At 35.9% G+C, this 72,089-nt stretch overlaps 2 protein-coding genes across 2 annotated transcripts; one reads left to right on the forward strand and one right to left on the reverse strand.

Annotated features, from left to right (window-relative positions):
• The first annotated feature begins 22,844 nt into the window (after positions 1-22,844).
• Positions 22,845-29,643, forward strand: LOC130719153 (threonine dehydratase 1 biosynthetic, chloroplastic-like). Its single transcript, XM_057569794.1, has 5 exons — positions 22,845-23,228; positions 28,176-28,355; positions 28,444-28,920; positions 29,368-29,555; positions 29,640-29,643. Exons 1-5 carry the CDS (start codon positions 22,845-22,847, stop codon positions 29,641-29,643), a joined length of 1,233 nt encoding a protein of 410 aa, XP_057425777.1.
• Positions 29,644-52,752: 23,109 nt separating this feature from the next.
• On the reverse strand, positions 52,753-54,713 carry LOC130719154 (pentatricopeptide repeat-containing protein At2g22410, mitochondrial-like). Its single transcript, XM_057569795.1, has one exon. The coding sequence runs from the start codon at positions 54,688-54,690 to the stop codon at positions 52,753-52,755; it is 1,938 nt and encodes a 645-aa protein (XP_057425778.1). The 5' UTR covers positions 54,691-54,713.
• Between the last annotated feature and the right edge of the window lie 17,376 nt (positions 54,714-72,089).

The following is a 72,089-nucleotide window of genomic DNA, read 5'->3' on the forward strand; positions in this document are numbered from 1 at the left end:
AGATAACATCATAACCCTTGTCAGCTAATTGACTTATAGACAATAAGTTATGAGTTAAGCCGTCTACCAATAAAACATTGTCAATGCATGGACTACTATCTACACAAATAGTACCAGTACATACAATTTTACCCTTTTCGTTGCCACCAAAGCCAACTTCGCCTCCAGGCTTAAGTTTTAGCTCTTGGAACATACGCCTTTCTCCCGTCATGTGACGCGAGCATCCACTGTCCAGATACCATGATTGGTGTTTCAGTGGAGCTATCAAGGATATCTACAACATAGATAATCTTATCCTTAGGTACCCACTTTCTGGGTCCTCTCTTGTTAGTTACCCCAGAGGTTCTGATCACCTTGGGTTTCTCAACATGGTAATGTAAAGGAATTTTAGCATGATATTTAGACATGGAGAAAGATCCCTTTTTGAGAGGGGGTTTAGCAACTTCAGCAGGTAAAGGATCAGGCAATATGGTACCAGAGGGAACAAAGCATTCATATAAATATTTAGCTTTAGGCATAGAAGGCTCATTTCTAATTGGTTTAGAATAGCCAATGCCATGCATTTCATTTCTGCTTACGCCATAGATCATTGAAGCCATCAAGCTTCTATCTACGCTTTTAGCCAGGAATCTTTGAAAAGATTTTTCATACTTAGATTCATGCTTACTATCAGAGGCATCGCAGGCAATAACTTCTTCTAACTTAGCAATTTGATTCTTAAGCACAGAGTTAGAATTCACTAAAGCATGGTTATCATTTTTCAAATCAGAGATGATTTTCTCATGTTCAGAAGGAGTCTTAGAAGCAGCAGATAAGTCTTTTTTTAGCTTTTATGCTTAGACAATAAAGAGTTATACTTATCCATGATATCAGACAAAGCATGTTTCAGTTCAGAGGTTGAGAAAGAAGCGAATACCTCATTTTCATCGTCTGAGTTAGGATCTCCTTCTGATTCTGAGTCAGAGTCAACAGCATCCTTTGACTCTGCTCCTTTGTCTTTGACAATAGCCATGAGTCCTTGGACTTCACCATCAGAGTCAACATCCTCTGACTCTGATTCGTCAAAAGTCACCATCTGACTTTTCTTGGTCTTGAAGTGCTTCTTTGGCTTCTTGTCCTTCTTCAACTTTGGACAGTCACTTTTGTAGTGCCCTGATTCTTTGCACTCGAAACATGTGACTTCCTTGATTGATGACTTCTTCTGGCCTGAGGATTCAGACTTTCCTTTGGCCTTTCCAAAGCCTCTGTACTTGCTTTGCTTGTGCTTCCAGATGCGGTTGAGTCTTTTAGAGATCAGAGTCAGCTCATCTTCATCAGAATCTTCTGATGCTTCTTCAGATTCTTCTGCTTCAGCTTGGAGAGCTTTTGACTTCTCAGCTTTAGCCTTCTCAGATTTGGATTTCAAGGCTATTGACTTCTTCCTCAGATCTTGCATCTCTGAGCGTTTCAGCTCATGGCACTTCAGTATGCTGATGAGTTCTTCTAAACTCATACGCTCAACATCTCTCATAAGCTCTATTGAAGTCACCAAGGGCATCCAGCTTTCAGGAAGACTTCTGATGACCCTTATGACATGATCTTTTGTTGTGTAGCTCTTGTTGAGAGGTCGTATTCCAGCTACAAGCAACTGAAATCTGGAGAACATTTCTTCAATGGACTCGTTTGGCTCCATGATGAAGGATTCATACTTTTGGATCAAAGACAACGCCTTTGATTCTTTGACTTTCTTGTTTCCTTCATGAGACATCTTCAGGGATTCAAAGATACCCTTAGTATACTCACGATTTGTAATCTTCTGGTACTCTTCATAAGAGATAGCACTTAGAAGAATTGCTCTAGCTTTGTGATGTTGTGCGTAAAGCTTCTTTTGATCTGCAGTCATCTCTGACCTTGGCATCTTCTTGCCTTCTTCATCCACTGGACGCTCATAGCCATCCACAATAATATCCCAGAGATCTGCATCGAAATCCAGAAAGAAACTTTCAAGTCTATCTTTCCAATATTCGAACCTTTGACCGTCGAACATGGGAGGCTTTGCATTGTAACCATCTTTTTGCGTTTCACTGGTGGTAGCCATTGTTTTTCACACCGGCCCGGATCACTGAACACTGTAAGGTGTGGTAATCAGAACTTGCGCTCTGATACCAATTGAAGGTATGAAAAACGGTAGAAAGGGGGGTTTGAATAACGTTTTCAAAATAAAACTTCCACCTTAAAGATTCTAACAAATCTTTCGAGAACAAAGTGCTTAAGATAAGAGATAGAAAAGCACACAAGGATTTTATCCTGGTTCACTTGATAAATCCCTCAAGCTAATCCAGTCCACCCGTTAAGGTGATTTCTTCCTTCTTAGAATGAAGGCAATCCACTAATCAGGTAAATGTTACAACTGCACTTGAAACCTACAAGTGACTAACAATTACACTGACTTAGCTCACACTAAGATTCACTCTCTTAGTCTTCTCTAGGATCCGATCAAACTTGATCTCCTAAAGGTAACTAAACAACTGTTTAAGAAAGAATGTTTACAAAGAATTTGCTTCTGAAAAGCTAAGAGTAAACACAATGAATTCAGATGAAAGAATGCTTAGAAGGTTTTTAAATATTGCTTGCGCGTGTGAGATTCTTCCAACCGCATCTTTCAATCTTCAGCCTCTATTTATACTCCAAGGATTAGGGTTTGAACGCTGCATGGGAATGCTACCGTTGGAGGGCAGTTCTGGAAATTCCAGCTTCTGCTGTGGCTGAGAATGTTAGCTAGGTCGTCAGGATAGTACATTTGCTTTTGTACTTGGATAGTGACATGACCTTTAAACCTAGTAGACTTCTGATCAGGGGAATGCTTCATGTTGGAACTTGTGAAGCTCGTTGATCAGAGTCAGAGGGAAGCAGGGATCATCTGACCGTTGTATCTTCTGATTGTGAACTCAGGGGGAAGTACATAATCTTCAGAGTCATCTTGCTTCTGGACATCAGAGTTTCCACTTTTCAGCTTCTGGATCTTCAGAGTCTTCTACACCATCAGAACCTTCAGAGTGTCTGGGTTGTCAAAGCGTCTGGATCTTCAGAACTTCAAGTGACTGAGTCCATATCAGAGCTTGTAAGGCTTCGGATCTTCTGAAGCTTTTCTACTGTTCAGAGTGAACATAAATGTTGCGAAAGCGTTGCTTGGGTCACTCTTTAAGCACAGTGCTTCTGATTTGTGTGAGATAAAATAGAGGTCAGAGCCTGTAAATAGCACACTCAGAAAAACACGTTAGAGTACCATAATTGTTCATACTAAAATGTTAACTTGTAATCATCAAAACATAGAGTTGTACTACTCGATCAAAACTTGATCTTACATAGGTAGCCCATACTTTTTACCAATGTTCTGAAAACCAGACCGGACCGGCAGGTCGAACCGGCTCGACCGGGACCCGGAGGGTTGGCCGGTCCGTTGTAGCTCCAAAACCGGATGCTAATTAAACCGGTCGAAAACCGGAAAACCCGGCTTCAAACCGGTAAAACCGGTGAAAACCGGCGGTTTGCCGGCTTGAACCGGTTCACTTTTTTTGGACGCACGTGAGGCTGCTTGCACCATTCCAAGCTCGTAGTGCCACACTGTTGTTGATACAGATCCTCTTCTTGCTGCTGGATCTCCTTATGCTTCCTCCGTAGGGATCTCTATCCGTCATCCTCCTTATATTGAACCTTCGAGTTCCGCTGGTGGCAATTGCTATGGGGTGTTGTTTGTGTTCTTCCTCTTTTCTTGGTATCTGGGTTTTGAAGATGGAGCAGCAATGGAAACATTTGTTTGTGCTAGACCTAAGAAGAGAAGAAGTCCATGCATAATCAAAAAAGAAGAAGAGAAGAAGTGAATTTCACCTTATGTTTCCCTTTTGAAATCTGACGGAAACTTTGAATCAAATCACAAAGGCCACTTCTATAATTCTCTTTGTTTTTCAAGTCAAAATACATAAATGTTTCATTGGTCAAATCAAAACCGTGGCAGGCTGGCAGCCCATGGTTTTTGTTGTGCTCTAGGTGGTTTTATTTACTTTTGCATTGCTCTAGGTTGTTAGTTTTTGAACTGTATATTGCCTCTAGGTGGTTCTAGGACGTAATGGAAAAATAATCAAAGGAAAAGATATATTTATATATTAGACATAATTATTCTCTAGTTTTTTTTTTGATACATATAATTATTCTCTAGTTAATTTATTATAGAAACATAGTATTATTTAATATTATATAATTTAAAACATTATATAAATAGAACCGGTTAAACCCCGGTTTGACCCCGGTTTGACCTCGGTTCAACCTTAAAACCTTAAACCAGTGCCTTGACCGGTTTGACGAACGGTCCGGTTTTCAGAACATTGCTTTTTACATACCACTTCCCTCCACAAAGCATCCCTCTCTCGCCCAAACCGCCAAACCCATTTCAGAAGCATAGCCTTATTTTTCCATTCAAGAAAACCAACTCCTAAACCACCAAATCGGGAACCCTTGCACAAATCTTCCCAAGCTACCCACATTATTTTGTTCTCGCCAGAAGAGCCTCCCCACAAAAAACGACGCATTATCTTCTCCATACGCTGGATTATTCCTTTAGGAGCTCTATAAAGGGCCATATAATACAATGGAATAGCATTTAGAACCGATTTAACAAGCACCAATCGCCCACTTAAAGACAAGAAACGGGAAATCCATAAGCCCAATTTAGCTGCCATTTTTTCTAGAACAGGATTCCAAACGGACAACCTCCTAGGATTACCTCCAAGTGGGGAACCGAGATACATAAAAGGTAACACTCCTACCTTAAAATTCCATCAATTTGCTTCCTCCTGTACCATTGAGGGAAAAACATTCACCCCATACACTATTGACTTACTAAAATTCACTTTCAACCCTAACCTTAATAGGTAAGATTCCACCACCAAGCCAAGCTCTGAAACTGATTTTTATCACAATATGTAAAAAACAAAGAATCATCTCCAAAACTGTAAGTGATTAAGTCGGAGCCCCAGCGCCACTTCCACCCCACAAGGTGAGTCCCCCTCTAATAACTGATTAAGCATACACGACATCCTATTCGCTACAATATTAAAAAGAAGAGGAGACAAAGGATCGCCCTGACGCAAACCCTTCTGAATAGTAAAGAAATCAGAGGGTGAGCCATTAACCAAAATCGCCAACGAAGCTGTAGAGACACAACTCTGCATCCACCTGATCCTTTTTCCTCCAAACCCCATCTCTTGAAGGAGATCCAACAGAAAACCCCACTCAACATTATCATAAGCTTTTGCAAAATCAATTTTAAAAATCAAACCTCTTTCTGGCCAGGATGCCATGGTATGGACGATTTCATTGGCAATCAGGGAACAATCTGCAATCTGACGACCTTCTGTGAAGGCGAATTGATTCTGACTTAGCAAACCCGGAAGGACCATACTCAAACGAACAGAGAGCACCTTTGACAACAACTTGTACACACTACCAATAAGACTTATTGGCCTGTAATTTGAAATCTCTTCTTGATGACTGCCTTTGGGAATAAGCGCTTTAAAGGCTGAATTTAAACCTTTAACCAATCGCCCCGTATGATAAAAATCATTGAAAAAACTAAGCAAATCATCCTCTATTAAATTCAAGAATTTAAAAAAAAAATCCATGCTAAAGCCGTCAGGTCCTGGAGCTCTGTTCCCATCAAAAAAATTCACAACCTCCTAAATTTCTTCAACAGAAAAAGCTTCTTCCAATAAGTGATTTTCTACTTCAGTCACCTCTTTTAATTTTGTATTCTTAAACCAAGGCCTGGAAACATCAGTCAGCTTGAAAAAATTCTGGAAGTGATCCCGCATAGCATTCTTAATATCATTTGGCGTTGTCAGCAACCGTCCTCCATATATGATCTGCATAATAGTTTTCTTTATAGTGCGTGCCTTGCATATACGATGGAAATACTTTGTGTTTCTATTACCCTCCTTTAACCACCGCACCCGCGACTTCTGAAGCCATGTCCTCTCCTCCTCACAATAAGCCCGCCACAAAGCCTCTAAGACATCCCTCTGCTCCTTAGTCAAAACCTCTGACCCTCCTTGAGATTCTAACTCCCCCATCGCCTCCTGTAATCTCCTCTCTAAATTTGCAATTTTTCCACTCCCCACGCCCCCTTCCCCTTACGCCACTCCCTTATTTACCCCCTCAGCCCTCTTAATTTTTGCTGCAGCACATACCCCGACCACCCTTGATAAACTGTTGACCTCCACCAATTCTCCACTAATTCATTAAGCCCATCGTCATCAACCCAGTGATTAAAATAGTAAAAGGGTTTAGGCCCAGCATCAGGCACACCAAACATCAAACCCACCGCCATGTGATCAGATATATTCCAGGCAAATACAAATTGAGTAATATTAGAAAAAGATAACATCACCTCATCAGACACCAACCAGCAGTCCAGACGACTCCACATACCCTCATTTCGACTAGAAAACCGTGTATAATCACCAATATTGAGTGGCAAATCCAATAAGTTGCTATCTTGGACAAACTGTTGAAAAACTAAATCACCTGTATCTAGGACTCCTCCTGAGGAACGTTCGGATCCCAACAGAACCGCATTGAAATCATCACCAAGAAACACCAAACCACCATGACATAAAACATGCACTTGTAAAGCTTCAAAACATAACCTTCGCTCTTCCGTCAAATGAGGGCCATAAATATTTCCCACCAGCACTGAGTGATCAAGATTGGGAGCTTGCATGGACAGTAAAATAAACCAAGTGTTCATAGCCAATGTCTGCACCTGTAAAGAATTCTCCCGCCACAAGCACATCAAACCCCATGTTGTTCCCACAGAGTGTACCTCAACATGCCTCATCTGCAAACTTTGAGTCCAAGAATCGAGCCTACGTTGTCGCTGCTCATTCAATTTGGTCTCCTATAACATCACCAATTCAGGTTTTAATTGCAAAATTGATTTTTTCACTGCTTCCCTTTTTGTTGATCCACCTAGCCCGCGAACATTCCTGGAAAGCCAAGGTCCCGGCATATTAATTTAGATGGGGATGATTTTGTTGAATTTGAGCCTCTAAACCACGAAGCATCAACGCCTCTAATACTCGCAGTTTCAGTCCCAATTGCTTACCGATTAACCAAGTTCTTTAAGCCTGTGTTGTCACTCCATCTTCCCCCTGCACTGGCTCTAAGAATTCAACTGGAAGAGGTTTTGGTTTATTTTTACTTCCTTTTGGACGCCCACGCTGAGAGTTCTTGTTTGTGGAATTTGTTTTCAGGGATTTTAGCACTACCGGCGTAGAACATGCAAGTCGAAAACAATATGTGATGGCGTTTCTAGAGAGGGTATGGCACGCACAGTAGAAGAAATATTCACGTTTTTTCTAATTATCTGGTTTGGTGATGTTCGCGCGACGACATCCTTATTTTCACGTTGCTCAGAAGTTGCAGAAGTTGTCGCGAACCCAAAAAACTCATTCTGATAATTTGGTAGGATAGGCAAACACGCACCAACCCCATAAGTTTGAGATAAAATTTGTGGGTCTCAATATAAAGGATTAAAATTCCACCACCGTCTGCATCGCGCCATCACCAGCTGCCACGATTTTTTAGAACGTGTCACCACAAATTTGAAGGCCTTCCATCACTCCATTCCTATATGCCTCATCTTGTTCATATGAATTAATGTCAACGGCAGATTCGTAATCCTTTTCCTAATGTATTGGTGATCTCGTTACTCCATCATCAAGCCAGACCTCATCATCCTTATGGCCATCATCTTCCATGCTCCCATCATCGAACGCCTCATCATTTTCTTAATTATAAATTTTGACAGGGGTTGTTGGCATAGTCTCTACACTACCACAATCAACCGTTTCTGAATCCTTTTCAACCAAAACAATACAAGACGTGCCGCCAACATCGACTGACATGGTAAAACAGTGTTAAAAGTGGATGATGCATATGAATCAAAATTCAGGCATAATCAGCTCTACATTGGGACAAGGTTGCAGTATCAGAACATAAACCTTTAGTCTGTTGACGACAGATGTAAAGAAAGTTTCATTCCACAAAGCCATCAGAACCTGCCACAATCGAATCCAGACAAGTTGTGCCACACGATAAGTAAACATTGGGCACGGCTTAACATCAGACAATTTCTGCTCCAAGAAGAAACTGCACTCTTCAATTGTCTCCTGAATTTCTTTCTTATTCTCAAATTTCAAAATCACCTCATTAGCGCCAAGCGAAATTAAGCGAAAATTAAACATACCAATTTTACTGAACTCCTTCTGCAATTATTCAACCGACATAGAAACTAAAGTGCGAGCCTTAGCACATCTCTGAACCCACTCTTCATCCACATCCGACACATCAAGGCGTAGCTGAAAATTTTCAGAATTGTGTTTGGCTTCTTGTGGCATAACGGACGACTCTTGTTTCCCTTATGATTGATCTTGTAAATTAGCCTTATGTTGTACCTTAGGTCTCCAAACTCGACCCTGGGTTGCAGATTGGTTTTTTCCCTGGAAGAGGTACCGTTGATTGCTGTGGTGGCCGCTGAAAGTTCGCCTTCTAGACCACAAGGTAATTACCTTCTAACCGTGGGCCATTAAACATCCGAACCACCTTCCATGCCTCGTCGTCACTATAGAAGCGTAAAAACCCAAAATGAAAGCGCCTATGGTATTTCTTTTTTTTTCTGGATAAATACATGTCGGAGCCTACCTGCTTTCTCAAAAAATGATCTTAATTTCTGATGCGTCATCCTATCTCCCAATCCGTCCACAAAAACAGAAAAAGAATCCCTTTGTTGCTTGGAAATATGACTATCAATGCATGCTGCCTTAGAACGTTTGCCTTGCTGCTGTCCAGAATTAGACACAAAAACATACCTATTTCGCTGAAAATTCATCGGTCCCCTATGATCATAATGTTGTTGTTGTCGTTCCTGACCAAAATTCCCTGAACGTTCTCTCCTGGTCATTTCCGCCTTGTTCGTATGCTCCTCCTTATTGCCACAACCGTGAGGAAGCAATTCCCGGGGCGTAGCTGCTGCACTCGTGTGGATCTACAGGAATAATTTTCCTGCCGCCGCCTTGGGTAGTGCTCCTCCATATGCCATGCAAAACTATTCGACGGTCGCCTCCATGGCCGCTGCCACCGGGCCGGAAGCTCCCTGCCAGAGCCTCTCTCTACTCTCTCTCATCTCTCAAACACTAAAAATTATATGTTGTTAATTTTGTTAATTATTTGTATCAACATTTCAGTTTCTCATTAAAAAATAATTTATCAAGTATTAATTTAAAATATTTTTTTTGAAACTATTAATTAATAATAGTTGGAATATTAAATGTCGATCATAAATTGAGGATAAAACTTAAAATGTTAAAACAAAAGTAAGAAATATATTTATATATAAAAAAATATTAAGCATTTAAATTAATTAAAATTAATATTAATTATTTACACAAAGAACTAAAGTATGAGAAGTTTGATAAAAAAAATCTAATACTATTTATTAAGATATATTAACACAATTATTTTTTGCTATATTTAAAATGAATAAATATTTTAATACATATTTAATTACACTATAATAATTTTTATAAAATATTATAAAATATTGTAAATAAACTTGTGCAGTTCACGAGTATTATATATAATTAATTAAGAATAGTGACATAGTATAGCATTAATTAGTATTTATCAGGTCTTATATTATAAAATTTATTAATTATTAAATTTAAAAATTTTCTTATTTATAAATTTATTTTTATATTTGAAATTAATTAATAATATTATCTTTTATCCTATCTTGTCTATCAGGTGTAAAAGTTATCCTGGGGGGGAAGTTATGATAGAAATTATCCCGACATAATAGGATATCAGTTTATGAATATTATGAATTTTTTTTTTTAAAGAAAAATTTGATATATTTTTCATTGTTCATATCATATCTTATCAATATGTTGTCAACCTCAAACGCATGATATGATAAGAGTCTATCCTGCTCTTATCATATATGTCCTTATCTGATCATTTATCATATCCTGCTTTTATCTTATCTTGACCACCAAACAAGCCCTAAGGTTAAAGAGTCCAACTATCTACCAACTATACTGATTTTATTTTATATAATTAAAAAATGTTTATATATATATATATATATATATATCATTGTGTGTGTGAAATTATCTAGAATTTAAGAAGAATTAATAACAATATTAATACAGAATCAGTGATATCATGTATCATTAATTTATATTAATCTGAAATCAGAATATTCATTTTATTAATTATTAAATTTAAACTTTCTTATATATAAATTAATTTTTTTTAAAGGGAAATTAAATTTTATACTATGAAAATATATATTGATAATGTTCTTATTTTTGTATAAAGTTCATGATATGAGCAATTATTAGTTAAAGAGATGGGGATAATATAATTTAGAAATAAAATATTATGCAACATATATTATAAAATTGAAATAAATAACATATTTATATATTTTAATAAAATTATATTTTAGAATTAATATTCAATAATTTTATAATATTATTTTATTTTTTATAATATATGTTTTCTTCAATCATTTGTTAGTAATTAGTAATTAATGTTTTTTAGAGCAAAAAATATTTATTCAAATTTAAAGGAAAAGTACAATCCCACAAAGGAGAGGAAAGAGAAAGAAAAACTCAAAAGCAACCCAAAAGAACAGAAAAAATCCATCAGAGAGAAAACAAGACAATTAGAAATACAATCATAAATGAAATGTTTATGAGGATTGCTATTAGTTTTTAAAAATAAATTACTATAGTATTATTCTCCATATTAATTTCATCTTCTCAAACTAGTGCTGACTATATTATTGTTCCCCAGCTGGTAATTTGCAAGCATATAGTATTGAATCGTATCATTCTAGTGCCTCGAGATAAAATTAATTGCATATTATTTACAATTGGGTGTGGATTATTAAAAATAGTTAAAAAAAATATGGGGTTGATGTGTCGTATCAAATACTTTTTGATATCATGTTGGACTCTATAAATAATATGATGCTTGTAGTAAGATCAACACAAAAAAGTATTCCCAATTTCCCTCTTATTCACCACCATGCGAGGTAAGGTGAAGCTTGAGTACATTGCTGATGAAGCTTCAAGGAGGGCAACATACTTGAGAAGGAAAAATGGCCTACTTAAGAAGCTTGAAGAACTCACCATCCTGGCTGGTGGGATTGATGCATGTGCTCTGATTTATAGTACAGAGTTTCAATGCTCAACCAAAGGAATGGCCATCCCCATCGGAGCTTCAAAGGATAATCACCAAGTTCAGGAGTTATCCAGAATTGGAGCGGGGTAAGAAGATGTTGAACCAGGAGAGCTTGTTGGAGGAATTGATTCTAAAGGCCAATGTGAACTTAGAAAAATTACAGAGGAAGAATAGGGAGATAGAGATGTCCTTGCGCCTGATTGAAGTAATGGGCAGTACAAATATCATTGAAACTATGAACAAGGATGAGTTGAATCAAATAGTCTGGGTAATTGATGAGAGGTTGAAGCAAGTGGATCAGAGGTTCATTGAAATAAGCAATGCTTCAACATCTCAGAGCCAAGCTCAAGTGGCAGATCCAACATTGGTGGCTGATGGAGCAATTATGCAAGTAGAGGCACATGTGAATAGCCAAGCTCAAGTGGCAGATCCAACATTGGTGACAGATGTAGCAACTATGCAAGAAGAGGCACAGGTGAATCATGGCCAAAATGATGAAATGTACAAGAAAGCCACACAAGATTTTACATCTTTTCTTAAATATATCAATGGTGGAGAAGATGATTCTTCAACATAGGTCCGATGGTTTTTTCTTATTTGTTGGTTTTATTTGGTAGTGGAAGCGGATTATCGAGGCGTAGGTCATTTATCTAGCTAGCCTCATCGATTTGGTTTTGCTTTTATTTCTGGGTTCCAGTTGTTTTTTTGTGTTATTCTTTGGCAAGTTTGAGTTTTGTTCTGACGGAGGCAGACATATCTATTTTGTCTCTTTTTAGTTTTGTGATCCTTTATCGAGAGGACTTGTGTCTCTACCCTTTTATAATTCAATAAATTTGTTTTGCTTTAAAAAAAATGGTTGAGACAATGATAACATTTGAAGACGTCAAATTAAAGGCCATAATAATCGATGTCTCTTTCGTTGAGTTCTAAGAATATCCCCCTTTAATTGCCTTATCTTTGGTTGTTTTTCCCTTTAAATTTGTGTAGACAAAGTAATAAGTAATCATGGTTTAGTCCGGTACTATTCGATGATGTGTTTGAATGTGTTTTCTTTTCAAAAGTTCTAGTATATTTGTAAAGCTCACCCGATTTTTTACATTAAATGCATCGGAAAACTAAAAGATAAATGACAAGGAACCTAAGTAACCACAAGAGAGTCCTTCAACATGAAGGTCTCAAGCTTATAAGAAGGCGTGTCAAAAATCATAAGACTACACGCGGGCGAGGAAGCCCCTTCCTATCAAGCTAATCTGCAACATCATTTCCTTCCTGGTGGATCCAAGCAAGACTAATCCTTCAATTCCTGTCAAGCAGGACTCGAATGTCACGAAGAATATGACCATCCACGTGAACTCTTAGGCCCGCACCATGCTCCAAAACTGAAGCTAACTCAGTGCGGTCTATCTCGCACAACACCTTCCTGAACCCACTACTCCACGCGAGGCACACCCTTGACGCGGTGCCAATGCCTCCTCTGAGAACGAGCTCCCCAACCCTCATAACTCGTAAAACCCACCAAGAAATTTCCATGCACATTACACATCAACCCACCACCTCCCATACAACTATCTCGCTCCCTGAAGCTACCATACGTGTTCAACTTCACGAAACTTTCCAGCTGAGGAGTCCATTGATGATTAAGCATAGCAGCCCCCTCCATGTACTATAGAGGTTGTAGGAACCTCGCAAAATCGTCATGGTCGTGGCAGATGCTATGCCACGCCACCTGTAAAGACCACAGATGCTCGTCAAAGATCATATTATTTCACCGCTGCCAAACACCCCAAAGGCCATCAATGAATTTCAAAGTGTGTTGGCCGCGAGCATGCTGCACCACCCACTCCTTTAGGTCACCACTTCCTAAATGAGCCCAAGACTACGCACCCAGCCTCCCCCAAAGCTTGCTGAAATGAGGACAATCCCGTAAACAATGGAGGCCATCTTTGCTTCTGTGAGAACACCTTGTGCAAGCTAGAGGGAATACAAGCACTACCCAACAAAGTGAGTAAAATCCCGCAATACAACATAGAAAAACCTAAAATAAGCAATTTAAGACGAGCTAAACTGCTACCCAATGATCCATTTGGCAAAAGACCTTGTGATCAGATTGCTTAGGTGCACCAAAAGATAGAACTATAGAAATGCAAAACCTAATAGCTACCTTCCCTGCACAGATTACTAGACAAACCCCAACCTACATAAAAAAGGACCCAAACCCGAATCAAGCAACAAAAGACCACAAAGGAGGGGTATCTGGTGGAGACCGAGATGCGACATAGAAATGGCCACATAACCCAAAAAGATAGAGCTCATCTCACCATTGGAGGAAACTCTAATCAACAATATTGACTAGAAAGCGAAAACATAAAAACCTGCCCAAAATATTGGACGCGGAAGGACCTCCCACACACTCTGACTCGGCCGGACCAGCACACCGGACTATGAGATCAGAACAAAGCCTCAACCACCCAAACCCAAAAACCTAGATCTGCCGACGACCACCACAATCTGCACACCACCAACCCAGATCCACTACTGTTAACCCCGAGCAACTCTCCTAAAGCACTGTTGCACCGCACCTTCAGCCATAACTCCACCCTGCAACACCTCGCAAACAGAACCGGAATAATCAACAGATCTTCCACCAACACCAAATTGCAATAAGGTGGAGAAGAAGAATCAACAATAAGCACCCTAAAGACACAAAAATCAGATCTGAAAAGAGAAGATTTGGAGCATCGAGAGAAGAGGAGGCAATATCAGTCGTCAAAACCCAAGGCTGAGACAAAGTACACAATCTGTACGCCAAAACTTCAAAGAAAACGACGACGGCGGACCTTGCAACAACCCTCCATCGATGGTTGTCAGCACCCAATTTTATCCTACTGCGTTTAGCTTACTTTCAATTTTAAGTTTTCTTTTTAGTTTAATTATACACTTTTTTTCTTTTATTTATTATTATTATTATTATGCAAAAAGAAAACAAACAAAAAGAAAGAGAAGGTTGTGTGCAGCTAGCTTTTATGTTTTCACTTTTCAGTGATGACTGCCTTTCATGTTACTAAAATTGAGATGTCGATTGTCCCAAGTCATTCTAAATAAGCAAGACCGGCACAATTGGAGAGGGCAAATCAGAAAAACAGAGGAGAAAATATTTGAACAATGATGCAACAAGATAAAAGTGACAAAACAGAGTTAAGAAAAACAATAATGTTTTATACACATATATTTTCCACCTCCACCTCACTTGAATAAGAAGAGAAATGAGAGTAATGAGTGATATGATATGTGATGTGACATGAAATATAAAGAGAGATAAAAAGAAAAATGTGTGGAAATGAGATGGAAGAGAAAGTGATGTGTGTATAAATCATTACTCTTAAGAAAAAGGAAAATTTGGGGTTTGTAATCTCTGTATGATTCAGAACGTGAGAGGTGGAGAGCTTTTGTTTCCTTTCAAAGTCTTGCAGCTCCTGGTGGTAATAAAAAGCCCCAAGATGAAGGAGAAAAGGGGGGGGGGGGGGGGCGTGCTTAGCATAAAGAAACATCTCTTCCTCCTCCAATTCATTTTTCCTTCAACCTTCACCACCACCTCTCCTCTTCACCCATTCTCTCCACCACTTTCAAGCAACACAACCATTTCTTCAAAGCCCACAACTAGTCAAATACTCACCTGACACAACCTCATTGGGGCCATGGGGCACACCACCGTGTGCGACCAGTGCCTCCACCACTGGATCCATCTGGGTCGTTTCCTTCACGGGTCTCTCTGTGTCTCTCTCGTTTCTCTTTATTTTTCCACCCTGTTTTCTACTCTGCTAAGGTGGTGTTGTCCTTTCTTCACTGTGAATGTGTGTCACGTGTTTTTGTGTGTGTGATTTAGGGGTGCACATGGCAGGGTCAACCCAATAAATCCATCGAACCCAATCCGATCCAATGGTAAAAATGCGGGTTGGATTGGGCCAACAGATCCACCGGATGGATTTTATTACGAACCAATCATCTTTGGATCGGATATCGGATTCCATAATAATCCATCTAACCTAACCTGAAATCCAATCATGTAATAATAATATATTATTTAATATATATATATATTTTTAATAATTTTAATTTTTATCTAACCTACTAATAGGGTATGTAATTTATGGAGACTTGGATCCTATTATTGAAGTGATTTTTAGGAGACTTTGAGACTAATTTGTTTGTAATTATTTGTCATATTTAAAAACTTGAAGTACTTGTTTAGTTATGTGTTGTTGTATAGATGTGTGTAGATGCTAGTTATTAACTTATGATGTAATCGCATGTTAGAGACTTGAAGTACTTGTTTTTTAATATTTTTAATATTTCAAATTTATTTTTATCTTAATATAGCGATCCAATCAATCCATCCAAACCAACCCGAAGATTGTCGGATTGGGTTGGTTCAGATTCGTAGGTGAAAATTCACAAAATCCAACCCAACCCAACCCTAACAGTTATGATCGGTTCGGGTCCTGATTAGCTTGAAAATCCATCCAACCCAACCCATGTGCAGCCTAGTGTGATTTATAACCAAGTTCGAATTTGTGTTAGTGTGTATATTAATTAGATATAATTAGTTTTATTTGATTTTAATTCCATTTGATATGTTTTTACCTTCAATTCCATATATTGCTACTGTGTATCTTTGGATGCTATATTTATCACATGAAGAATCAACTTTGAGGAAAGAAAAATTTGATTCATAAAGTCTCCCTTAATAATATTCGCTACCAAATCATCCCAAAAATACCACTCTACACAATCCTAAACCCCTGTTTCATCTGCAGTGTTGTTTTATTTCTGATTTTTGATTTAGTTTTAAATGGAAAAGATATAGTAAATATTTGTTTAAGTGCTTTAAATGTAAACATTTGTTTAGATTATGTGTTTAGACTTTAGAGTTTAGTCTTATCCATTAGAAAATTTTAAAAATATGTTTTTCTTTATGTTAAAATTCAAAAATCCAAAAAAACATCTAAAATATCAAAAAAATACCAAAAACAGCTTTTCAAAAAAATAAACAAAAAAATCAACATCAATGTCTCTTTAACATTCATTTGTGCTTCTTCAAAAAAAAAATCCCTTGTGAATAACCCTTTTTTCTTTTCTTTTCTTTGTAAATATATCAAATACAAAATCTTATTTTGGGGTAAAATGAATGTATTTTAAGTTATTTAATTTTGCACAATTAGTCAAAGGTAACGGTTTTTATAGACGTTGTGGGGTGCTAATACATTCCACATGCGTAAATGACTCCTGGGTTCAAAACTCTGACGCAGACCAGTTTTTATTTTTGTTCTGAGGGTTCCAATTTTTCTGTAAAAATTGGCGGCGACTCTATTCTTTTATACACTTCATACTTTATACTATAGTTTATTCTTTACTATATTATTCTTCTATTCTTTTATACATATTTGCTTATCTATTTAATTTATTTATTTTCCGTCGTTCTGCCGCGACCTCGGTTGCGACACCGACCGAACAGCACCGTCGCAACCACTTCTGCTTTGAGCCTAACACCTGCAAACCAGCCGCAAATTTAACCACCAACCACCATCGAAACAGGGGACGAATAAGAGAGGATTGGTGAACAGGGTAGAGTAAAAAAGGAAACCAAAAAACCAGATCTAGTAAAAGGCAAGAAACCCACAAAACAGAAGGGAGATGAAAGGAGAAAGGAGGAGCAAGGGGGTTGCCGCCACGCCGGATGGAGAGGCGCGATGCGCGACGGTTGCCCAAGCAAGGATGTAGAAGAAAGGACGGCTACCCAAGCAAGGATGTAGAAGAAAGGAGGCTGAGAGTGTTTAGAGAGAGAAAAAAACCTAGTGAGAGGTTTCGTATAACAAAGGTCCACTTTATGACCTTTGTTATATAGTCAAAATTAGTATAGAGTAATTTTCCTATTTAAACCATAGGCATATGATAATAAATATATTAAATTTATTAAAAATTAAATTAATTAAATCAGTAGATATATATTGAGATTCTGGTTCACACAGGACACATGTTAAACACAATGTGTATAACATACAACGAACAAGTAATCGCGATCAACATAATAAAGCTATAAAACAATAACAAGCAACACAGACAATTGGTAACCCAGTTCGGTGCAACATCACCTACGTCTGGGGGGTTGTCACATGAGAAAGAAAATCCACTGTCAATAGTATTGGTACACTCGGTCTTAGCTGAACAAACCTTGTTCAATGCCTACCAACCTAATACTACTCATGTCTTTCTACTTAGTACTCCCCCTAAATATGAGACCTCTCTTTCTTTCTCTCAATCACTCACCATAGTGACTGAAACATTCAACACAATAAGAGATTTGAAGAGATTATAACTCAACTAAAACAAATCAAACCTATGTCTTAAGATTGTCAATGGCGGCAGTAGAGTGGTATGCAAGCAACAACAAGGACTCACAAGAACAAACCCTAAAACACAAAACACTCGCTCAAAAGTACAACACACAATCCACACTTGAGCAGCTAGGGTTAAACCTCCATAAGTAGTCGGTCTTCAGCAGACTTTGGTCTTCAATGGGCTTAAAACACACACATAGTCCATACACGTAAATATGGAACAAATCTTCTTGCCAAAGATTTGATTCCAAACATATTTTCTCCATAAGAACAAAAGTTGCAACAAATCTCTCCTCAGAAGATTTGTTCTCACAATAAAATAATCACTCCAGACACACTGAAGCTAAACTTGAGGCGCACACAAAAACAACCAAAACCTTCTGAAACATATGAAGACAACAAACAACACCTCAAAACACACATGACAGACATCATGTTAAAACATCTTATTTTAGCTAAATGCAGACTCACCATCAAAAGAATAACATATATAAAATACTATTCATATCATTTTAATTATAAAATATTAATATAATAATTTTATTAATTTTATTTGTCAAAATAGTTTAATTTTAAATTTTTGGTGGATAATAATTATAATTTTAATGTTTTTTAATAATATTTAATATGAGTTTATAACCTCTTGTGAGATTTATCATTGTTGCACTCACATACATCTATCTATCTATCTATCTATCTATCTATCTATATCTATACTATATATAAAGGGAGAGTTTTCGCAATCTTGAGGGCAACTTTGTCATTCAATAATTATTACACTATAATCTAAATGTTTACATGGGTATTTAAGTAAAAATACACATTATTTTCTAAAGATGCAATCACAGCCGTCCATTCCATTGCAACCTCTCATCTTCCGTCAGTTTCTTCTATGCCTTGAGAACACTTTATGTCTTTATGACTTAACAATGTATTGATCTTTCACTATTCTAATTGTTACAACTTTTCTAATTTAATGATTTTATGACTTTTCATTTTCCAAAACTCCTCTTCATAATTTCAATTTATTCTAAAATGAAAAATATTCAATAATTGGATTGAGGAAGAGAATTGTTGAAACTTTTCACATTCTTCATGGTTTATTTTCCATGTATAAATACTCTTCATCTGTTTGATTTGTCTGCATCTTTTCAACCTCATCCACATTTTGAGCTTTAGAGTTGTTTAAAGTATACATGGCTTCCAGCAATGACTACATATCAGAACTCAACTAGCTTATGTTTTAGGTTTCAAGTTTTGTAAATCCCTGCACAAAACATTAAAGGGGTTTCCACTTAATGTTCATGTTCTGTTTTGTTGTTTATTTTTTTCTTTAGATTTTTTGTAAGGATGTAAGATGTCAGGATTTCATGAACAACGACTTGAATTTGGTTGAAACCTTGATATTTTTAATGTTTCGAGCCTATAAAATAAGGGAAACTCATGCTTATCAATTTCATTTTTATATGATTTACTTTTTTATATCTGTTCTTATTGGTTCAAAACCAATTCCAAAGGTATGTATTGAGTGATCAAATTTTGAGTCTATCTTTTCTTTAAATTGTATCTTTTTATCTGAGGTCAATTGTTGTTGTAGATCCACTCTATAATGCATTAGTGCGGATATATTCATTTCGTCTTAATTTTTCTTGCAGAATTCAGTATATGGCTAAGAGAAGCTTTTGTAAACATCCTCAAGGGGCTGGCCACACCTGACAAATTAGTTTCTAGCGGCCCAATTATTCATTCATATTGTAAGGTGACATCCATTTTTCTTTTTTTGCTTTCTTTGTTCAATTGTGAAGATTTTTTGTTTCCTTGGGTGTCATCCATATGTTTTATGTCAATTTTTGGCATTCTTTGTCCAATTGAGAATGATTGTCTCTCAACTTATTTCTCCTAAATGAATGAAAGTATTTGAGGCTTGCTGTCGAGTGTGCTGGCAGGTTCTTTGATGACTGGCTTGAAAAAGCATGGGCCTCCCTCTCTCTCTTTCAGGAAAAAAAAATCTATATAGATTTTAGACCTATATATCATGAAGGAATTTTTGTATTAAAAATGGATTAAAGGACAAAAATTAATAATTCTCTATTTTAGAGGGACTAAAATCAATGAAAAATTAAATGGGGACCAAATTCAATAATTGACTATTTTAGGAGACAAAAACCATATTTAACCCAAAAATAAAGAATATACATTTAAAATAAAAATAAAATAAAATAAAATAAATTTTAAAACTTCATATCGGTTATATATCTATTAATTAACATATTTAAAAATAAAAATATAAACATCAAATTATTTTTTATATATTATACATTAAATCGTTTTAGTTATACAAAACTTAGAAAATTAAAAAACTTAAAGATTTAATTTAAATCACACTTCAAAGTTTATAATTATGGGATAACATTTTTTTCATTTCTAAAATATCAATCAGATGTAGATGTGGTTACTATTATATAGAAGTTAATTATAAAATAAAATTACTATCCTCTTATTTTTTAGAAAGGAAAAACATGTATTAATCACAGCTTTGAGAACAAAGCTTAAGAGGATCCAAAATATGCATTTTTAACTTGGTACTTCACTTTCTTTGTAAATTAAAAAATAAAAATGTAATTTTAAAATAAACATGTAATTTTAATATTAGAAAAGGAAAATTGATTAAAATATTATGAAAATAGGTCTTAAAGATAAATATTAATTAACCTAATATCTATATCTATCTATATCTATATATCTATCTAATATCTATATTTATTTGTCTATCTATATCTATATAAAATATAAAGTTTAGCAACCTCGAGGGTAAAATAGTCTATCAATATGCAATGTTTCATATATATTTTTCTTACCTATGGACTTTTAAGTAATTATACATATTATTTGATATGTGCTTTTTCAGAATTGTTCGATAATTAGCAGACTTTTAATCTCAGTCGTTCGATATTCCCCTTGAACTTCCTCCATAACCGTTAGTATATAACTTTCTACTATTAAGCTCAAAATTATTTTAAAATAATTTATTATTATTTAATTTATATGAGTTATGGAATGTTATAAGTCAAAATTAATATTAAATATGATATTAGTTATGAATTTCATAAGACACTTTTTATTAGTTTAAATTTAGATTTGTTGAAATATTAATCAACTAATAATTAATATTAATAAAAAAAACATAAAAGTTAAAGATCATTCAACAAAAAAACTCCCTAACCCTTCCTCTTAATCTTCCTTCATCAATGTCACTACAACATTATTTTAAATAAATTTAATATTATTTATTTCATATGAGTTATGAAACTTAAAAATACAAACTTAATATTAAATAAGATCTTAAAAAAAAGATCACTTCTATTTATAAAGTACAATAAATTGTTATATCAAAAGAATCAATTATATAAACAAGGGCAAACGGCACAAAAAAATACACTCATAAAAACCTACGACAAAAAATATACAATCAAAAGCATAAATTAACACTTCGATAAAATCTAATCATAAAAAAAAATTGTTTATACTTATTTTTCATACGAATAAATAATTTAAAAAAATCATAAAAAACACAATACAAAATTAAAAAGAATCCCCCCGTGCAACGCACAGGTCAAAAATACTAGTATAAACTAAAAATGTAGTATACAATGAAGTGTTTAGTAAACTTCTTAAAAGCAATTATATTCGATATAGCTACACTATTTCTTAATTGATAAAAAATAACAATCAATCTTAACCAACTTTCACATTTCCACATTATTATCACTATAATCATAGTAGACGAGTTTAAGAATTTTTTTAACTAAGTCCTTACAATTTATTTGTGTTAGTTTTTTACTAACCACATGTATCCTCTACTGAGGAAACCATGTTCTACTCAAGTGTGTGAAATTTAAAGGCCTATCATAGAGTGCGGTCCTTAAAGATCGAATATCAGGGATTAAAAGAGTTAATTTTAACTACTGTGATAGATATTCATTAAATAGATAATTTGTGTTAGTAAATTGTTCTTATAAAGTTTTACAACTTTTTACTTTCTATAAAACTATAAAAAATAATGATAAATTATTATCTTAATTCACAATTAAGTCAAAAAATATATGCTCTTGCAAGCTGCATATTAAATAATTAAATACTCATTATAGGTATACAATAAATAAGGATTAATGGTCAAATTAGTCCCTGAGTTTGTGAGCGAATTTGATTTTAGTCCCTCTGATGAAAAATGACGTTTAGTGGCAGTAATTTTTATAATTACTAGCGGTTTTTTACCGTAACTAAACGTTATTTTTTCTTAGAGGGACTAAAATCAAACTCGCATACAATCTCAGGGACTAATTTGACCATTAATCCTAGAATATGTATATGTGTCACTAAGAATATGTTTTGACATTAAACTTTCATTAGGACACTTCCGATTAGGTTTTCAAGGCCAAAACATGAAAGTAAGAGATAAATATCACTTTACAAAAGTCTTTTTACTTTTATAGAAGATTTTATACAAACACAAACTAAATTGAATAATTATTTTTTAATTAAAGTTGAGAAAAAAATATTATTCAACTTTAATTATATATCTTCCTCCTTTTACTTATTATTGGGAGTGAATTACTATTAAAACATATGATCATCAAATGAATTCAAAATCATTTTTATTAAAGCAACATAAAACATGTGCTTAATTTATTGCTGGTTGTTTTTGCTGCTGTTTGCTATGTGTTGCTGGCTTTGGTGGCGCTGGTTGCTGTTTGTTGGGGGTGTTAGTTGCAAATAGAACACATATTCTATCACTCCGGCCTCCCTGGTTCCATCGTGTTAATTGTGTCTACACTTTCCAGCTCCCGTGAATCAAGCATTGAATCCAACAAACTAAACTACAAGTCGTTGCTATAATATAAAGTAATACACTAAACATGCACTACCTATAAGTCGTTGGTATTACACTACTTTCAATTAAAAACTATGAATTAATACACAGCATTGACCCACCATGTAATCAATGACTAAACCCAACAAACATTAAGTTGTCGTACGTGTAACTATAAATTAAACAGACCCCTAACTTACAAACCATCAATTTTCAAACCAAGCCTGCAAGACCTATTCGCAGAAGCACCACTATCACTAGCTACCATTTTTTTTTTTAGTCAATCACTAGCTACCATGGAGGCTCTGCAATTCTCCACCCTTTACACACAGCCACGATCATCATGCTGGCATACACTTCTTCGCTCGAAACACTTCGTCACCGCCACCCTCTCCACCCCAGCAGTGAGAGCACCCTCTTCACCCTTCTTCACGGAGTCTGCTCCTCTCCTCAGCCTCTCTTCCGATTCCCTTCAGTACCCACCCGGTTATGTTGGGGCCGTTCCCGACCGCACATGCTCCAGCCACGGCATGACCAATGCCAATGCCATGAGTGACTTGGTGAATATACTCTCTTCAAAGGTTTATGATGTCGCCATTGAGTCCCCTTTGCAATTGGCTCCAAAGCTTTCCAAAAGACTTGGGGTTAACGTTTGGCTCAAGAGGGAGGATATGCAGCAGGTAAATTCTCATTACATTTATACTTATCCATAATAAAGTGATAGAGACAAAATTTTAATATGAGAGAATAATTTTAGGTGCTTGCTATGACACCTGAAGCTAGATTAAGACGTCGTACCTAAAATGATATAAACCAATAAAAAACATACAATTTAAACTTAGAAGAAGAGGATGGAAGAAGATTTGGAGATTTAATATAGGTGGAGCGTGAAGGAAGAAGATCCTGACATGAAAATAATTTAGATGATCTCTCAGAATTGCAAGTTGAACTAAAAACCTTCATTTTCAAATTGTGCATTACATAACATAAATAAACTTAAGAACTCTATGTTATTAATTCATTAAGTCGATCATTAAACTTTTAAAAATTGTAATAATAAATCTTTTCATTTTTTTCAACAAAATTATAAGTTAAAATATCACATGAGATATCATACCCAAAAAATATTCTGGGTACCACAAAATTCATCATAATTTTAATATGACAAAACTTCACATGAGAGGATCATAATTTAAGAGGTGGTTTATTTTGCATAAAATTAGCATATTTCTCTCACTTCTAAATTTTTCCAAATTATATTAATCACATTAAAAATGCTAAGCCCGATTTTGGGAATGTTTTTAGTTTTTAGTTTTACAAATTCAGTTTTTGTGGTTTTTAGTTTTAAAAAGTCGTTTCAACACTGTAAATTTACATAGTCACCATATTTATTAACTTTGCACTACAGCATTTTTGCCCTTCTGCCGCGGACGAAAAACCGCGGGCTGATGTTAAAAAACCGTGGCTGAAAGCTTACGCCGCGGTTCTGCCACGGTTTCCATGTCGCAGTGTATGTGGCCGTGGCCAAGCTCAAGTGCCACAGTTTTATCAATTTAAAGCCACGGTTTACTCAAAATCTTAATGCCACGGTTTATATAATACCGCGTTTGGAAAACCGTGGCTTTGGAAATTTGAACCGCGGTTATTTAACAAGCTAATGCCACGGTTTCTTTGTGCCTTAAATGCTACGGTTTACTAATGCCTTTTTTGCCACTGTTTCTTAACCGCTGTCATTATAGTGGTTTTTAGAAATCTTTATGCCACATTTCTATTTACTTTTTAGAACCTTTTAAGCTACATTTTTTCACCTGCGCTTGCAATCTAACATTCAAAATTCGTGTACCCCATGTCCTACCCATTATGTTCAACATTCATGTTATGTCAATTCTTTTGCACGATTATTTATAATGTCTTCTAACGACAACTTGGATCACCCCAAATGACATTTAAGATAACTACAAGAATGAATAACTATAGTGGATAACATCTCGAGTATTTAAAAAGTTAACATCTCAGACCAACCATCTCAAGATTCAAATCCACATGTAACTTAAGTGGACAACTATACTAATGAATAAGAGTAAACAATACAATAATACATCACTTATGGAACACACAATCAGTAGCTACAAGCAGTTGGACTTGGACCTGATCAAAAATAAAAACCTTCCGATCTTGGACATGGTTATTCCCTTGGGATACATAAGTTACTGCCCTGTATCCAAGCACCTTGCCCCGGTTGAAGCAATCCCTGCAGACCCAAGATTCTCCAGGATTAAAAAAATTATGAAAATAAGCAAACATGGAAATTAAGTATTTTAGGATACCAGAATCTGAAAATCGTTTGTCACTATTGCTATTAGAACCAGTCTTCCTGATATATCCCAACTACTCATCACATGACCCATTTTTCACTGGGCTTGTTTAAGAAACCTATGTATAGTTTTGGATAGTTTTGAATAATCATATATAAGTAAAAAGAAAAATATAAAGATAACAGTTATATCACAAAATACTCAAAAGCTAATGTCAATTTTATCACAGCTAAGCAAAGCATGAACTACAATATACATTTTATAAGAAAAAAAGAATCAAATTCCAATGGAGCATAAGCGACAATAGATTTTAGTTCAGAAGCCCAAAGAACCAATAACAAAACCACACTCGCAGACACAACACAATAGCCATGATAAAAGTTTAGAAATTTAAGGTTGCAATAGTCATTGATGATGGATACCTTGAGGATGTTATCACCAGGGTATACAGAAGATGTTGTTTTTGCTAGTGGGGCTTTGATGGAGGAAGAGATAGAGAAAAGAGAGTCTCTACCAGAGGGTCCTGATGACTGAACTTGAAGTCCTACCAAATTGGAGAGATGGTGTTGAACAAATTCGAGACATGCTATGAAACAAGGCCTGAAGTGGATGATTGTCAGACATGTTAGTTGATAGCTGAGTTGGGGACAGCCAACATAAGAGAACAAAAAAAAGTAACAATCACATTCAGCATAGCCATATCCCATCATTAAAACTAAAATTAAATCAAACCATATGAATTACATGTATTATATATTATCAGCTTGTAAAGCTACTGACATTGAAGCATAAGAACTTATCATAACAAACACAGATAAAAGCAAAGAGATCCTACTGCATAATTAAAATCAATGGCAGCTTCCTGAACCAGGATACCCAGTTATCTAGTTTATTCAATTTAATTAAGAAACAATGGGTGAGAAGCCAATACAAGATATTGAATTTAACCAACACTCCCAACCCTTTTCTCACATCCCTTCTCTCTCTGTGTTGGAAAAGCTCACTCTTTTACATACCCACTAGTCTTACCTTGAAAAAAAATCCAACCTTTGACAACTCTGATTGATCACCATGATTGTTAGTATCTAGAGTTGCAACATCGTGTGCAATAGTTCTGTTGCTTACAAATTATGTAGCATCATCTCCTAATTAAATATAAATAACTAAATTGATGCAAAAAGAGTGTATGCGACTGTGTGAACACAATTTTCCCCCTTATTACTCGCTATTTTGTACTCTACAGACTACATAAAATGCAAAAGAGGAACTCCATGAACTCTTGAACAATCAAATGAAATCCACTCAACGCCTAATAAATAATGAGAAGAGTGTACATGATAAAGAGGGTTACCCATGGAGAACAAGAGGAGAATACCGGTCAACACATTGAACCACTCTTTATCCACGTGATGAGAATCAGTGGGGTTGATGGTTGATCTCGTTGCTCTCGTCGCAGAGGAAGAAGACCGGACACATGGCAAGGGTTGATGGCTCACGTCGCTTGAGATCGAAATCGCTCACGAGTACTTGAGATCGAAGATAATCGGTGGAGGGAGAAGGGTCACCCGAGATGAGGGAGCCAGATGAGCGGTGCCGGCGGAGGGAGGAGGGTCACGATCAATCGAGATGGAGAAAGGTAGGGTTCATAATCTTTCTCTTTTTCATCGTGAAGTTCTAATGAGAGTGAGTGTGCTGCTAGGGATTTGATTTGGGATTTTTCTTGTTTTATTACTTTTAAATTTTTTAATGAAAAATTGGCAGAAGGAATTTTTTTCTGTCAAAAAAAGATGTAAATTTTTATTCCACGGTTATATTAATGATATGAGGTTTCCACGGTTGCTAAAGCGTAGCTATAAATCGTCCACAATTACTGAACCGTGGAATGAAATGTAGATGCCACGGTTTTCATCACCTGTGGTCATCTAGCGTCCACACTTATCGAACCGTGGCATATATTATACTTAGGCCACGGTTTTTTCTCCGTTGAAGAATTAAGCGTGGTCTAAAGTGAAAAATGTTGTAGTGTTGTAAGGCATTGGGTGGTGGCGACGACACAATGGTGGATGGGTCAAGTAGTAATGGTGGTGGTAGTGGATATTATTTGGTGGCGGCAACGATAGTAGTGGTGGGTGTTACCTGGTGACGGCGATAGTGGTGGAGTTACATGGTGGCTAAAGTGGTGATTGAAGTGGTGACATCACGGTGGTGGGGGTGGTAGTGGAGTTGGTGGTGGTAGAGATGGTGGTGGAGGATGGAGATGGCGGTGGTTTGATAGTGAAGGAGGTGGTCGTGGCACTAGCTTTGGTGGCGGCAGTGGTGGACGTAGTCGTGGTAGCAGTGGAGGTGATAGAGGTGGAGGTGGGGATGGAGGGTAGTAGTGGTGGTGATGATACATATGTTACGAAACTAAAAACTATAATCACAAAATCATTTTTTGCAGTTTTAAAAATTGTGTCGTATCATTGTGAAATTGAGTATAAACCGTTTCCGGTCTATTTTTGTCGAATATATTTTATTTTTAACTTTACATTTGAAAATCAAAAGCTAAAAACTAACAACCCCCACCCTGAACAAGTCTTTTGAGTGTGTGTTAAAAAGTTTTCTTTCTAGCACTCCCATTACTTAAATAGTACTCCATCATTCTAAATATTTGGTTATTTTAGATTTTTACCTATTTAGAAGTCCATGACTAACATTTTCTTGTATATACACTTTGATTTAGGTTGCGTTTAGATAAAAAAAAAAAAACTTATTTAAGTGTTTATGACGATAAACGTTTGTCGCATAAACTCTGATTCATAAGCTAATTTGAGGAAATTTATTGAAATAAGCTGAAAATAGATAATAGATAAGATCATGTGGTTATTCATAAGCTAATTTGGACAGTTGATGAGAATAAGTTTGAAGCAACTTATAGATAGGTCATAAGTTATTTACATAAGTTCTCACAAACACTTGTATAAACGTTTATACTATAAATTAAACTCAAATAAACTCTTTCAATAAGAGTTTTATTATTATATTTCTCAACTATCGCATTATATTTTCACATGTCACAATTCGCACAAATTACTTAATTAATAACTATTGTTCTCTACCTTTTATGACAACTAAACTTTAAATAAGTGTATTTCCTGGCAAATTTTATATTAGTTATTTAAGTTTTTAACCGTGTGTATAGCCTTAAAGTCTTAAACAACAAACGACTTGGACTGGAGAAAGTATATGAGTAAATAACATACGCTTGTGTCTTTAGGTGGATTGTTTAATGTTGACTGAGTATTTGAAACTGTGGTTTGTTGTATAATGCAGGATTTCTCATTTAAGCTCCGCGGAGCTTATAATATGATGGCCAAACTTCCAAAGGAACTGTTGAAAAGAGGCGTTATCTGCTCATCAAATGGAAATCATGCTCAAGGAGTTGCCTTAGCTGCCAAGAAATTGAATAGTAGTGTCATTATTGCAATGCCCGTTACCACTCCAGAAATTAAGGTGCTTCTTAATCTTATTATTATTATTGTTTACTTGTCTATTTTTTTGTTATGCCTTAAAATTAAATAATTTTTGTTTATCTTTACAGTGGAAATCTGTGAAGGAAATGGGTGCCATTGTTGTTCTTGTTGGAGATTCATATGATGAAGCACAAGCATATGCTAAGAAGCGTGGAAAAGATGAAGGGCGAACATTTATACCTCCTTTTGATCATCCTGATGTTATCATGGGCCAGGGAACTGTTGGGATGGAAATTGTGAGACAAATGCAGAGTCCAGTGCATGCTATCTTTGTGCCCGTGGGAGGTGGTGGTCTCATTGCCGGTATTGCTGCTTATGTGAAGAGGGTTTCTCCACAGGTGAAAATCATTGGTGTAGAGCCTACTGATGCAAATGCAATGGCATTGTCACTGCATCATGGCCAGAGGGTGATTTTGGACCATGTTGGAGGATTTGCAGATGCTGTAGCTGTTAAAGAGGTTGGTCAAGAAACTTTTCGCTTATGCAAGGAGTTGATCGATGGAGTTGTTCTAGTAAACCATGATTCAATTTGGGCATCAATCAAGGTAAAGATGCTTTTCTTAAGTTAATTGTTCTAATGCTGGATTGAATCTTCATTACCATCTAGTGTTCTTGACAATTGATAGGTGATTAGATGTTTAGGTTTAAGTGAAGTAATTGAATTAACTAATAATTGAGATTTGCTTGATGAGTGAGTCAACAAGGAATGCCAAATTTCAAATAAGTTTCTCCAGGAGTATCTTGAATATAACTTGTTAGATTATTTCTAGTTTTTGTGTTATCAAATCATCTTTGTTAAAGTTGGGTGAAGAGGATTGGACTTATTACATTGTTACTTGACAATCAACCCCATATTTACTTTTATGAGATCTCAATTGATAACCTCTGAATGCCTTAATTATACATTGAATAAATGGCACAACAAAATTTGTATGACTTAAATTCTTGGATGTGATAATAGTAACATTTGTTGCAGGACATGTTTGTTGCAGGACATGTTTGAGGAAAAAAGGAGCATATTAGAACCAGCAGGTGCTCTTGCCCTTGCTGGAGCCGAGGCATACTGCAAGTATTATGGGATTAAGGGGGAAAATGTTGTAGCAATAACTTCTGGGGCAAACATCAATTTCGATAAACTTATGCTAGAGAAGCTTGGCAGTTTCAACAGTTTTGTGAAATGGTACGTCTATACTACTTTGGCAGACTCTTTTTGCCCTAAAAGAAAAGCTCTTCATAGTTGAACTGATTTTTTCTAACCTGACAGGTGATAGGTGAATATTAGTGAGTTCAAATAAAGATATTGTTCAGGTGTACAGTTTGGAACCTTATTGGTTGACTCTGATCAAGGCTCCTTGCCCTTAGAAGGAGAAGGTTCCTCTACCTTGGGTCTCCCTCTTTCCGTATCCAATGCAACAATAGTGGGTACCAGAGGTGGGCACTAGCAAAGGCATTATGATGCTGCTCAAGTCAATAAGACTGGGATACAATAAGGATTATATATGTTAGAAAAAAAATGTGTACTTGAGAAATGTCCCTCATTTTAGTATATACATTAGAAACTCTTTAAATTAATACTCGGTAAATTAATAAACTCTCTAAAATAATAAATTTGTCCGGTCCCGACTTGGGCTAATGTAAAAAATTGAAAAACTTGATAAAATAATAAGATAATTTTTCAGGAGATCCCTTTATAATTTTCGGTCCCAAGAAAATCATAAATTAATAATTTATAGAAACTGAAAAAAAAATATTACACTTTATTGAAATATGATTCAATAGTTGTCTGTTTTCCTTTAAAGTTCAAGTCTATTTGGAGCTCATCTCTAACATTTGTTCCTCTTGTTTACATTTACTATACTTCAAAAGTCATTATTGATTTTCAATGCATATGAACACAGTAGTTACTGATTTACGTTGAGTCTCAAGGTTCGCTGCAGTGTAATTCTAAGAGGCATAAACTAATTTGTCTTTTTATTTAGTATGTACAGTATAATTACTTAAAAACTCTTTAAATTAATAATTATTAATTTATCGATAAATTAATAACTCTCTAAATTAATAAATTTCTCTGGACCTCCCGACATTATTAATTTAAATAGTTTCTACTGTGTATATATATACTCAACCACTACGGGTTTATGAAAACTTGGACAGAATCGTGCAAATAATGTGACCGTGTAACAGATACATCAAGTAATAGTAGACATTACCATTTACCACAATCAATAATTCATTATTCCTGATTCCAGTTGCAGAGTGAAGCAAGTAACCCTATAACCTTCGCTATATAATTTTCCAAACCCCTCAACGCGAACGTTCCCAGCACAAGACACACACACACTCTCTCTCATCGCCATTTCTCGATCACATCCTTTCGAACCGAGCACTTTGGTTCACCCGCGGTTTTTCATTTTTTGGTCGAAGATTGTTAAGTTTCATTAAACAGAAAGCCCAAAAGCCAAATGAAGTACATAGATAGGAGAATTGCATGGCAGAGTCATAGAAGAACAAGGAGGACCGACCACGTTGAAAAGTGTTCTCAGGTGACAGCGGTGTTGAAAGAGTGTATGGATGCTCATGCCGATTATTACGAACCCATCCTCAGGGCTGAGAAAGTCGTTGAAGAACAAGCCCTCGTCGAATTGGAGAATAAAAGTAGCGGAGTGAGATGCCAGAGGAGGACAAAGAAAAAGAGAAAGAGAAAGTTCCTCCTTCTCCTTCTTCTAATCAAAATTGACATCCAATTTTTCTGATTACATTTCATGTTATACTGCCCAAATTGTCACTGACAATACAATATGAGAGAGAGTGAGGTAAAGGTAGGAGAGAAGGGATAATCTCAATTTTTTTGTAACAATAATTGGAACTATGGATAGGTTATTGAGTGTATTATCAATTTTATGACATGTAATCTATCTCTGTTTTATAGACTGAGGTAGAGGTGGTGCGGGGACATTTCCTCTACGGATTTCATCTTCAGACCAGGGCCTCGCCAGGTTGAGGCCTTCGAGGAAGTTTCTTCCTTTGACTTGATGGTTCTGGTGTTGTGTGGTTATCACCGGATTTTGGTTCTCGAGTAGCTTGTCGAGGTTGGTGACGTGCAACCGAGTGGACTCTGACCAACGGGTTCTGGATCTAGAGGGAAGAGAAGGTTGAAGGCAGTGAGCGCTAGTGTGTTCTGTCAGTACATTCTGTCTATTATTTCTTATATGCGCCTCTCAATGGATCTAATGGTCTATCAAAGCTTTCTTATTGCCTTTTGTTCTGTAATGCTTCTTATTCTTGAATCTTGCTGGTGTATTAAAGCTTCTTACTATCTCTTTTCCAATTCTCTTTCAATAATCAAAGAAGCAATTATATAGCTCCAAATATCAACTTTGTAGTGTTCTGCAAGTGTTGCTTCAGTATGTTAAACTGGTAACAAAAACTTGATGCATTCTCTTTAATTTCTGATGAAAAAATTAATTTTTTTTCCAGTATTGTAAGACTAAACATCACTCTTTGTTACCAATAGTCTTCTCATTGTTAGTTGAAATACAAAAGTGGAGACAAAAACCATGGTTATTGAGATAACGCTCGTTGTCTCTTAGCAAGGGCTGCTAGCTAAATCTTGTCCTTTTGTTTCTGCTTCTAGGCAACTTCTAACGTTTCTATTGTATGTGCTTTCTAGAGGTGCTCTTACTTCCATAATTTTCATTTGATATTGTTCCGGTATGGAACCGCAGACTAAGGCTAACCAATATCGAGAGCAAGCGAGAGTAAACAAAGCGAATAAAATGCGTGAAATGATAGGATCTCTGCCGCTTGGGCGGTCCTTCTTTATTTATAGTTGGGTTTTGATCCGGTTGGATCATGGGTTACCCGGCCCATTTAATACATGATTCGGTCAGCCTAAGTAATATACATATTGATCAGCCCATACCAGACCACAAGCCCTCAAGACATTGAGGCTTAGTATAAGGCGAAAGTGTCTTTAATAAGCCCTCAACCATTAAAGCCCTCATGATGCAATTAGAATGGGCGTGTAAATCATAACATGTGTTCATTTGAGTAAAAGTAAATAATAATAATAACCACATCAAACCAGCTCTTTCCCCTTCTTCTTTTCTTGCGTGTTCAACCTAACCTGTCAAATCTCTGAGCCTATTACCTGCTACGCCCTGACTGTGGAAAGAATCATCATTGCTTTTCCTGCTACAATTACATCAACAGATATCCACAAATATTTTGGAACTTGAGCCGCAGCATTACCGCGTCTTTAAATCCCACTAACATGATTACCATCATAAAAAATAAATGCGATTAAAAGCACATAAAATGAATTCAAACCCAAAAGGTTGTGCCGTTCCAGTGACTCCTGGAACGTCATGATTGCCGGACTAAAATGTCCTTTCCACTTGGCCTTTTCAATGAATCACGTCCGTTCAAATTCAAATCCTTGATCGACGTGTCCTCTTTTAATATGAACATCAAACTTGACTCTTGAATACCCAAATGTAAGCACGTGTCCACTCATCTGGTAATTAATGTACCTTTTCATCTCACCCTTTCATCCTCCTTCCTTCTCTATATAAAGCCCCCTATTTTACCCCTCTCATCACTTACCTGCAATTCCTTACTACCAACATTCTTTTCAAGTAAAACACAAACCCACACCCTGCTTCTTCTCTGCCAAACCCGCTTTCCTATTTCCTGCATTCGTCATCAACCAACCCAGCAGAGTCCTTGAAGTTCCAAACTTTCTCTCAGGTAACAATCTTCTTCTCTTTTCTTCTTTATTTCATACTTTCACATGAACTTGCGCATAAAAGTTTCTATTTTTGATACCCATAACTCTTTCTCTACCCAGAAACACTTCATAAACCTTGCATTGTAAACTAAAAACTTATACTCTATTCCTTCTTCATCTTACTTCTAAACCTTTCACTTTCAGGACACTTTGAAAATGGTTTCTAAACGCACCCGTAAAGAGGCTTCTACTCCTAATGTTCCACCTATTGCCGATTCCCTATGGGTGGCTAGTAAAATCAAAAAACAATTCTCTAAATACTCTACTCCAAAAGCTATTATAGATTTAGTCACTAAATACAACTTTAGGAAAGATGGCCTAGATGCACATTTGGACATAATTCCCTGCGCCCCTGATGAGCCGTGTTGTTTTGGGGGACCAGATAATCAGGGGCGAAACTTCACCTATCTCTTTGAAAACTTATTTTCCGATTTGAAGTATACTCTGCCTTTCTCTGATTTCACTTGTTCCGTTTTAACCCTTCTAAATGTAGCTCCTACCCAACTTCATGGCAATGCTTGGGCGTATTTAAAAGCCTTTGAAATTTTATGCCTAACTCTAAAAATCGAACCCACCAGTAATAAGTTTTTCTACTTTTTTGAGACATGTGGGCGAAACGTTAGAGGTGAATACGTTTCGCTTGCTACTGCTAGGGGTTTAGGGCTATTCACTTTATTCAAAAGCCACTATAAACACTTCAAAGGAAAATTTTTCAAACTCCGTGAATCAGAACCCTATAAAGATATTTTTTACTTTGATGACGGGAGTCCCCGATTTCCGTTCTACTGGACGAACCAATATGAAAGCATCATCAAAATTTTCGAGGATGCCTTGACTGAATCAGAATTAGTAGATTGCCAACTTTTATCTGGCTTAGGATTGAACCTTGCAGATTTTATGGCCGCCCTTTCTAAGAATGAAGTGGGTAAATACATTGGTAAGGCATCTCATTATGCATTTTACCTTTCCACTTTATATAAAAATCTTCTTATATTCTAACACCACTATACTACTGCAGGTAAAATGGCTCGCCTTACTGAAGAAGATCTCCTCCGCTTTCGCCGTGAACAACAGGCCGCCCGTGAAAAAAGGAATCCTTCAAAGTCTGTTGCCGACCAAGACACCAGCCATTCTAGCACAAGAAGACTGCTGAAAATCACAAAGCTTCTGTTCAGACACTAACTGAGGAAAATGACAAGGTGAAAGCTGACCTCGCCCAAATAACTACTGTTCATAACCAAACCCTGGATGAGAATTCTAAAATGAAAACAGAAATTGCTGAATTGCAATGTTCTGTTTTGGATCAATTTGAGGCTGGCTTCGCCAAAGCACTAAATCAAATCTCCTTTCTCAATCCTGACCTGGCGGTCAACTTGGAGGGTGCAAACCCTTATGCTCGTATCGTGGATGGAAAACTGATCAGCCCGGATAACGCGGATGGGAAAGGAGAAGAAGAAGAAGAAGAAGAAGAAGAAGAAGAAGAAGAAGAAGAAGAAGAAGACAAGAATGAAGAAGAAAATGTCAACCGCAAAGAAGGAGAAGGAGAAAACCATTAGCAACAAGTCTCATTCCCTTTTCCTTTTTAGAAAATTATGTAAAAGACCTCCGGTCTCTTTAATCTTCGTTTATTTATTTTCTTTGCTCTCATGTACCGAACTTTTCCCATATCGTAATGAATTTCCCTTCAGCATTATATGAATACTTCATATTCTAATTGTCTCGCCAAAAACCTAAAACTTCATGACTTCAGAAATAACATTATCCTTTTCGCACCCAAACAACTATCACAGTAACTAATTCTATAACTAAACATATCATTACTAAGTCATCTAGGTTACCATACAACTTAAAAATATAAGCATAACTTTACTTAGTTATTCAAGTTATCACATAACTTAAACATATAACTTAACACAAATGACATTTACTAACCTTTCACCGAAATCAGTCCGCCCTCGTCATTTAGCCGAATACGTTACCCTCTCATTTTACTGTACATAATAAAATACCCTTGAATGAATCTCTTTAAATGTTGTAAAGTTTAAACTTAACCAACTACTTTGGAATCATAAGGCCTTTGTGAACATAACTTAGTCAAATTTTTCATTTTTGACATAGTTACTCATGGAAATCAAAGTCAACATATTTGATTTCATTAGTATGCTCGCGTGGAGACTTGTGCTTAGTTTGGACAAGCTTAAATCCAATTTAAGACTGTGCTTATGAATTCGTGGCCGAATGCTCTTGTTTTAAGAGACTTACTTTTTTCTCAATTGTCTGACGTCGCCCAATTGATAGACCTTAGTTGATAAGTTTCCGCTATGGGTAAAAGAAATGAGTAAAATGATACGCCCTTGATCATTTTAAAAAGGTTATGCCTCGTTAAAAACTCTCCCGCCTGGGGTAGAGAAAAGAGTGCACACCTGTTATTCATTAGTAATTGATGGCTCGTTAAAAACTCTCCCGCCTGGGGTAGAGAAAAGAGTGCATCAAATCTAGTCTTACACAACAAACATAGTCTTAAACGATACAACCAACAAACGTAGACTTCAACACACACAAACTGAAACAACAAAACACAGTCTTGGACAAACATACACTGAAACAAACTGTACAACACAAAACAAACCGAACGAACCACCCTGCACTTCAACTGTAATAATAACGGAGATGCTGTGCATTCCAAGCCCTTGGGACCCTTCGCCCCGATAATTCCTCCAAATGATACGCCCCTTGACCAAGCTCTCGCAGAATCCTGTAAGGTCCTTCCCAATTAGGTGATAACTTCGAATCATCAGGCCCCTTTGCCTTCCTACGCAGAACCAAATCACCAACTTTCATTAGCCTTGGAACCACTCTAGAATTGTATCGCCTTTCCGACCTCTGTTTTACCATTGCCTGCCTCAAACGAACCTCTGCTTGCGTTTCCTCTGCTAAATTGAGATCAACCACTCTATTCATGTCGTTCTGCTCTTCATTATAAGTTGCCACCCTGAAAGTTACATCTTGTAATTCTGCTGGTATCATTGCATCTACCCCGTAAGTCAACTTAAAAGGTGATTCGCCAGTAGTTGATTGAGGAGTAGTATTGTACGTCCAAATGACCGTGATCAATTCTTCAGCCCATAATCCCTTAGCTTCGCCTAGACGCTTTCTAATTCCATTGAGAATGACTTTATTCGCTGACTCCACTTGTCCATTTGTCTGAGGGTGCTCAACTGAGGCGAAACGCATCTCAATTCCCATTCCTGCACAAAAATCCCTCACACTCTTGCTTGTAAACTGTGTTCCATTGTCTGAGACGATAGTTGTTGGAACGCCAAATCTGCAAACCAATTTTCTCCAATAAAACTTTTTGACTTTTTCTGCTGTTATTTTCGCCATTGATTCCGCCTCAATCCACTTAGTGAAATAGTCCACCGCCACCAAAATAAATCTGATTTGAGAACCTGCTGGAGTGAACGGTCCCAGAATATCTACTCCCCACATTGCAAATGGCCATGATGAACTCATTGAGCTAAGAGTCTCAGGCGGCGCCTTATGTAAATCTGCATAAATTTGACATTTACCACACTTCTTCACATATTCCATACAATCCCCTCGTAAAGTTGGCCAATAGAACCCTGCTCTGAGCACTTTCGCCGCCAAAGATCTTCCCCCTACATGACTTGCACACACACCTTCGTGAACTTCAAACATGATTCTTTCCGCCTCATCCTTAGAGACACATCTCAATAAAGGAACTCCAATCCCTCTTCTGTACAATTGACCGCCTAACAATGTGTAACGACTTGCCTCGCGAATTTGATCCTTAGAAAATGTCAGCACATCAGAACCTTCTGCCTCCAAACACTTTTTGATACGCCCTATCCAATCTGAATCCGCTAAAGTTAACACCATCATTGTCTCATCTTCTTCGATACTTGGGCTGCTTAAAACTTCCTGGATGACTGATTTATTGTTTCCCGGCTTCTTGGTGCTTGCTAACTTTGATAGAATATCTGCCCTTGTATTCTCCTCGCGCGGAACATAATTGACCTGCACTATGCCTATCTGCTTTATCAATCCTTGAGCTTTCAATAAATACTTAGCCAGCTGTGCGTCCCTCGCCTGATATTCACCCTGAATTTATCTGGAAACTATCTGAGAATCTGTTTTAATTATTATGCTCTTGACTCCCATCTCGATCGCCAACTTCAGCCCTGCAATTATAGCTTCATACTCTGCCTGATTATTGCTTGCTTTAAAGTCAAACTTGAGTGACTGCTCAACTGTCACGCCACCTGGCCCTTCTAAAATGATTCCAGCTCCACTGCCCTTGACGTTAGACGAACCATCTACAGACAAACTCCATTCACCAACTTCCATATTTTTCTCACAGGAAGACATTTCATTGACAAAATCCACCAATACCTGTGCTTTAACCAGACTTTTCTTATCAAACGTGATTTCAAATTCCGACAACTCAACAGCCCAGGAAACCATTCGTCCAGCCAGATCAGGCTTTTGCAAAACTTGACGAAGTGGCAAATCTGTTTTTACCACAATTGGAAAGCCTTGAAAATAAGGTCTTAATTTCCTGGCGGAGATGATTAAAGCTAACGCAGCCTTTTCAATTTTTTGATATCTAACTTCAGCTCCTTGAAGAGCATGACTCACAAAATATATGATCCTCACATCATCTTTACTTTCTTGCAACAAAACTGAACTAACTGCATTATCAGAAATGGAAATAAACATTGATAATGAAATACCTGGAACTGGTTTGGCTAAAATTGGTGGCCTGGATAAATGATCCTTCAAACTTTGGAACGCCTTCTCACATTCTTCAGTCCAATGAAAAGTTTTGTTCTTCCTTAAGCATTGAAAAAATGGTGCTGATTTTTCCCCAGAACACGGAAGAAACCTGGACAAAGCCGCTATTCTTCCTGTTAATTTCTGCACATCTTTAACTGAAGCTGGACTCTGCATATCAAGTATCGCCTTGCACTTATCAGGATTCGCCTCAATTCCTCTCCTAGTGATCATGAAACCCAAAAACTTTCCACTTTGAATTCCAAACGAACACTTTTCTAGATTAAGTCTCATGTTATGCTTTCTTAATTCGCCAAAAGCTTCTTCGAGATCAGAACAATGTGCCATCATTTCCTCTGACTTGACCACCATGTCGTCTACATAAATCTCCATGTTCCGCCCCACCTGCTTGTCAAACACCTTATTCATCAACCTTTGATATGTTGCTCCCGCATTCTTCAACCCAAACGGCATAGTCTGATAACAATAGTTCGCCTGATTTGTCATAAAATCCGTCTTCTCCTCATCGGGCTGGTACATTCTTATCTGGTGATACCCTGAATATGCATCCATGAGGCTAAGCATTCCGAACCCTGACGCCCTATCAACAAGCTTATCAATATTTGGTAAAGGATAAGAATCCTTAGGACAGTGTTTGTTCAAATCTGTATAATCCGTGCACATTCGCCACTTTCCATTAGCCTTCTTCACCATAACAACATTCGCCAACCAAGTTGGATACTTTACCTCCCTAATAAATCCAGCTTCCAGTAACTTATTTGTTTCCACCTTCACAGCCTCTGCCTTTTCTTCGCCCATCTTTCTTTTAAACTGAACAATAGGTTTCGCCCCGGGATTTAAAGCCAATTTGTGACATATAAATTCCAGATCGATTCCTGGTAAATCCCTTGCACTCCATGCGAACAAATCCATATTCTCAGATAATAACTTTACTAACCTGTTTTCCTGACTTGTAGTTAAATTGACACCAACTTTCAAGTTTCGCTCCCCAATCTGGATCGCCTTAGTTTCCTCTTCTGATTTCATCTTGTGCTCACTAAATCCCTCTCGAGGATCCAAAATAATTTCTGACTGATCTAAATCCACCTCATAGACCCGATGCCCCTCTTTCACTGCCTTCTTACCCATGTGCCCATACTGCTTGAAGCTTTCTGAATAACACTTTCGAGCAACCATTTGATCAGCCTTTAAAATTCCAACTCCTCCTTTGCTCAATGGATACTTCGCCGTTAAATGTCTTGTAGAAATGATCGCCCCCAGTCTGTTTAGTGATGACCTCCCAATAAGTACATTGTACGGTGAAGTACACTTTACTACCAAAAACTTAATAGCAAATGCCTCCGAACTCTTCCCTTCTCCAAAAACAGTCTTCAATTCCACATATCCTCGAACAAATACTTTTTCTCCAGAAAAACCCACTAAAGAACCATCATAAGGCAATAAATCAGATTCACTGAGCCCCAACTTTTCAAAAGCGTCACCATAAATCAAATCCGCTGAGCTTCCTTGATCCAAAAGTACCCTATCAATTTCATAATCCGCAATCCTCAGCATTACAACAATTGGATCGTCTTCGTGAGGTTGTACTCCCTCAAAATCTCGCACAGTAAACGTTATATCGGGTTGATTGGTTGTCCAACTTCCCCAATCGTTAGAGTAAACAGCATTAATAGAATGAACGTACCTCTTACGAGCTGAGTTAGTCATTCCTCCGCCACGAAATCCACCAAAAATAGAATGAATTCGCCCCTTTGCTTTTCCATCTGACTGCCTATCTTGACCATCTTCCTCAATCTCTTTTCCATCTTCGGTTCGTCTTGTTGAAGTTCCTGCTTCATCTCAATTGCTTCGCCCCTCAAGCTGCTTCATATACCCAGCCTTTATCAATTTATCAATCTCCTTCTTCAAAGTAAAACAGTCATCAGTATTGTGTCCTGAAATCCTGTGATACTCACACCACTTCTTCTTATCCACATAACCCGTTGACGGCTTTGGCTGTCGCGGAAAACGAATAACATTCGCCTCCAGACACGTGTGCAAAGCTTCAGTCAAATTAACCGCCAATGGAACTGCACGATCATTTTGGTTCCGAGTCCACGTCATCGAATGTCCTGGCCCACGCACTCCATACGGTTGAGCACGATTTTTTAAATTAGAACGATTCTCAAATCGTCCGTCATAACGGTTACGATTGTTATACCCTGCGTTGCCACGTTCGGTCCATCCCTTCGAATATTGATCTGCAACCGCTCCCTTCTTCGTCTCAAACTGCTGTTTCTGCCCTGGAACCACTGCATTCGGGCGGTTGTTCTTGATCCGATCACTCTGCTCCTCTCTGATGTATCCTTGTACCCTTTCGCGCAAATGCACCATTGTCTCCACAGGTTTTCTACTCAAATTACTGTTCAAACCACCCGGCTTCAAGCCCAATTCAAAAGCTGCAATGCAAATTTCTGGCATTTTATCCTCCAAATGAACAGATAATTGATTGAAACGCCCCATGTAAGACTGCAAAGTCTCATTTGGTCCTTGACGAACATTAAATAATGTCGCCGGAGTTACTTTTTGTGCACGACTGGTAGAAAACTGAGACAAGAACTTTGTAGATAATTCAGTGAAATTGACAATTGACCTTGACGGTAGAGTTGTAAACCAAATCATCGCCGATTTCTTAAAAGTTGATGGCAACATTTTGCACTTCAACGCGTCTGATGCGCCTACAATGACCATTTTCGTGTTGAAATACACTAAATGGTCCTTTGGATCTGAATCGCCATAGTAAGAGTCAAGTTTCAATGTCTTTAAATTGTCTGGGACGGCAGTGTTCGCTATTTCCTCTGTAAAAGGTTGAAAGTCCACCACCGTCTCAGCCATTCTTCGATCGCCCTCTCGTAAACCCTGAGTCTGATTGATATCAGTAAGTTGATTCTGTAACTGTTGATTATGTTGACGAAGTTCATTGAGATCGTCCATGATCCGCTGAAGAACATCGGGAGGAACATCATTTTGTTGAACATGATTCCTCTCTCCGTTCGCCCCGGATCGAGTCACCATTGCGGTGAAAATTGAAGCCTAGGAAAGTATCCTTGGCCCCACGGTGGGCGCCAATGTTCCGGTATGGAACCGCAGACTAAGGCTAACCAATATCGAGAGCAAGCGAGAGTAAACAAAGCGAATAAAATGCGTGAAATGATAGGATCTCTGCCGCTTGGGCGGTCCTTCTTTATTTATAGTTGGGTTTTGATCCGGTTGGATCATGGGTTACCCGGCCCATTTAATACATGATTCGGTCAGCCTAAGTAATATACATATTGATCATCCCATACCAGACCAGATATGTTGGAAAATTTCATCAGAATGTTACTGTGATAAACAACTATGCTTGGTTTGTAGAAGGACTTCATAACTAGAAGTCAAGTAATCAGACTTGCCAATCTCACTGGAGTATTCAGAATTTCGGGTCATTGAGGGATATTGGGTTGCAAACAATATAATCCCTTTCTCTTTGAGGCGAATCAGCATGCAGGAAGAGTGAAGACCCTCTCCTCCTTGCTCCACAGTCCACACGCTGAAGAGGGGGATGGCACCCGCTCGGGGCGGGGGCGGGGAGAGCCTTCCCGCTCCCCGTCCCCACATATTTCCTCTTTCCCCGTTCCATCTCCATCCCTCATGGCGGGGTGAATTTTCACCCATCCTCGTTCCCTATCTCCCCCCACAGGTACCCACGGGGATCCCCAGTATGTCATTAAAATTTTAAATTAAATATATCAAAATACATAAGTTAATTTAATAAATTTAAAAAATACAATTGATAATGCAACTGCATCAAATTCCATACAAATATATACAACAAAGTTAAAATAATATTAAATGAAATTCATCACATAATATGTGAAGTTTACTAAATAAACAATTTAAAACGTAAAGTACTAAATTCAACTTATTTAAAATGGAAAGTATAAAACTCAAAATATTTTCTCAAGCATTTAACTCATCCAAAATGTGAAGTTTTCATCGTAGGTAATTCAATATTTGGAAGTACGTTATTGTATTTTTTTACTTATATATACAGGGCGGGGACCCCACAGGGCAGGGAGAGTGATCCCCATCCTCGTCACCAAATTCTTATCGGAGGCATTTTCATCCATGTCCCCATCCTCACGGGGAAAATTTCCCCACGATTGGGGCCTCAAACGGGGCAGTCCCCACGGGGATCTCCATCTTCGGATGGAAGTTGCCATCCCTAGCTGAAGCTGCAGGGATGCAGGGGCATGTGGTCCTGACCAGGTGCAAGACTAGGTAGCAACAATACGCAGGTGATTTCGTCGAGTAGGAATCAAGAGAGTCAAAAACAGGTGATGACGTTGCCATGGACGGTGGAGTGGTGGTGATGTGCCTCTTCTCTAAAGTTGGTCCCAACTCACAACGTTGATGAAGGGAAAGTTGTGCAGAGAGGGATTGGGTTTTTTACATTTATGCCCAAAAGTTTGAGTTAGCTTGCAAATACTTGGAGCTGGTTTTTTTGTCCATAAGAAAATGTGTCATATGATATCTTACTCCTTCACAAATTCTTGTTCTCGTAAGTTAAGAAAACCCTATATCTGGCACAATGGCGTCGTGTGATCCATATAGCCAATCATACTGAGCGGGATAAAACTTTTGTTGTACATGTTGGTTTATATCTAACTATTTTCCTAAATAGGGGTGGGAATAGGCTGAGCGTAGATAGGCTTTGCTTAAATAGGCTTAGCTTGTTTAAAAATCTTTAGGCCTGACACACACACACACACACACACACGCACATATTCTAAATAGAATTATAACTTTGAATCATTATATAAGTCCATTTGCTTAAATATATAAAAATGTCAATAAATTCCTTTTTTTATGACAAATTTCTAATATATAGACATCATTAATGGTAAAATATATTTATACTAATCATATTTACAATGTATCAGAAAAATACTAATCATATTACTTGAATTTGATAAAATATTACTTGTATAATTCATTGATAATAACTAACAAATAGATTAAAAGAAACAAAATCTATCTAAACCTATCTCTATTTAAATAGATACTAATCTAAGATAGAGAAACAAATCTAAACTATATCTCAATGAGATAAGACTAATAATAAACTAAATCTTAACATACATTCAACAATATTTACTTAAATAGGCTAGCCTATAAGGCTTACAAGGCTTGTTGAATGGGCAGGAAAAAGACAACTTCTTATACTTCAAATTCAATCATCTTTCGAACTTCTACTAAATCCATAGGCAGGCAAAAAACAACTTCTCATACTTGATCTGGCTGAAATTGATGCAAGACAAAAACCAATTCTTTTGGAGTGTCGTAGGGTAGCTGAGCCAGCAAACAAGGGCGAAAAACCAGCAACAATACGCCTGAAATCAAAACAAGGCTGAAGCAACAACTCACCAACAACAACCACACAGAAATAAAACATACTTGAGGTCGATCGATTGATGGCTTCTAAGACAAAAAATGGTGTCAACTTTGACACAGGAAACTCTCAAACATTAGAGAGTGAGCCAGCGCAACTCACAGCTGAAGCCCTAAAACTAGAAAACCAAACAATCGAGACAAAACAAACGAAGGTGACACTGTCACCTTCAAAACCAGATTGTATAAAGTCTGCCAAGATCAATATACTAAGAGCATCTCGAACCATGAGACACAAACTAAGATCTCAAACTGTAAGAAACGTCACAGATGAGAAAACACAGCAGACCCATGAACCAAACTGGAAGAGAAAGACCGGACGACCATTAACGGTGGCGCCACAACACATGTCAAATAAAGGGCCTTAAAAACCAAACCTGGCTAGAACACAAATTGGACCAACGAGAACAATGCAGCGCAATCCAATTAGATCCAACCAAACACTTCTTGAATACAACCTCCACCAAACCAACAACAAGGATAACAATTGTCGGCGGTAGTTGACCGTGGTCTCTATTAGGATATTAATCAATATCCAACACTTCCCCTCAAGCTATAGCATATATGTCATATGCATAGCTTGAAACAAATATAGTTAACTTGAGAAGCCGCTGCTGCCGGAGAGAGAAATTCCCAATAACAATCCAAAAATCTTGTCCAACTCTAAAACCACAACTATGCCAATAAAAACAAGAAACTAGAGCAACCCAACACACTAATTGAGAACTTGACTGGACCAAAGAGGCACGTGGTGTAGAGAACTGTACGGTTATCAATCTTGGGGTACTTCATACAGTATATAAGCACCGGAAACAACTCTGGTTCATTACGGGAGAAAGCACCACGGGAATATGCAAGACCCTTCAGCCGTATTGGGAACTTGACATCACATGAGCCAACAATGTTCTGATTTTTCTGAATCTTGAAATCCTTATATTTGTGAAACTTTTTTTTTTGTGAAGGTAGCAGCCCATGATGTAATTCCCATTAGCCATCTTCCAATGGAATTGAAAATTCCAAACTCAAAATACCACACTTGCCAAATCCAATAACAGTCGTAATGTGGCATATGGTTGCATAGCCACAATTTCAAGAAAAACACTTCCAAATCTGAAAGCAAAACAAGATAAGTCCTCATTGGAGGCAGCGCGGTCGGTGGTGGCAGGAGGCGATCCAAAAAAAGGTAAGGACGCCGAATTCTTCTTTAGCAGGAAATCTTCAAAACGCATCAGCCATGGAGAAGATAGAAAAACAACCAGAAATCAAAGAGGGGTTGACTAACCAGCGTGAACTGTGCATAGTGAGGAGATGTCAAAGCATGCCCAAAACATAGGACCCAAAAACCAAATAGCGGATAGAGCTAACAAGCGGAAGCAAAGTACGAAAAATAAATCCATGAGATTTGGAAAGTCACCATGAGGGGGATCACGGGGGAGGAGTCCCCTCACAGCGGTAGGATCGAAACTTGCTCTGATACCAACTTGAATTTGATAAAATATTACTTGTATAATTTGTTGATCATAATTGAGTCTAAACTACAATATATATAGACTAACAAATAGATTAAAAGAAACTAAATCTATCGAAACCCATCTCTAATTAAATAGATATCATCTCTATTTAAATAGATACTAATCTAAGATATACTAATCTAAGATAGAGAAACAAATCTAAACTATATCTCAATGAGATAAGACTAATAATAAACTAAATCTTAACAGGCTTAATTGCACTTTTGGTCCTCCATGTTTGGCGTATGTGTGGAAATGGTCCCTAAAGTTAGATATTAGCAGAACACGTCCCTCACGTTATGGAACGACAGCACTTTTGGTCCCTCGTCCCTATTCCGTTCATATTTTAACAGTTTCTGTCATATTTAACGGGCTTCTGAAAAAATATTAATAAAAAATACTAACAATGAAAATCCGGAAAATTTATGATGTTCTTCATATCCTGAAAAAATTAGAACAAATTCATCATCAACAAGCCACCAAAATATTCATTCTCCCTCCCTCACCCTTTCCCCTCCACTATAAGAATAAATTCATAAGAAAGTTTTGAACTTTTCTTGCGCCAAGATCTGCCTCCGGTTGGTCGGGTCACAGATCTGAGCGGTCTGCCGGCCCCATGGTCTCTGGCGAACTCCCCTGATGTTGCTTCAGCGGTGAGAGGCGGCGGGTTTTCTGGGTCTCTTGAAACGGGTCGGGTAAGGTATGGGCGACGAAGAAAGTGAAGGGGTTAGAAAATCAAACAAGGGAGGAAGATGCATGGTGATTTGGGTGATTTCCCTCTTCACACTTCGAATCTTGGATGGGTTTTGTGGCGGTTCATTGTTGCCGGAAGAGTCAGAGTTCGTGGCATTGTGGTCGGTGAGAATGATTCAGAGTAGCTTTTTTCGGTTTCGCGTTTTCCAGGCGGATTGGCATGGTGGGTCACCCTCAAAATTGGAACTTGCAGTGCATGGTTTCAGATGCTTGTACGGACATGGTAGTGAAAAGCATAAGAAAATGGAGAAGGTGAAAATGATGGTAGGGTAGATTATGGTTCTCGCATCCAAGGCTAGCAAGTAGAAATGTCGGGCCATTTTAAACGTTAATTAATGAGCTTTCAGTTTGAATAAAGAGACAGTTTATCAAGAGCTCGATGGAGATGGCTATAGGAAAAGATTTTGATGGAAAAGAGCCATAGGAAAGAGGTTATATCTTTATCAATTTTCAGATCTCAAACCTGGGTTGTTTGGAAGGGGGTTCGGGAGGGGAGGGGAGAACTTATTTTTCACAGCTAATTAAGAGAATTATATAATATTTATGATAACAAATAACATCTTAGCATACTGTAAAAGGCAGTGTTGTGTTCAATCAACCCTGAATTTGAGTTAATTTTTGTTTTTTTCTGGGTTTTTGGTTTGAATATGATGAAAATGATAGAGGAAGAAGATGAATATTCAACGTTTTCTGAATTTTTAATTTTTTAATTTATTTTTTGAGCTAAATTACTTACTTACCCTCACAATTGTTAGAATTTGTACGGAATATGGACAAGGGACTAAAAGTGCTGTCGTTCGACAACGTGAGGGACGCGTTTTGCTATTGTTTTACTTTAGGGACGATAACCACACAAAGGGCAAACATGAGGGACCAAAAGTGCAATTAAGCCTAACAGATATTCAACAATATTTACTTAAATAGGCTAGCCTATAAGGCTTACAAGGCTTGTTGAATGGTCTGAGCCTAGTATTTTTAACTAAATAGGCTTTTCAAAAAGCCTAAGTCTTGCTTATTTACCAATTTGGCCTGCCCTGGTCTGGGCCTATTCTCACCCCTATCCCTAAACTATGAATACCATGATAATACAAAATTCTAAATCCTTGTAATATGTAAATATAAATGTTTCATAGCTATGTAATCAAGGTTGACAAAATCGCGATTCAACTCGTAGAATCGTATGATTCTACGATGTTACAAGGTCTCTACGTGTTGAATCGGTAACAGAATCGATATCGAGTAGAATCGGGTGGAATCACCGTTGTTACAGGTAGAATCGTGGAATCACGGGTCGTCGCCGATTCTACCTTCTAGATTATGGAGGAAGATTTTGATGAAGACAATGAAGACTTGGATGTGGACAACTTGGATTTGGAAACTCTAAATGAAAATGAGAATGAGAGTTTGGATCTAGAGATTCTAGAGCAAGAGAACAATGGTGAAGGTGAAGATGAAGAATAAAATGAAGATGAAGTTGAATGGAATGATGATTATATGGATGTTAATTTTAATGAATTGCTTGGCCTACGTTAGTGCTTTTAAATAGATTTTTATTTTATGTTAAGGTATTTTGTATGCATATATATGAATTTATATGCATATAATATATTTATATATATATTTGAGGAATCGTAGCGTCCCTGTTATGTTTACGAGTATACGATTCTGCACCCCCTTTTTCGTCCTACGTAGAATCGCGATTCTGTGAACCTTGATTGATTATAATCGTTCGATAGTTGTATATGTTATATATTTTAGCACAAATCCTGCCATAAAATTAAATTTAGCATGGTAATAATCCCTATTTCTTTTTGGAAATTCAGTCTTATCTTTGCTTGATAGGCTAGCTTTTGCTCTGCTTACATTTTTCTGAAATAATGAACATTAAGTTGTTGTTTGAATTTTGCAGTGATAAGATAATCTATTTATCTATCTATACTATATATAAAGGAGAAGTTTTTGCAATCTTGAGGGCAAATTTGTCATTCAATAATTATTACACTATAATCTAATTGGATACATGGGTATTTAAGAGAAAAATATAAATTATTTTCTAAAGATGCAATCACAGCCGTCCATTCCATTGCAACCTCTCATCTTCCGTCCGTTTCTTCTATGCTTTGAGAACACTTTATGACTTAATAATGTATTGATCTTTCACTATTCTAATTGCTACAACTTTTCTAATTTAATGATTTATGACTTTTCATTTTCCAAAACTCCTTTCATAATTTCAATTTATTCTAAAATGAAAAATATTCAATAATTAGATTGAGCAAGAGAATTGTTGAAACTTTTTACATTCTTCATGGTTTATTCTCCATGTATAAATACTCTTCATCTGTTTGATTTGTCTGCATCTTTTCAACCTCATCCACATTTTGAGCTTTAGAGTTGTTTAAAGTATCCATGACTTCCAACAGTGACTGCATATCAGAACTCAACTAGCTTATGTTTTAGGTTTCAAGTTTTGTAAATCCCTGCACAAAACATCAAAGAGGTTTCCACTTAATATTTATGTTCTGTTTTGTTCTTTATTTTTTTCTTTAGATTTTTTGTAAGGATGTAAGATGTCAGGATTTCATGAACAATGCCTTGAATTTGGTTGAAACCTTGATATTTTTAATGTTTCATTTTTGTATGATTTACTTTTTTCTATCTATTCTTCTTGGTTCAAAACCAATTCAAGAGGTATGTATTGAGTGATCAAATTTTGAGTCTTTCTTTTCCTTAAATTGTATCTTTTTTATCTGAGGTCAATTGTTGTTGCAGATCCACTCTATAATGCATTAGTGCGGATATTTTCATTTCCTCTTAACTATCCTTGAAGAATTCAGTATATGGCTATGAGAAGCTTTTGTAAACATCCTCAAGGGACTAGCCACACCTGACAAATTAGTTTCTAGCGGCCCAATTATTCATTCATATTACGGGTGTTCGCGGATTGGATTGGATCGGTTTTAAGGAGAAAAATCATCCGATATGATCTCATCGGTTTTATGATTTTGTCATCCAATGAATTTTTTACTAAATTCAAATCCGATCCAATCTATAGCGGTTTGGATTGGATTGGATTGTTCGGTTTTTGTTTCACTTTTTTGTACTTAAAAATTGTGTTGTATAAATTTAAAAAATATATAATATATGATAAATACAACGATACATAATTTATAACATTAATATAACATTCATAAATTATAACATAGTCAACATATTTTTAAATTATGATTATAATGGTTTACTTTGATGCATGTATATAGTTCAAATAATTACTTGAACTGTTTTTATTAAAACGTAATTTTATAAATAAGCATGTGTGATATAATCAATATATATACAATAAATATGTACTATGTAAGTGTAAATGGAATGATATATGTATAACTAAAATTATACATATTTGTGAATGTTCGGTTTGGATTGGATTGGTTCGGTTTTGGAAATCAAATCCAAAATCCGATCCGATCCAATAAATAATTTCGGTTTTTTCAATTTTCAGTCCGTTCAGTTTTCGGTTTGATTGGATTTCGGTTTTTTTGGATCGGTTTGTCGGTTTTGTTTGGATTGGTTCGGTTATGAACACCCCTAATTCATATCACCATTTTACATCTAAATTGTCATTGGATAATTTTTAACATGTATGTTTTGTAAGGTGACAGCCATTTTTTTTTTTGCTTTCTTTGTTCAATTGTGAAGATTTTTTGTTTCCTTGGGTGTCATACATATGTTTTATGTCAATTTTTTGCATTTTTTGTCCAATTGAGAATGATTGTTTCTCAACTTATTACTTCTAAATGAATGAAAGTATTTGCTTTCGGAAAAAGAAAAGTCCATATAGATTTTAGACCTATATATCATGAAGGCATTTTTGTATAAAAAATAGATGAAGGGACCAAAAATTAATAATTCTCTATTTTAGAGGGACTAAAATCAATGAAAAATTAAATGGGGACCAAATTCAATAATTGACTATTTTAGGGGACAAAAACCATATTTAACCAAAAAATAAAGAATTTAAATTTAAAATAAAAATAAAAATAAAAGAAAAATAAAATAAAATAAGTCTTAAAACTTCATATCGGTTATATATCTATTAATTAACATATTTAAAAATAAAGATATAAGCATCAAATTATTTTTTATATATTATACATTAAATCGTTTTAGTTATACAAAAGTTAGAAAGTTAAAAACCTTAAAGATTTAATATAAATCACACTTCAAAGTTTCTAATAATGGGACAAAAGTCTTTTCATTTGTACAATCTCAATCAGATGTGGATGTGGTTACTATTATATAGAAGTTATAAAATAAAATTACTATCCTTTTATTTTTTAGAAAGAAAAAAGATGTATTTAATAACAGCTTTGAGAACAAAGCTTAAGAGGATACAAAATAGGCATTTTTAACATGATACTTCACTTTCTTTGTAAATTAAAAAATAAAAATGTAATTTTAAAATAAAAATGTAATTTCAAAATTAAAAAAGGAAAATTGATTAAAATATTACGAAAATAAGTCTTAAATATAAATATTAATTAACTTATTTAAAATATATATCTATATCTATCTATCTATCTATATCTATATGTATATCTATATCTATCTGTCTATCTATATCTATATCTATATCTCTCTATATAAAATATAAAGGAGAAGTTTAACAATCTCGAGGGTAAAATAGTCTATCAATAAACAATGTTTCATATTTTTTTTTACCTATAGACTTTTAAGTAATTTTATATATTATTTGATATGTGATTTTTCAGAACTGTTCAATATTTAGCAGACTTTTAATCTCAGTCGTTCGATATTCCCCTTGAACTTCCTACATCAATGTTAGTATATAACTTTCTACTATTAGATTCAAAATTATTTTAAATGAATTTATTATTATTTAATTTATATGAGTTATGGAATGTCATAGGTCAAAATTAATATTAAATATGATATTAGTTATGAGTTCCATAAGACACATTTTATTAGTTTAGATTTGCTGAAATACTAATCGATTAATAATTAATATTAATTAAAAACCTTAAAACTTAAAGGTCATTCAACAAAAATACTCCATAACCCTTCCTCTTGATCTTCCTTCATCAATGTCACTATATGAACTGATACTATTAACTATTAGTTTAAATAAGTTTATTATTATTTATTTCATATGAGTTATGAAACACAAAAAGACAAACTTAATATTAAATAAGATCTTTAAAAAAAAAGATCACTTCTATCTATAAAGAACAATAAAATTGGTATATCAAAAGAATAAATTCAAAGCATAAATTATATAAATAAGGATAAACGACACAAAAAAAAACACTCATAAAAAACCTAGACAAAAAATATACAATCAAAAACATAAATTAACACTTCGATAAAAAAATCTAATTATCAAAAAAAAAATTATACTCATTTTTCATACGAATAAATAATTTTAAAAAAACTGTAAAAAACACAATACAAAATTAAAAAGAATCCCCGTGCAACGCACGGGTAAAAAATACTAGTATACGATATATAAACAGTTTTTCTTCCTACTTATAATTGTGCTTATTTTAATATTACATAGGCTATCATCAAGCCTCAATATATGTTGATCACATTCCAAAAGTTGTGCAAGGGAATGCCGGGGAGGTGCTAGAGCAGAACGATGAGAGAGATGTAAAGGCAGAGCTTTGTACTGAGCTAGAGCTGAACCAGGTTATAGATCGTAATGTTGGTTATCTATCCATGGTAGTTAGTATCGCAAGTATCGTAAGATACGTATCGCGATTCGATATGAAAATCGATCAACGATGCGTATCCCATGCTTGTATCTATTTGTGTTCATATCGCGCCGCGTATCTCTGGTATCGCATATGTATCGCTGGTATCGTTTCTAGGACTGAATCGCACGATTCCAACACAACTTGGATCCGGGTCGGATCCCGCGACCCGGTTTGAATTTTGAACGTTTTTAAGCTTTTTTTTCAGTTTTTTTTTTAAAACGGTTCAAAATGTTGTTTCAACTTATTCTCCTAGAAATTATGAAGTGGGTCATTTAATTTCATTAAATATTAACCTAAAAAATGTTGTTTCACCTCCTTATTCCTTAACGCAACCCATTCAGTTTTGGTGCTTGTTGTGCTGCCTCTGTTCTCGGTTTCAAACTTTCACGTTGCTTGCTATGTTCTCTGTTTCAAGTTCAACTTTCACGTTTCAACCCTCTGTTTCACGTTTCAGCCTTGCTTTCTTGTTCCTCTGTTTCACGAATCACTATTGGTCCCTTGCTGCTCCTGTTTTTCCTTCTTTCACGTTCTCTTTATTTGCTCCTCTGTCTCTCCTATCTGTTCTGAATATGCCTCCAAAGAAGAGTAAAGTTAGAGACAGCACGTGGAACCACTGTGAGGATGAGAGTGAAGTTGAAGAAATAATTGCAATTGGAGAAGAAGGGGGTGAACAATTGGAGAACGAAGAAGATGACCTCAGTGATGTTGACCTAGGAGATGATTGATGATTGATTTAACTAGTTTGAACTCCGAATTATATTTTAATTGTTTGCATTTAGTCATTTTATTGATGTTAAGTACTTTAGTTTGGCTTATGACTTGGAATTATGTTGAACTTGAACTTTGTGAGACTATTTTTCTACTTATGACTTGGATCTTTGATTAATTTGAACTATATTTATATGATATATTAGTATATTATTTAATTTATGACTTAATTTTTTTTGTGTCCGTATCTTACGATACACGTTACGAAACGATACGCGACACGGAAATAGGGTCTAGCGATACACGATACGTATCCCGATTTGACTACCTTGGTTATTTAGGCATACTTGGAAGAGAGCTTAATTAAGTTCAGCCAACAATAACCCCATTTGGTCAAAGCTAGAATTTCTCACCCAAAATCTTTCTCGACTTAATAGCATGTATGGATAACTTATTTTTTCTCAAAATATATTCTGGAACCCATAACTCATAGAAGCTTCTCTTTAGAATTGATCCTGTCTTTGAAAATCAATTGCATAAGGATTTCCAAACATGCTATTAATCAATATCAAACACCACTTTTGATGCACTGATAACATGTCCAATTGATTTTACTCCCATATTGATGTCCCTGAGCATCAGCTCAGTGGCTTTGGCTTCTGGGTGAGACTTGTCACCTGCCAGAAACTTATGAAGAGCTCCATTCATTTCCACATAGCTCCAACCAGGTGGCTTCTGGATACCAACATTATCGATTGCTTTTCTCACGCTTGCAGCTTCGTCATGCTGATCCATGTCAGCTAGCATATTAGATAGCATCACATAACGGGCTCCATGATCATGTTCCACCGCGAGAAGCTCTTGGCAGGCAAGTTTAGCCAATTCCACATCTCCATGTACCTTGCAAGCACTTAGCAATGCTCTCCATATCACAGCATTCGCCTTAAATGGCATATTCAGGATTAAGTGATATGCTTCACTCAGAAGACCACCCCTTCCAAGAAGGTCAACCACACAACCATAATGCTCCATTTGAGGATTGACACCGTAGACAGTCGACATCGATTCAAACGGCTTCTTCCCCTCATCAACTAAACCACTATGACCGCAAGCACATAAAAGTGCAACAAATGTAACCCCATCCGGTACTAATCCTAATAACCTCATTTCTTCAAATAAAGTTATAGCATATTCACCAAGGCCATGATGAGCAGGACCAGAGATAACAGAATTATAGAGAATAGTAGTCTTTTTATCCTTACTTGTTTTACAGAATACATCCAAAGCAGTGTCTATACTTCCACACTTAGCATACATATCAACAACAGCACAACTGAATCCTCCATTTTGACCACAGCGCCAATTCTCAGCGGCATATTCTAGGTGAATCCTTCTTCCCAACTCAAGGGCACCCAATCGCGCACATTCCGAAAGAGCAGCAACAACATCAACCTCGTCTGGTTTCATTCCCAAACCCTCCATCTGCTCAAACAATTCCAATGCTTCCTGGAAATATCCAGCATGCGAGTAACCACTAATCATGGCTGTCCAACAAACCACGTCTCTTTCACCCATTTGGTCAAACAATCTTCGAGCAACCTCAACATCTCCTTGCGATGCATATGCACTCACCAAAGAAGTCCAAGCCGCAACAACACTCTTCCCTTTTCTAACCCCACTCACAACTCTCTCTGCCAATTCCAAGCACCCACATTTAGCATACATGTCAACGAGGGCGTTCACCAACAAAGCATTGTCACCTAAACAACCCGATTCCCAGTAAACCAAGCCATGCACCTGCCTCCCAACCCTCTGATCTTCCAACGACGAGCAAGCAGACAACAAACCAACAAGGGTATACTCATCAGGCTGAATACCAAACCCCCTCATGTCCCCAAAAATCTTCATAGAACAACCAGCACGACTCGCACGCACAAACCCATTAATCATCGTGTTATAAGAAACACAATCTCTAACATGTATTTGCTCAAACACCTTATATGCATTGTGGGCATCCCTGAAAACACAATAGAAATGCAAGAGAGCATTGGCAACAAAGACATGGGAGTGAAACCGAGACTTCACAAGGTGGCAATGAAGCTGAAGACCCAAATGGGGGGTTCGTTCGTTAGCACAGGACTTGAGGAGGTTAGGGAAGGTGAAGGAATCAGGAGAAGGAGCAGAGGAAGAAGAGAGCATTGACTTATAGAGAGAGAAAGCGTGGTTGGGGGAGAGAGAATGGGCTTTGATGATGGCATTCCAGAGGAAGAGCTCGGGGTTGGTGACGAGGGAGAAGAGGAGGTGAGAGTGGCGCAAGGCGCGGTGGTTGGCGGCGAAGAAGGAGATGAGTGCGGTGGAGAGGAAGAGATCGTTGTGGAGACCTGTCACCACCATGTGGGCTTGAATTTGAAGGGCTTGTTGGATGGTTCTGCATGATGATGCTAACAATGCTTTTACACGATCGTAGCTAGCTGATAATGCCAATGGATGCAACATGGTTGCTCATCGACATCGTATCACACCACAGTTACTAGTTCATGCATGCTTGGTTTGCTTGTGAACTGAAAGAAAGAGGGATTCATGTCCTATTATTCCTTACTTTTTGTGTTAAATTATTTTCGCAATTTCGACCTCAGGGTCATCAAGATCAAATTTCTTCTGTGGCTCTTGGGGATCGAACACTAGACTTCAAACAACCATTTCTTACGTCCGCGACCCACATAGTTAGGTCTATTGTTCCTTACTTACAAACTACGTATTACATATAAGAAGAACTTTAGCATATTTGATGTTCAGCTCTTAACTATTTTGTGCAAGCGCTCGCAGCAAGAAGATTAATTAGTCACTATTATCGAAGGTGGATACTCTAAGCTTATCAAGAAGCATATTATAAGGCAGAATTGGTAAAACTAGGGCCGATCTTACTCCTTGCAAGTTGGTTTTGGTTCTCAATCATGTCATCCAACTCTTTGGCATCAATGTACACGTTTCTCTTCCATTAAATTTTCACTATACTCTGATTTTTCTTTCAAACATATCACTTATTATATCTCAATTTTTTCATGAATCTTAAGTGTTGAATTGAAATAAGTAAATGCACAAAGATCATGTTCGTCTTTTTTGAAAAAAAAAACGGGAAAATCGATTCTAATCCTTCTATATTTTTTTTCATAGTCTTGCACAATACAAGGTGAATGCTTCTTCTTCTTCTAAGAGTAGGGCTCAATCTTCATCTTCTTCTACTCCGCAACGCAATGTGTTCGATAAGTGTGGAGAAGAAACAATATTGTACACCTCATAAAGTAGATGGAACCCAAGGAAGCCATTTTTAGGTTCTTTAATTGGCAGGTTAATTTCTAAATCTAATTTTGGTCATTAATTTTTTCTTGAACTTTCCATAATTTTTTTTACCTATTCCTCTCCACCCTAATCATTGTGTTTTATTGTTAGGTAAAATAGGAGGTCCTGCGATTATTTTCGATGGCTTGAAGGTGACAACCATGACAAAGCCAAGGAAGATCTGAATGAAGATATGGAACATTATATGAAGGAAGCGATGGAACAACAAATGAAGGAACTGATGGAAGATCATATGAAGGAAGTGATGGAACAACAATGAAGCAATTGATGGAAGATTTGAAGGAGAAGAAGATTCTAATTAACGCTACAAAAGAAACTTATAAATGACATATTGAACACTACAAAAAAAAAGACATTTTGCGGCGCTTCTAGAAGCATATTGCGGCGGTTAAAAGTGCCGCAAAATGTATAATGAGGCGTTTCCTTGAGCGCCGCAGTTACGAGCGTCGGGGTCCGTTCTGCGGCGCTTATATCCAAGCGTTGGAGTAACCGCCGCAAAATATAGAGGCGATTAAAAGCGCCGCAAAGTCTGTAATTCATTCCGCCTGTATTCTGCGGCGGTTTCTAACCGCCGCACAATTGAACAAGTTATAATCATTAAAACTGGGGGTTAAAGTGCTGCAGATTCCCACCACAAAATTCATTACCCCAAAGGAAATCTAAAACACAATTTTCCACAGATCGCAAGTGAAATCTGAACAAGTTATGATTTTGGAAGTTAAAATCAGCCCTATCATTAGATATTTGATCAGTATATAAAGTCCCGTTCATAAAAAGATAAGCATATATAATTATATATGAAGTCCAATATGCCATGAGTGTTAATTTCAAATAGAATTTCACCTCCTCTACAATCAATTTAACTTACATTCAATAAAGATCAGTATAGCTATAGAAGCAATCACCCAGTTCATAATCAAACACAAAAGTTGTTTCATGAGCAATAAATAAAAGTTTGGTGTGATAGTAAGACCGAAAAAAAAAGCAAATGAACTTTTCAAATATTAAAATGAACTCCTTCTATGGACTTAAATTCACATGAACCAATAGAATTATGTATATCACTCAATGAGGTATATGGTAAGAACTTTAGCAGAAAGAATATCAAAATAAAACATACCTTGTCTATGAGAATTCTAAGCAATCCCAAGGCTCCAGCAAGATGAAAATCAGTCTACTGAACCATAAAAAGGGAAAACTGAGCAACATGGCTATAAGACAATATCATCTGTAAAAAGTTTAAAGTGACAACAATGATAAACACATCATAACACATCCTATACTATGATTACGTTTCTTAATACTTTCATGCACATCAAGTGAAAGAACAAGTTTAGAGGACTTTTCAAGTAAATCATCATCACATTATCATGTCTAAACACACTGGATTCTCAACAAGTTCACGTTGGATTTGTGATATGTATCACCCACAAGTCATAGCAGAAAACTACACTTTGAGCTGTGTATTAAGGTTTTATTAGCATTAGAAACACTATTTTGACAATTGAAGGCATATATATACTTGATTACACAAATATAAGCAATCCTAAATCCTTTCTACTCTTCTACAAAACACCTCTAGCTACTCTTTTATATCCCTTATCCAAATCCACAAGTCCGTATCACCCACAAGTCTCATTGACAATGTCATTCCAAATCAAACAAGTTTAATTCTATTAAAATCACTTTTGCAAAAAAAAATATCCAAACATAAATTACATTGCTATAATCCCACTTTTGACCAAAATCATGTTCAAAAATTAAGTTACTAAACTCTAATTGGGTTCACTCAAAATCTGTTTAGTTTGTCTTCGCACATTTTTTTATCATTTTCTCCTACATACAAATAAAGCATTAATAAAAGATTCTAACACTCCATAATAGCATATCTCCAACAAACAGGGCAAAGGCAAACACTTTAAGGAGTCCAGTAGTATAAGACACTGGCACACGGCTACACAAGTAATGAGAAAATGGACTAATTGATAGCATTCCCTTATCTTCTGAATGCAGTGTGCCACAAATATGAAGACGAACAACTTATATCTTTTAAAAATTATAGCAGAAAATAGCATTCACCTTCCAACAGCTAGTTGAAATCTAATGGGTTTTCAGAAGCAAACACATTCTTTTACAAACATGCTTAACTGAAAGGGAAAAGAAAAACTGATAAGAGAGAATGGAAACAACAAGAGAAAAGAGGTGACAAGTCTTACTGGTTTCATCAATAGATTGCAAACTATCAGTTGGGGCCTGCAAAATTTCTACATTATAAAAAGCTGAAATGGATTTATTGGCATCCACACAGTAAAATTTGACTCAGAAATATGCAGTCAACCAAAAGGTCTTATAAGCTGACAAAAACGTGTATGGTAAATAATTTTTTAGGAAAACTTACTCATTTAATGTAACTAGCGGAATTACCCGTGAAATGCACGGGTTACTTTACTATATAGTAATATCTAAAATTTGTATAATATTATATTTATGAAATTTTGTATAACTTTATATTATATATATATAAAAAATGTTTGTCATAATATATATATAGATAGATAGATATAGAGTTGATTATTGAATATATATATATATATATAGATAGATATAGAGTTGATTATTGAATAAATTTTATATATTAATGTTTTCTAAACAATTAAGAGATGTTAATGTCAATTGAGAAAAATCTTTTAGATGACAATTTTACATAAAATCATATTTCATATTCATTTTGCTTTCTATTCTAGAACTCTCAAGCATATTTTTCCTTCATATGTTTGCAATTGGCCTAATTCATCACTCCTTTATTAAAATAAGACATCTTATGTCTTCCCTTGAACTGGCCTCACTACCTGCCCATCCTTAATATATTTTGCAACATTTGACTGAGTGTCTCGTATACTCATTCCCTTGCTTCCCAAATGATTGAGAAAAATACCAAAGCAAAGTGAAATTAGAGAAGATAGAAGAAAAGAACTCCACATAAAGTAGAAGAAAATTAGCAAATCATGCACAATTTTAAGGAAATTATCGTTGACAAAGTCATGCATGGCCGGTTAAAAAAATAAGAAAATGGGAAATAGAAATCATGAAGAAAAAGATAACACACGATATATCATGGAAAAGTGAAGAGAAGAAGTGCATACATGCCTGCGCAAATGATGAATGTCTCTGGAGAAGTAGAATCTTCGGAGGAAAAAAAATCAGGGGAAGATTAGATGAAATCATGGAGAAAAGATAGCACAATTTTTTTTGGTACATCGGAAAGATAAATTGCACCCGCAAGGAATCGATCCCTGGAAAAAAATATTAGGATTGAGTGTTATTTTTCCATAGAAAAGGAGAAGAGGAGGAGAAAAAAGTGTGTGTGGTAGAAAATGACGTGAAAGTCTCTATCTATATAGTGAAGTTGTGTTGTAAACGTGTATAGAATTGAAGATTCATGATTGGTGAGATTTCTCTAGTTCCAAATTATATGTTTTGAATTGAAATTGAAATTTCGGAATTTTTGTGAAATTTGAGAGCCAACCACTATGATTCATTATGTTAAAACCTTAGAAAAGTTAGAAATCACTTTGTTTGATTGCTAATTATTAAGAAATAAATTAGTATAATTTGAATCATAGTAGTTTGTCAAAACTACAATAGCCCAGTAACTCGAGATGTCAGCCATATATATAAAAGATTCTACACCTTTCGCGAAATTAATGTCCAAAAGTTATCCAGTACTAATGTAGTGACCTACTGCATAAATATGTGCCAATATTCTTGATTAATTAACCGGAGGTAACCATTATTTCATATTGCTTGACGTTGAATTAATTGCTAATTCTAACCCCTATAGAATGATATAATAATATACGTAAAAGAAGAAGAAAAAAAGATTAGGGAAAAAGAAAAAATTAAACCCAAAATAAGATCATTGGTAATGATATGGTGAAGTTGTGTTGTAAACGTGTATAGAATTGAAGATTCATGATTGGTGAGATTTCTCTAGTTCCAAATTATATGTTTTGAGTTGAAATTGAAATTTCGTAATTTTTGTGAAATTTGAGAGCCAACCACTATGATTCATTATGTTAAAACCTTAGAAAAGTTAGAAATCACTTTGTTTGATTGCTAATTATTAAGAAATAAATTAGTATAATTTGAATCATAGTAGTTTGTCAAAACTACAATAGCCCAGTAACTCGAGATGTCAGCCATATATATAAAAGATTCTACACCTTTCGTGAAATTAATGTCCAAAAGTTATCCAGTACTAATGTAGTGACCTACTGCATAAATATGTGCCAATATTCTTGATTAATTAACCGGAGGTAACCATTATTTCATATTGCTTGACGTTGAATTAATTGCTAATTCTAACCCCTATAGAATGATATAATAATATACGTAAAAGAAGAAGAAAAAAAGATTAGGGAAAAAGAAAAAATTAAACCCAAAATAAGATCACTGGTAATGATATGGTTAAATCTAGTGATTCACACATGATAGTGTAGAATAAGAAAAAAATAAAGTAAAGTCGAAGAACATAACATAGCAACACACTTCCAGTAAATTTTGAGAGGCATGAACTGTGTCTTATCTGCACGTGGAAAAAAAAACAAATAACAACCCATTAGTAAATTAGCAAAGTGAATCTGGACATACAATATAAATTTTCAAATAGGCATATTATACGATTGCAAAAGAAGAAAAACATTGACAATGAATATAACAAAACAACCCTAACTGTATCATTGCATGTGGTATATGATTAGAAATAACAAACATTTGAACCAAAGATATTTTTAAAGAAGATTGATGAAACAAAATAAGATATTGAACTGCGCAGTATAAACAAAAAAGAAATTAAAATCTTAATTGTCAAGATGTAGGAATAAAAAGAACAAACCATTGATCATTGGATGTTGATGAGGCAAAAATGAGTGAGGAATATAATTTTCTTCTTCATGTTATGAGAGAAAAGAATGTTGAAAACGTGAATATGAGAAAATGAATATATTGCAAAACATAAAAAAGAGAAAACTGACAAAATAATCACATGAGAATAATCCTAATTGATTGCGAACATAATATTTATATGACAAATTTGTGGAATATTCCATTTCTTGGAGAAAAATTTCCAGAATATGCTCTAGATTTTTGGAGAGAAATAGAATAATAAGGATCGCTAATGGAAAAAACTTTGGGAATTTGTTTAGTAATGAAATGTTTAGTAATGATGTGTGTCTAAAATATAAATTATTTGTTTGATTTGTAGAAGTTTTAGCAAAAAAAAAAAAAAATTTTAAATTTTTTTTTTCATTTTTGAATTTGGAAAGGTAATTAATTATATTCATTAACTTTAGGTATTAATTAGAGTCATTAATAACTATTATAAGGGATAAAATGTTTAATATAGATTAAAATTTCGGAAAAATAAATCAAACTTAATAAAAACATGATGCTTATTTTATGATTTACCAAAAAAATCATGATGCTAGAAAAAAATATTTATTTGATTTGAAAACATTCATTTTCTCATCTTACTCATTCTACAACCAATTATTAATTAGATTTTCAACAATTATTATAATTAAGAAAGTTCAAATTTCAAATGTAAAATTAATATGATATTTCCTTCCAATATATTTTTAAAAACGTGTTAAAGACATAAATTATAGGTTAGAAAATAATGATATTTTAAATTAAAAGTTTTAATATTTATTATCAACACTGTTGTTGGAGTTGCACATACAAAGGATTCCAATTTTTAGTGTGTATCATATTTTTGAATTTGTAATAAAAAATTAATGTTAGATTTATTTTTAAAATAATTTCAAGTTATTTTTATATTTAAAATTTAAAAAAAAAAAGAAAAAGATTCGTAATAATACTTGAATTGTTACAAACTTTCATAAATATAACATTTAAAAATATACATTCAAGTGTATCATACGAAATAAGGAATTATTAATAATAAATGAAATTAAATAGGGTGAGAGATGAAATATGTTGTAACAAAAAAAGTGGGATGTCTTTTTTTTTTCTTGGAGGGAAAATGAATTATTTAGGAAGGGACATGTGGCATAGGCTTCTAGAAGGAAACATTATTTTCATATATATATATATAGATATTCGAGTCTTGGGGGTTTGTCGTATGTTGGTACGTCGAAAAAAAAAATGCAATTGCTATTCTGATATTTTTACATGAACGAGTGGTATATATTTGAATATGTATAATATTCAAATTGGTTGGATCTTTGTGTTCCTGAACATATATAACAACTAATTAATGCAATGTATGAACATATATAACAACTAATTAATGCAATGTATGTTATATAGTTTATCTAATAGTGGTTATCTATGCAATTCCACATTCGCCCATATATGTACATTGCAGTGTTTTAAAAACCAGATTTGTTATTGAATCAATTAAGGCACCAATGGTGGGATTGTAGTTGAACCGTCGTCGTGGTTGGTTTTATATTGTGTCAATATGGTTTTTTTTTAAAGAGTCAACATGGTATTTTAAAATCTATATTTTTTTGGTATATCGAAAACATAAATTACACCTGTTAGAAAATTTTAAAACCTACTTGATTCAGTTCAAATACTTCATCTACTTATTTATTGTCTCTTTTTAAGAAAATTATCTATAGAGAGGGATATCACAAATAATAATGTTCTGTAAACTATATTTGATAATAAAACACACACACATAACGTTTTACTTTTGATCCTTTCTAAAAAAAATATGTAAAGACCCGCAATCATTGCAAATTCCAGGACCAAGAACGGTCCCCCAAGAACTAATAAGAAATTGGAAAGCAAAAGTAATATAATTATTTTGTTTAATTGTATGTCTCTAATTGAACAGACAAAATAAAAATCATATCAGACTAGGCACTCGAATTCCCAAATTCGAGGAGAATGGAGAAAAGAAAAAAATAACAAAATTGGGGGGGATTGAATTCAATTAGGTTGATTTGGGTTCTGGTCTGTAAAATTATTAGAAGGGAGCACCGGTAAACAATGAGACCATTAGAAGTGAAATGAGAAATTACCTAGTCCTTTCATAAAAGGAATCACTCTAGTATCACTCTTTTATGAAACAAGTCTATTTCCACCATATATAATTTCAGTTGCATTGTGTTGTATCTTTTTTTTTTGTCGACATCGTGTTGTATCTCATCCCCACCCAACGTGCGTATGGCACCCACCACTGGCCTCAAAGTACCCATTGCATCAATGATATTGAATGAATAGAAAATTAGAAATTATGACCTCAGAGTTTAATTATAAATATTTTTTTTAAACTAGTATAAAAAATATTAACATAGATATGTTTAATTGTTGTATTAATATAAAGTGAATATATTAATTTAATACCTTTCAAAAAAAGAATATATTAATTTAAATATCTTTCATATATACTGTAAATTAATATAATGAAATAAATTTAATAAATTTTTTAAATGTATACATTGATATATTATTATTAGCTTAGTAAAATCAATTTTTCTGTTGAATAATGAAATCAAGTTAAATACCATTAATATATTATATGAAATTAATCTAGTGAAATTAAAATTTTAAATTAAATCAATTAATCTAAAGTTAAAAAATGATGAAAGTGATAATTGTATCTCGAATCGTATCGTATACTATATACTATTTTCGAAACTAAAAAATAGTAATTTCTATAGGTGTCATCCCCTCATGCTCTTTCTTTACTTTTGGCTAAAAACCATTTTTAACCCCTGATGTTTCAAGTTTGTGTAAATTATGTCTCTGCTCTATTTTTGTCGACGTTTCTACATCTCATGTTTTCAAACAGTGCACCGTCTACCCCTCCGTCAGCCAGGCTTTCTCAGGAAAGGTTCCTTAGTGGATTGGAGAGATGAAGAGGAGTATATCAAGTTGATGATGATCAAGGAAATGATATAAATTAAATTTGCTTGATGTATATATCAATTATGTATGTAACTGAATTGGTTAAATGCATGTTTTGCTACTTACAGGTCTTGAGTTTGAATCTCCCATGCCCCATTTTCCCAATTTCACTTGTAATTTCCACGTGACAGGTCAAAAAAATATATTAAAAAATCAATCAGCTCATTCCGTTAGTTTTTTAACGTCTGACTGACAGAGGGGTAGATGGTGCACTGTTTGAAAACATGAGGGGTAGAAACATCGGCAAAAATAGAGTAGGAGCAGAATTTGCACAAACTTAAAACATCAGGGGGCAAAAGTGCTTTTTAGCCTTTACTTTTCTTTTCTCTCATACTATTCTTAGTATGTAGATGATGTCATATTTTATTTTTATGAATTTTTCGTTATTTTGAAATTCAATTTTTACCTCATAATTAATTCAGATGTTATTTACACTCATAATTAATAATGAAATTCGTGCCACCTATCTCCTACCGAAGGTTGTTCGCGATGTTCAAATGCCAGGGAAGATTGCTTGCACTGTTTAAGAGACTGTCCTCATTCAATGGAGTTGTGGATGAAGCTAGGGGCCTGGTCTTGGCCTGATTTCACTTCCATGGACCTGGTGCATTTGATTACTTCTCAAGCCAGAGGGAGGAATGGTGTTAAGTTTATGGCAGGAGATTGGGGAGTGTGGAAATGGAGGAATAATATGATCCTTGATGATAATCCTTGGCCTCTCCATGTAGCATGGCAAAAGCTGGTTCGTGATCATGATGATTTTCTTCATGCGTTGCAACCTGACCAAGTTTGTCTGGGAGCAGGTTTGATGAGTAATGTTTGGAAACCCCCCATGGATATGACTTTCTTAAGCTTAATACTGATGGGAGTTTTCGTGAACCTGAAAATTGTATGGGAGGTGGCGGTCTTCTGCGAGACAAGGCGGGCTGCTGGATAGTTGGCTTCATACTCTTGGAAACAGGTGGGGACCCGTTCAGGGCGGAAGCACTGGCTTTAAAACAGGGTCTCCTCATGGCTTGGAACCATGGTTATAGAAGGATCTCTTGCGACGTGGACTGTAAGGACCTAGTTTCTGTTTTGGAAGATGTCAACTTGGACCGTGTGAATCACCATTCTCAGGCCCCAATCCTTCGAGAGATTGTTCCCCTCATGGCTAGAAATTGGCAAGTAACGGTTAGTTGGTTGCACCGTGATGGTAATGCAGTTGCGGACTGGCTCTCTAAACAGGGATATAACTTAGCTTCACCGGGGATCCAAGAGATTCATCAGACGGCAAGCGAGCTTCAGCCCGGACTCTCTAGCTGTGTCGTAGTTTTGTTTTGTTGTTTCATTAATTTTCCGATGTATCAAAAAAAAATATAATGAAATTCAAAAATTACTTTCTTTAAATCATGGCACAAATTGTTACAACCATTATATAATTGATATAAATCTTTACTATTATAGAACACTACTCCCTCCGTCCCCTATTATAAGTCACTCTTTTTGATTTTTTCTTGTCTCATAATATAAGTCACTTTACATTATCTATGAAGCATTAATTATATTTTTCCATGTTTACCCTCATATTTAATACTCCACATTCAAAGAATTTTTATGTTCCCAAAATTTTGCTTGATTTCCAAAACCCTTATAGTTTAAAGGTAGTGGAACGTTAATATGGAGAGAGAATTTCATATGAGGGTGATTTTGGAAAGTGTCTTTAAAAAACTACAAATTTATTGCACTTAACAATTTTTCTTAATACTAGAGAATTGGGTAAAAGTGACTTGTAATAGGGGACGGAGGAAGTATTAAATTTCACCCATGGGAATTTTAATTATTAACTTTAATATCAATTAAATGAAAAAATTAAAAAGTCAAAGGTTATATTATAATCAATGTCACATGTATGGAGTCTAATTTGAATCTTAATGCTTTTGAGATCAAAAGCCAACAAACAATAATGTCTTATTTGCTTTGGTATTAAATGAAAAAAAAAAAAAAAGGTTAACCAGGAGGTGGTGTTGCTTCATCGACAATTTTTTCACAATAGATCACCGACAAATATTTTAATCAAAGTTCCATTTGGGTTTTTTTTAGTAATGTTTTAATGAGGCACACACTATAGTTTTTAAGAGCATGGGTGGGGTTTTCATGGTGGTTCCTTTCTGCATGTGGCTTTTTTCACATGTATCTTTCTATCAATAATATATATTCCTTTTGCTGTCAAAAAAAATAAGTCTAATTTGAATTTTAAAGGTTACTTTTGAGATCAAAAGGCATGAAAACAATAATGCCTTAATGGCTTTGCTATTAAATATAAAATTTTAAAAATTGAGTAAAATATACTTACCCCCTCAAGATTTGCTAGAAAAACACTCCACTCCATTCTTATTCAAAAAAAAATTTAATAAACCATAAGAATTATATTGATAAAAAGTACAAGGGGTACTTCTAATCCAATACAAATGAGGGGGAAAGGGAAAAAACAGAGAAAAAAACAAGAAAAATCAAGAGGAGCGAATGGCACTAGAGCCAGCAACAGAAACCAGCATTAAGGTCCAATCTGAGCAATGCAGGCACGCGGTTCTGAAGTCCATTCAAATAACGAGCAGCGAAAGTCCCTATTCATTGTAGTAATCCAGCTCCAGGATCTCCACTGAATGATCTCCAGCAAGTTGGACCAATCCAACGCCTTGTGCTGGAAGATGAGTTTGTTCCTCCATGACCACAGAGACCACACCACCGCACTCCATAGGGACCACCAAGCCATCCTCTGATTGAAATTCCAAGTACCGAAAGGGAATTGAAGAAAATGTTCTCTACAGCTTTTGGGAAACACAGAGATGATACCCAGCCAATTGGAACAATTGGACCAAACCTTATAGGCATAGCTACACGAGAGGAGTAGGTGGTCCGTCGATTCAATCTCACGATGACAAAAGGGACAGTGTAGATCGTCCACAGTTGCCAGTATGCTCCTTCTATAAAGATTTGATCTCGTTTGGATTCGATCCCACATGACCCTCCAGACAAAGGCTTTAGTATTAGAGGGAGCTAGCATCTGCCAAACATGTTTAAATACTGGGGCAGGGGGAACAGATGGTGAACCCGAAAGGGTAGAGTAGGCAGAGCTTACGGAGAAACCATCCAAACATGGTAACCACTTCCAACAGTCAGATGCATCCTTCTTAAGTTGAATTAATCCGATTTCAGAAACCAGTTCTTGGAGCCAAGCTTTCTCTCGGTCATGAAGCTCCCTTCGCCAAGAAAGGTGCCATACCCAACTATCATCACGCTAACTCCCAACCTCCTGGATAGATGCGGTTTATTGTGTGGAGAGGGTGAACAAGCGGTTGAATTTTGAGGCCAGAGGAATCGGGCCAGACCAATTATCATGCCAAAAACTTGTGCGGTTTCCCTTACCAACTGATAAGCTAAGTGAAGAGTCAAGCCAGGCTCCTTGTTGAGGTTCAAAACAAAATTTCTGTATATCCCTCCACCATGAAGAAACATGTCTCCGTGTATAATTCCTGATTCTTCCATTTACGACATTATATTTAGCAGAAATAATTCTAGCCCATAAACTTCCACTCTCAGAATAGAGTCTCCATCTCCATTTGCTCAGCATAGCGCGATTAAATACTTCCCAGTTTTTAATACCCAGGCCACCCATGATCTTTGGCTTACAGACCTCTTCCCAACAAACCCAAGCAACACTTCTGTTACTCACGTCAGGCCCCCCCCCCATAAAAACCTTCTCAGGATTTGATTGCAGATTGTGATAACTCCTGGCGGCATTTTGAACAGAGATAAATAGTACAGTGAGATTGAAGATAAGGTTCTGTTAATCAAGCACACGCGGTCTCCGAAAGAGAGACTTTTTCTCCTCCAATTTGACAGTCTTCTCTTGAGTTTAGAAATAACTGTATCCCAGAAACCCAATCTTCTTGGGTTGCCTCCAATTTGAATTCCAAGGTAGAGAAAGGGTGGATTTAATAGCTTACAATTCAATATGGTTGCCAAAATCTGCAATTCTCGGGTAGGAACAGAAGCGCCAATCAAACTACTTTTATGGAAATTAACCTTTAATCCAGAGGCTAATTCAAACCCTCGAAGGATACACTTCAGCGTGAAGGCATTCTGCCTCGTCGCCTCCCCCACAAACAATGTGTCGTCAGCGAACTGGAGAATAGAGACCTCAACCCCTTCATCATTGACAAACTTAGAGCCATTGAATTTGCCCACACTCCTCGCCTGTTTTAGAAGGCCATTTAACCCTTCAGCAACCACCAGGAATAGGAATGGAGCAATAGGGTCCCCTTGGCGGATACCTCTACCCATAGGAAATTCATCTCCAGTGCTGCCATTGACGAGTACTGATATCCTAGCAGATTCAATGCAGCCACGGATCCACGACACCCATTTCTCAGTGAAGTTCATTCGGTGCAACATATAATACAGGAAGTTCCAATGGATTGAGTCGTATGCTTTTTCAAAATCGACTTTAAATGCCATTGAACTTTTCTTTCTGCTCTTTGCATCCTGAATCCATTCATTTGCTATCACAATGCTGTCAAGAATTCCTCTGCCCCCAAGGAACGCGCTCTGGGCTTCATCAATAACCAGGGGAAGAACCTTTTTAATTATGTTCGCCAGTACTTTAGAAACTACCTTATATGCACAGCCAATTAAGGATATTGGTCTAAAGTCCTTAAGGCCTTGTGGGCACTCCTTCTTTGGTACCAAGGTGATGAAAGAGGAATTACAACCTCTCGGCCAGTAGCCTTGCCTATGGAAATCATCAAAGAGCTTCTGAAAATCCGAGGAGATCAAATGCCAGAATTTTTTAATAAACCTGAAGTTAATTCCATCAGGTCCAGGACTCTTATCGTTCCCACATTGCCACACGGCCTCCTTGATCTCAGCTGGGTCAAATGCTGTCGTAAGGAATAGATTATCGTCATCTGATATCTGGCGAAATGGCACCCCATCAAGCCGCACCAATGAATCTGTCTCACCACTGAACTTGTTTGCAAAGAAATCAGTAGCCCCTCTCTTAACCAGAACCGGGTCCTCAGTCCACAGACCATTCACCTCCAAGCCTAAGACAAAATTCGCTTGTCGCCTCCAATTAATGAAGGAGTGAAAGAACTTAGTATTGGAGTCCCCTTCTTTTACCCAATTACATCTTGATTTATGATGAAGTAGTGAGTCTCTATGTTTTGCCATCTGCCAGTATTTCGTTTGAAGAGCCTTCCTTTGAGCTTGCTCCTCCCTGCTAAGATCATAATTCTCCATCTTTTCTTCCAAGGACTGTATTTGTAACAAAATCTCTTTACTCTGCTTATGCACATCTCCAAAGACATCTGCATTCCACTTCTTCAAACTCAGCTTGATGCTTTTCAATTTTTCCTTTAAAACAAAAGCTCCAGTACCTATAAAAGACAGTCCATCCCATTCCTTAGTTACAAAAGCTTCAAACCTAGGATCCGAGAACCAACAATTTAGAACTTTGAATGGTTTCGGACCCCAGTTCGCATCACAGCTCCGGTAAAGCACTGAACAATGATTCGAGAAGTCTCTCAGGAGGCAACGCTGTGAACCACCAGGCCAGGCAAGCAACCAGTCACTAGATAGTAGGAATCTATCCAATCTACTAGCTGCTGTCCCATTAGGGCGGAACCAAGTGAAGAGTTTTCCTGCAAGTGAAGAGATTAAAGTCTTCGCACTCTCGCCGGCTGGTAGAGTCCCAACCTGATAAACCCTTCCTTTCCTCCGGCCTTCGAATTGAATTGAAATCACCTGCAACACAGAAACATGTTAGACCAGAGTTTGTAATGTATTGTACCACATTCTCCCATAGACACCGTTTCTCAGAGGCTGAGCAGGGGGCATAAATGTTTATAATACCACAGACAGTATCACAACTCTCCCAGAAACCCCTTACAACCAAGAATCCATCACCTACAAAGCTATCAAGCATTCTGAATTTTCCAACTTGCCAGATACATATTATTCCTCCTGATCTACCCACTGAGGGTTTGCACCCACTCATTTTATCATGTTAACTCCATCCAAAAGATGCTAACGGAATATTCCTTTCAAATCAAAATTATTTAATGTAAACTTATTTTTCCATTTCTTTTTTTTCTGGTTATTTTTTATTTTATTTTTGTCAAAAAAAACTCACTTTCAAATAAAAATCGTTTAACGTCAGTTCCATTAAAAAAAATGTTAGTTTCAACAAAAAAGAATATAACATGTTAAATGTTAAAGTATATATTACTTTTAGTAATTGAAAATGAGGGATGTTATTGATATATGATAAGAGAATTTTATTAAATAATATCCATACACTACTCAATGAATTCATAAGCAACATTTTTTTATAAATCTAGGAAAAAGAAATTTAATTAGTATTTATTTGGTGAAATTTTAATTAGTATGAAATTAATTTCAAAATATTTTTATATAATTCACTATTTATAAAAATCCTTTATAAACTGGGTATTACTAGTAATTGTGATGTTATATTCTTTTTTGTTGAAACTAACGTTTTTTTTTTAAATGGAACTGACGTTAAACGATTTTTATTTGAAAGTGAGGTTTTTTTTTTGAAAAAAATAAAATAAAAAATAACTAAAAAAAGAAAGAAATGGAAAAATAAGTTTACATTAAATAATTTTGATTTGAATGGAATATTCCGCTAGCATCTTTTGGATGGAGTTAACATGATAAAATGAGTGGGGTGGAGTGTATATTTTGAATAAGAATCGGGTGGAGTGTTTTTCTAGCAAACCTTGAGGGGTAAGTATATTTTACTCTAAAAAATTTATTTAGGAGTTTAGAAGGGGTAATTTCACCGATAAATTTTTTTTTACAGTAGATCACCAATAAATATTTCAACAAATGCCAATGTAGGAAGTCTAATTTGAATTTTAATGATTATTTTTTAATCAAAAGGCATCAAAACAATAATGACTTTGGAGTTAAATATAAAAAAAACTTAAAAAGTCAAATGTTAAATTTCTATCAATGTTTAACGTATGGAGTGTGATTCTGTTCAGTTTATTATTTTTAAAACTCAAGAAGATATATATTGTTGGCAATTTTCCATTAAAATTTAAATCTATGTATTTAGACATACATTAAAAGTTAAACTTTGAAATTATAAATACTCATTTAACTAGGGTAATCAACCAACTAGTTTTCTTTTACGTGTTTATTTTCTGTATTGCTCTTTGAAACTTGATTTTCCAAAAAAACCCTAATCCAATAGCTTCTTTGTGTGAAAATATCCAAAGCATCACTCCTAGAAAAATGTGAAACTCACAGTCTTAATTATTCGACTTTAATCTATTATAGGTTTTAAGGATCCTTTTTAATTCCAATTAAGGTAATTCTCATTGTCATTAAGTTTTTCAATGACAATATATAAGAGTCAAAGACAATCTCTTTCTCATGTTGACATATACCTTGAAAGACCAGTTTTTTTCCAATGACTAATTGTATGTGGCGCTTTCAAGAGTTACAAGCAAGAAATGGTCGAAGTTTCATGCAACTGATGATGAAGAAAAGATATATTCAATAACGAATGTAGTTTACAAAGATGTTTTTACTGGATTTAATTTAATTAAATTTGAATATTTTCATGACTTACATGTGTTCGACTCATCTTTATCTTATAAATTGTGTTCTTCATATTTCAACCGTAGGTTCAATACTAGTAACCAAGGCCGGTCCCGACATTTTGGAGGCTCTGGGTAAATAATAAAAATGGACCCATAAAATTTTTTTTAGAGAAAAATTAATGGGAACACTACGCCAAAAAAAGCCTTTTACAGTGGTTAAATATTTCCTTTTACATCGGTTCGAACCCGCTGTACAGCTCGCCGCTGTAAAAGACTATCCAGCAGTCCGAACCGCTGTAAAAGATAGATTATTTACAGCGGTTCTTTAAGGACAACCGCTGTAAAAAACATTCGAATTTTTTTTTGGGGCCCTTCTTTTTGGAGGTCCTGGGCTGTGGACCTGCTTGCACAGGCCCAGGGCCGGCTCTGCTAGTAACTATAATATTTATATTCATTTTGGTCATTACATGCTTAAAAGCAATTCTAATAAAGTGTTTGGTAAATATATCACATCACTTTAACTTACGTTAACCAAACTCAATTCCGACCAGATTTAATTTTGCTAATGCCAATTCAAACACACACTCAATCGTTCATTCAACACAAAATTCCACATATAGTACTACTTTTCCTTTCTCACCCGTTTACAGCGTTTTACTTTCGATCCTTCCTCAAAACACCGTAAAACCCGCATGCATTGAGTGCTAATTCCAGAACCAAGAACAAATAAAGAAATTGGACAATAAAAGTAATTATTTTTGTTTGTTTGTGTCATTTTGAACAAACAGTGTAAAAATCATGTCAGATTAGGCCCCAAATTCCCAAATTCGAGGAGAATGGAGAAAAGAACAAAAACAAAATTGGAGGATTTTATTTGGTAGGTGTGGTGGGTTCTGGTTATTTAATTTTAAGGAGAAAGATTCTCAGGAATATTTCTGTAAAATTATTAGAAGGGAGCACCCGTGAACAATGAGACCA

Source organism: Lotus japonicus, chromosome 5 (assembly GCF_012489685.1).
Source record: "Lotus japonicus ecotype B-129 chromosome 5, LjGifu_v1.2".
Classification (NCBI taxonomy): Eukaryota; Viridiplantae; Streptophyta; class Magnoliopsida; order Fabales; family Fabaceae; genus Lotus; species Lotus japonicus.

Excerpts from the sequence above, each read along its gene's own strand:
- LOC130719153 (XM_057569794.1), top strand. The coding sequence starts at position 22,845 with ATGGAGGCTCTGCAATTCTCCACCCTTTACACACAGCCACGATCATCA. Across the intron at positions 23,229-28,175 it reads AGAGGGAGGATATGCAGCAG|GATTTCTCATTTAAGCTCCG; the intron begins GTAAATTCTCAT and ends TGTATAATGCAG. Across the intron at positions 28,356-28,443 it reads TTACCACTCCAGAAATTAAG|TGGAAATCTGTGAAGGAAAT; the intron begins GTGCTTCTTAAT and ends TTATCTTTACAG.
- LOC130719154 (XM_057569795.1), bottom strand. The coding sequence starts at position 54,690 with ATGTTGCATCCATTGGCATTATCAGCTAGCTACGATCGTGTAAAAGCA.